This window comes from Canis aureus, chromosome 12 (genome assembly GCF_053574225.1).
Source record: "Canis aureus isolate CA01 chromosome 12, VMU_Caureus_v.1.0, whole genome shotgun sequence".
Lineage (NCBI taxonomy): Eukaryota > Metazoa > Chordata > Mammalia > Carnivora > Canidae > Canis > Canis aureus.
In genome coordinates, this window is record NC_135622.1 from 2,876,782 (window position 1) to 2,948,870 (window position 72,089).

At 43.3% G+C, this 72,089-nt stretch overlaps 1 protein-coding gene and 2 long non-coding RNA genes across 5 annotated transcripts; 1 reads left to right on the plus strand and 2 right to left on the minus strand.

Moving 5' to 3' along the window:
- Positions 1-7,794: 7,794 nt before the first annotated feature.
- On the minus strand, positions 7,795-36,629 carry LOC144324801 (cornifin-A). Of its 2 annotated transcripts, none has more exons than XM_077916195.1 (2): positions 36,386-36,629; positions 7,795-8,366 (listed from the first exon to the last, which is right to left on the minus strand). In XM_077916195.1, the coding sequence occupies exon 2, from the start codon at positions 8,345-8,347 to the stop codon at positions 8,081-8,083; it is 267 nt and encodes an 88-aa protein (XP_077772321.1). In that variant the 5' UTR covers positions 8,348-8,366; positions 36,386-36,629; the 3' UTR covers positions 7,795-8,080. The 2 variants fall into 2 exon arrangements, with proteins under 2 accessions (XP_077772321.1, XP_077772320.1); XM_077916194.1 differs by lacking the exon at positions 36,386-36,629 and adding an exon at positions 9,425-9,561.
- LOC144324802 (uncharacterized) lies at positions 36,471-45,206 on the plus strand. 2 transcript variants are annotated; one of them, XR_013390227.1, is made up of 4 exons: positions 36,471-36,563; positions 37,841-38,024; positions 43,247-43,412; positions 44,966-45,206. It is a non-coding gene; the product is annotated as an uncharacterized LOC144324802 (long non-coding RNA). The 2 variants fall into 2 exon arrangements; XR_013390226.1 differs by having other exon boundaries at positions 37,841-37,966.
- A 5,281-nt stretch (positions 45,207-50,487) lies between these two features.
- On the minus strand, positions 50,488-52,714 carry LOC144324803 (uncharacterized). Its single transcript, XR_013390228.1, has 2 exons — positions 52,344-52,714; positions 50,488-51,055 (listed from the first exon to the last, which is right to left on the minus strand). It is a non-coding gene; the product is annotated as an uncharacterized LOC144324803 (long non-coding RNA).
- Positions 52,715-72,089: the final 19,375 nt, after the last annotated feature.

Genomic DNA, 72,089 nt, shown 5'->3' on the forward strand with positions numbered 1-72,089 from the left:
ATGTGAATGGTGTCTCCCTTCCCACTGTCCTACCTCTGTGTTACCTCCCATGAACCTGAGCCCTGAGGCACAGCCACCACCATGAGTGCCTTTCATCAGTTCCCCCAAAGCCTTACTTGTGCTTTATCCTCATATGCTGTTTGGTAGGTGGAGCAAATACTAAGAAAATCCAGGTAATGGGGAGCTACTATTTTCCTTGACCAACGTGCAGATTAATAGGAGGGTAGAAGGGAGGAAGAGAGGGAATAAAAGGAAAGAGAAAGAAAATTGGATTACTTTAGAGAGATGTCTGTATATTGCTTTGACAACCATAAAGTGATTTCTTGAAAATGATTCATCTTATGATGCCTGATGGCATAGGCTAAGAAGGGGTGAGGGCTCATCATCTTTGCTGCCTGCTTCCTTCTCCACCCATGTTCTTCCCTCTCTCCTAGTATTTAACCAGTCAGCTCCCTCTGGGTTGGTGCCAGTGCCACTGTCACACCTAAGCTCTAGTCTCAGTATCACATTAGCCATCCTCTGGGGTGAGTCTCAGTACCTCTCCTCAACCAAAATCAATATGTTAAATCCTTATCCTTTCCTCTCTTGATCCGGGGTTCCTGGATGCCACAGCATGAAACGTTTGTGGGAATTTTCAGTGCATTTGAGGAAGTGCAGGCTTGGATAGTTAATGCCTGATGGCCACATTTCCCCGTAACTGATAGATAATGTTTCTCTTTTACAAACCCAGGGAAACCCCTGGGTTTGAAAGACTATTTTTTCATATTTAATAAGTACAATGGAATGAATTTGTACATTACAAACACCTGTGATATTATCACCATAATCAAGAACACAGATATATCCAATACCTCCCATTATTTCCTTCTCTTTCTCTCTCTTTTTCTCTGTCTCTGTCTCTCATTTTGGTGTGTGTGGTGAGAACATTTGACATGAGACCTACTCTTTTAAGTTTTAGATACACTCTACCTTAGTCTTAACTATTGGCATTACATTGTAGAGCAGATCTCTAGAATTTTTTGATCCAGTATAACTGAAACTTTCATCCACTGAGTAACAATTCCCTGTTTCCCACACTCTCTCATCCAGAAAAAAACACTATTGTATTCTCTGCTTCTAAGAATTTGATTATTTCAGGTGCCCCATACAAATGGAATCATACAGTATTTGTCCTTTGTGACTGGCTTATTTTGCTTAGCTTACTGTTCTTTAGGTTCATTCATGTTGTCACAAATGACAGGATTTCCTTCTTTGAAACCCAAGTTGTGTTCCATTTTGTGTCTATATCACATTTTCTTTATCCATTCATTTGTCAGGGGGCACTTGTGGTATTTCCACATTTTGGCTGTTATGAATAGTGCTACAAGGTCATGAGAGTACAGATATCTCCTAGAGTTTCCTGCCTTGTTAATTGTCCCCATTCTCACTGGTGTGAGGTGGTATCTCATTGTGGTTTTGATTTGTATTTCCCTGATGGCAAGTGATGCAGAGCATTTTCTCATGTGCATGTTGGCCATGTCTATGTCTTCCTCTGTGAGATTTCTCTTCATGTCTTTCGCCCATTTCATGATTGGATTGTTTGCTTCTTTGCTGTTGGGTTGAACAAGTTCTTTATAGATCTTGGAAACTAGACCTTTATCTGATACGTCATTTGCAAATATCTTCTCCCATTCTGTAGGTTGTCTTTTAGTTTTGTTGACTGTACACCAGTGAGAATGGGGAAAATTAACAAGGCAGGAAACATCAAATGTTGGAGAGGATACGGAGAAAAGGGAACCCTCTTGCACTGTTGGTGGGAATGTGAACTGGTGCAGCCACTCTGGAAAACTGTGTGGAGGGTCCTCAAAGAGTTAAAAATAGACCCGCCCTAAGACCCAGCAATTGCACTGCTGGGGATTTACCCCAAAGATACAGATGCAATGAAACGCCGGGACACCTGCACCCCGATGTCTATAGCAGCAATGTCCACAATAGCCAAACTGTGGAAGGAGCCTCGGTGTCCATCGAAAGATGAATGGATAAAGAAGATGTGGTTTATGTATCCAATGGAATATTCCTCAGCCATTAGAAACGACAAATACCCACCATTTGCTTCAACGTGGATGGAACTGGAGGGTATTATGCTGAGCGAAGTAAGTCAATCGGAGAAGGACAAACATTGTATGTTCTCATTCATTTGGGGAATATAAATAATAGTGAAAGGGAATAGAAGGGAAGGGAGAAGAAATGGGTAGGAAATATCAGAAAGGGAGACAGAACATAAAGACTCCTAACTCTGGGAAACGAACTAGGGGTGGTGGAAGGGGAAGAGGGCAGGGGGTGGGGGTGAATGGGTGATGGGCACTGAGGGGGCACTTGATGGGATGAACACTGGGTGTTATTCTGTATGTTGGCAAATTGAACACCAATAAAAAATAAATTTATTATTTTTTAAAAAAAGAATTTAGTTCCTCAGTCATGACAGACACATTTCATGATCTCAATAATGATATGTGGCTGGTGGTTACTGTACTGGACTGCATAGATAGAGAATGTTTCCATCTCCACAGAAACGTGTATAGGATGGCATTGGAACCTGCAAGTGTGGCATGGCTAAGAATGATTCTTTCTCGTTGATTCCTAGAATATTTCACAATAACAAATTCAAGAAAGAAGTCTATTCCTTGATCTCACTTCATGGAAACTATGAATGAAACCTATTGAAAATGCCACCTCCCATTAGAAGAAGAAGCTTTGAAGGAAATGTGAGGGAAATCCTCTAAAAGGAAGAATCCTTTATGTTTGTTGTGTTTTAGTCCTGCAAGCTTTTGAGACTTTTCTTGCTTTTGGGGAGTGCACTGCAACTAGCTGGATAGAAGCAGCATCACAGGACAACACATCAGCTGTCACTGTGGACATGACTAAGGTGCGCACTGTGTGGGCGGACACTGGGGAGGTGTTGACCTAGATAAGTAGACACTGAAAAGTTAAATACTGACAATCGCAAGATGACTTCTGTGGATTTGTGTAAGGTACAGGATATTTTGGGGTCCGTGTTTCTAAGCACTGGAGGGCACATGGTCAAGACATGCGGGTGGGATTCCAGGTGGTAGCAATAAAAGCTGCACTGCATCTGCTTTTATTTGAACTCTGGGAAGTTCAAAGGAAGCAAGTGAAGGTGTTAGTGGAGGTGAAAGAAACCAGTATTATTGGTTATCATATTATGAGCTGGGAAAGTCTCTAATCTGTGAGGATATTTTTTGATCACCTAAATCTATGATTACAATGAGTGTCTGCCTTCTTACTTGGCTTTTATTTTTCTTCTCAGCAATTTGTTCTATATCTATAAAGAGCCTCCATTCTTATGTCATCATTCAAAGAAAATTCTTTTGTGAAACAGGAAATATTGGTCAAATTCAACAAAAACTCCAGGATTCAAATTCTTTTTATTTTATTTTATTTTTTTAATTTATGATAGTCACAGAGAGAGAGAGAGAGAGAGGCAGAGACACAGGCAGAGGGAGAAGCAGGCTCCATGCACCAGGAGCCCGACGTGGGATTCGATCCCCGGTCTCCAGGATCACGCCCTGGGCCAAAGGCAGGCGCTAAACTGCTGCGCCACCCAGGGATCCCCAGGATTCAAATTCTAAATTGTGTTCAGAAGAAATCATCATCATTATGTACCATGAAACTAAAGGTTTTTAGGAAATGATGCAGATGTTGTTCCAAGAGATCACACCCTGGTATTTGTCATGTGTTTTCTTGAAAAAAAAAAAAAAAAAAGACATGAATATCAAGAATTCCAACTCATCTAATTCTCTAATACAGATTGAGAATCAAATTTTAAAAGAATGACAATTATGAAGAATAGCCATTTGTAGGGTCAGGAGGCCCCTGTCATAGAGAAGTGGAACAGCCCTGTGAAAATCCTAACAGGATTGGGCAGCCTTGCTGCTGTGCCAGGCAAAGGCTCAGGACTGGAGGCCCTGCTTCACTTGGCAGTTTGAATGACACAGGCACTGAGTGTTCACAGAGCAAGTTTCAGAATTCCCCTCAAATCCACAGCATCTTCTGGTGAAGGTACAGACTATTCAACATTCTACAAGACATCAAATAAAGTCCTATCATTTGGCAGATGCCTGCTTCTGGAGAGTTGTGGGGTGGCTGGAGTGGGGCTGTTGAACATACAGCAGAAAAGAGACAGGAAGAGAAAGAGAACACAAGGAACAACGTGGTGGAGAGTCAAGGACATCATGTAAGCAGACGCAGGGAGACAACTGGAAGAGAGGTTAGCATAGACACGTGGAAAAGAGTCAGACACAGCAGAAAACAGCCCCCAGTCCAGTTGAACTCCCTTAGTGAACAATCCTCATCTAAAGGAGGTTCTATTGTTTTACCTTCAGCACAAGTGGAGACTAAAGTGCTCCCAGGACAGAGGAACATGAGGGTGAGGAAACCCAGATCTATCCATGAAGGGAATCAAATGTGCATCCCTTGATCTGCACAGGTGAGATTGCGACCACACCATGCATCTACAGTCTACCAACCTGTGTGCAGTTTGTCCCTCAAATTCCTCACCTGAAAGCAGTATCCTGCCCTCTACTGTTGGTTGGGAGAATGACATTCTATTAATGAAGAGGGAAGGAGCAGAGGGAAGAGGAACTTACACCTCATTTAACCCTTGGTGGTGGCAGGTGCAAAGTCAGTGAGCAAGACTGGAGCCCTTGGCTCTGAGTGGGGAGGAGGGAGTGGTGTTCTGGGCGTTTCCCACAAAAATGATTTAGAATTGCATTGGGGTCTGTATAGAATATCATTTTTAAAAGGCTGGACTGGTACCCCCCTCTTTTCCTAGGATGTAGGATGTTGAATAGTCTGTACTTACTTTTCCTTACAGGTAGCTGGCCTAAAAACTGCTGCAAGGTTTCAAGAAGATTCTGGAAAAAATTTCCTCTAGCTCATCAACACCTTGGACTGCTTTGTTTTTTTTAAAACACATGAAAACAATTATGTTGTAGAATGTGTTTATTATTTATTTATTTATGTATATTTTTTTATTGGAGTTTGATTTGCCAACATATAGTATAACACCCAGTGCTCATCCCATCAAGTGCCCCCCTCAGTGCCCGTCACCCAGTCACCCCCACCCCCTGCCCACCTCCCTTTCTACCACCCCTAGTTCGTTTCCCGGAGTTAGGAGTCTCTCATGTTCTGTCTCCCTTTCTGATATTTCCCACTCATTTTCTCTCCTTTCCCCTTTAATCTCTTTCACTATTTTTTATATTTCCCGAATGAATGAAACCATGTAATGTTTGTCCTTCTCCGATTGACTTACTTCATTCAGCATAATACCCTCCAGTTCCATCCATGTTAAAGCAGATGGTGGGTATTCATCCTTTCTAATGGCTGAGTAATATTTGTAATCACATCTTCTTTATCCATAGAATGTGTTTAAAATAGAGACATATTCAGGGATGCCTGAGTGACTCCTTTGGTTGAGCATCCAACTCTTGATCTCAGCTCAGGTCATGATCTCAGGGTCATGGGATCGAGCCCTGTGTAGGGCTCTGCAGTGTGGACCCTCCTTCTATTTCCCAGGGCATCTGGGTGGCCTACTTGGTTAAGTTGCTGCCTCTGGATCAGGTCATGATCCTGGGGTCCTGGGATCAAGCTCTGTGTTAGGCTCCCTGTTCAACTGGGAGTCTGCTTCTTCCTCTCCCTCTGCTCCTATCCTTGCTTATGCTCTCTCACTCACTCTCTGTCTCTCTCAAGTAAATAAATAAAATCTCTAAAAAAAGATTCTTTATCTCACTCTGTCCCTCCCACTCCTGCATGCCTGCTCTAAATAAATAAATAAATAAATAAATAAATAAATAAATTTTAGAGACATTCAAAGAATAAAATAACTGATACCTTTTATTCTTCATTCCAACATAATCACTGATTAAGTTTTGCTGTATTTTATGCCAGATTTTTAAAAATGTATACATATCTCCATACATTTTTAAACAATCATGTTATGTGTTACATGCCATAATATTTTACATGATCTTGAAATTGCCTGAACATTATTCCATTTGACTATTATTTTATAATTGTAGTATATTTCATGACAGATATAGAATAATTTGTTCAATCAATTTTCTCTTTTGGAGAATTTATGTTGTTTCCCTGCCAAATTCTTTTGCTATTATATATAATATTGGAGTGATGATACTTATAAATAAATCATTGTGTGCCTGAATGCATATTTCCCAGGGGAATGCAGAAGGCATGCAAATGTGTAAGGATTTTTATTAAGATCATTCCTTGACTTTATGCCCTTAAGAGCTGTATGTCACCAACCAGTGCCCCCAGTCATGGCCTGCCCTTGTAATGGTGACTGCCCTTAGAGTTATTGCTGACATAACCCTCCATGCCAACAAGTAGCAATGTGAAATCCCCTGGACATGCACAAAACTTGCAGACCCAGGAGACATCATTCTCTCTCCCCAGTCTGATGATTACTTATCAACTTGCAAAGCTTTGCTGGATAATTTTTGTCTTATAGTCTCCAAATTTCTCTTGAGGTATTTCCAGATCTATCTGGAGTGCTTATGAATCATACAGGTATAAGGCAGGTGATGGGCAACACACCTGTCACCTGACATTTTTTGCTTGCCTCACATCTACTTGATGTTATTTTATAAGTAGGCTTCATTCCCCAGTGACCACTGCAGCCCCTCTGGGAATTCTGTTGGTCTGTCAGCCTGTAGGCTTTTTGCTGGTCATCAGCAAAGTCAAGAAGACATGGTTATAGGGAGAGAGCAGAAGGTGGGAATCTGAAAAGCTGAGCCCTGAATGTGACTTCTGGGGGTCTTGATGAATTATCTTCCCCTTTTTGGAGAAGGATATGAGTTTGTTTATCTGGAAGTTGAATGGGCTTGCTAGGTACTTTCAAGTGCCCTTTCACCTAACATTTTACTCGATGATGACCTGCTCTCCCTCAATTTCAGGCTATCTTATCTTCATTAAACAGTCTTCCTTCTGAAACTTGCCTAAACTTTCCTTTTTCTTCTTTGATGCATTTACTTTTATGTTCTCTTTGGAGAGGTACCCTGTATACGTGTGGGGAGAGGGGAGAGAGATTGGGCACAAACGAGCACAGAAAGGTGTGTGTATGCTTTGGTGTCAGTGCACATTTGCATGAGTGTCTATTTACATGGAAAGTGGTGAAGATCACACCCTTAGGCTTCTCCTGGGCAGGCATTGTGGATTCTACTCTCCTTTGTCCTGCTATAGCGTAGGGGTCTCAGTGAAAGATAAAAACTAGGGTGATCAAATCAGCATATGTGTGTGTGTGTGTGTGTGTGTGTGTGTGTATGGGTGTCATGTGATTTGTGGGGGTGTGAAGTCTGTGTGTGTGTCTATGAGTGTTTTAACACTTGGTTTCATGTGTTAGGGCATCAGCAAGAGAGGATGCATGAATTTTTATAAGCACTATTTCTTTGGAATAACAATAATGAAGGAATAAACCAAACAGAAAAAGGGTGAATTGGGAGCCAGGACTGAGTCAGAGATGGCTTGAAACAGGTACCATCTACACTCAGATAGGACTCACTCAGGCATAAAAGAAGCCCTGCTCTAGCTAGGGCTGCCCAAAGTAAGGCTCTGGGTAGCCTTGACCCATTGCCAGTCCATGAACGTGTACATACACACACACATGCACACACACACACACACACACATGCTCTCACTGCCTGTTCCAGGCCCTTTGCTGCTTCATATTGAGAGAACAATGAAAAAGTTGATTCAGCCAATGACAAGAACAGCCAGCTATGGAGTTAAAAGTGGTTTAATAGGGATAGGGAAGGAAAGATCCACTTGATCCCCAGGCCCCTCTTTAGACAAGAGTAGCTCAACCAGTGAGACTGTCTACATCTTTCAGAAGCTCAGAGACCTCCAGAGGAGTGTGAGGGAAATCTCTGTAGAGGGTGCAAAGAGGGAGGGTTATGACTCAGAGTGACAACATGCTAATTGTAAGTAAGAGACAGAAGGACAATGGGAGAGGGGATTCAGCATCCGGTGGTTGGCTCCCCCGGGGCTTGTTTGGCTGTGGACCTCATTACTTCTGCTTGGTCTTCTGCTGAGCTGGTACTGGAGTCACTGTTGAGGGACATGGCTCTGGAACCTTGGGCTGGCAGGGCTCTGGAACCTTGGTGTGGCAGGGCTCTGGAATCTTGGTGTGGCAAGGCTCTGGAACCTTGGGGTGGCATGGCTCCTTGGTTTTGGGGGCACATGGCTCCTGGGGTGGAGGCTGGCATGGCTGTTTCACCTGCTGCTGAGGCTGGGGGGGAGGGATGCAGGGTTGCTTCTGCTGATGAGAACTCATGCTTCACAGGAGACTGGACCTACAAACAGAACAGATGACTTAAACAGATTATCTAGGATAGAAGACACATTCAATGACAAATATGTTTCTTTTCAGGCCTTCTTGGAAGAAACAGCCCCTCAGTTCCCCTGGCCAACCACCCAAACACACTTGAAAGTAAAATATGCTTTGATAATTTCTGGGTCCTTTCAAGAGGAGGAGTTAAAGTCAATTTGTTCTGCTCCATTTCAGTGGGGTTCATTACCCAGCAAACTTTCTTCCCCAGACATGTAATATTTCTCATTGACAAGTACCCAGCACCACACTGAGATCTTTTGGACAGTGACATTATAGAAACAATTGCAGTCTACCCTTCCCTAGGACCATGTGGCATACCTGTGACTTAAATATGCCTCTGTGAGTCTCAGCTCCTGTGACCTCATTCTGCCTTTGCTTATGCAATCTGCTCTGAAATGCTCTCCTTCCCATTTTGCTTGTCCAGATATGCCTCCATTATAGCTCATATCTTGTACCAGGAGATCCTGAGCATAGCTCCCCCAAACTGCCATGGCCCTTCTCTGTCCCTCTGTTCCCATACCAGTCAGTATCTGCTTTGTATTTCACCTATGTATAAGCATGCATTATCTTCCCTGCTAGGCTGTGAGCTTGCTGAGTAAGTTCCATAATGGTCTGATCTACCCAAAGTGACTAGCATGGTGCCTGAGATATAACAAATGCACAACAGAGGTCCATCTCATGAATCAACATTTTTATAGGTGTCATACACAGAGAAAAGAGTGGTGTTGCTGAAAGGGCCTGGGCCTCAGTCCTAGTCATAATCTTGCTACTAACTTACTGTGGGTCCTTGCACAGGCTTGTCCCCTCTCTAGCCCCCAGTCCCATAGCTGTTTACCAAAGTGGCAGACTTACCTGACCCTAAACTCCCTTCACACTCAAACTGTGCTGTAATCTAAAACGCCCAGGATTCTGTAATTAATATCCTCACCAGCCCTCTTACACAGGTTTGCCTTTGTCCAGTTTCCAATAATAAAAAAAAAATAAACATGAATTTCAAATTGATTCCAATCAGAGACTTACCTGGTACACAGAGAAAGGGGTGCCTGGTTGCTCTGATCTGATGTAAAGTCAGTGGCCAGCTAGCTTTTTATAGGATGCATGAGCCCTGCCTCAAGGAAACAGAATCACCCCAGGCCCCCTCTGTTTTCATTCCTTACTTGTCAAACATGATTCACCCTATTCCCCTCAATTACCAGTTGGATCAGCTTTTGTGATGAAAACCACCCACTTGATATTTTTTGGCACTGGCTGTGTGACAAATGATGTCACTGATGCCTAATCCCCAGTGCCACCCTCTGCCTTAGACCCAGGCTTTGGGCTTGTGTTGGGGGAGAAGTGAGCCACAGGCTTCCTGGATAGTTTAATGAGTTAACCCTGGAAGAAGACATGAGTCTTTTTTGTGGCCTTGCTACCTTCTTGCTCTCTCTTTTCTTGAGGAGATTGTTCCTCCTGTTTTGTGGGATAGAATATACTGGGCACAGGAACAAGTGGGAGAGGTGTGCAGAGGATCTGAGGTGGGTACCAGTCGTCTGCCTTAGAAAGGTAAATGCCAGAGGTCATCAATTTACTGATTACAGACTCCTTGTCTAGGGGTCCAACCCATTTCCTCCATCTTTCTCCTAACTTCACTGAACTATACACATTCAGATTACTTAATTATCCCCCCAACCCCACCCCTCCCTGACTGGTTGCTAATCTGGGTAAACCTGCTTTGCCTTCACCAACCACACCTTCACCCCTCTCCTACTTCAGAGATTTTTTAAGCACTAATTCCTCTTCTGGGATAACCTTCTCCCTCCACTCCACCCAGCCTTCTGGCCCTGGCCCTTCCTTCCTAACCCATCTGTATATTACTCACACACTGCCAAAACCTGAAAGTTTTTTCTAACTACCTTTGCCCCTTGCCCAAGCCCATCCATTGAGCCCCAGGATGAGACCACCCTCAACTCTCCCTTGCACACTTCCAGTCCAAGCCCTGACACCTGGAGGTCTTGTTGGCTCCTCTCTTGGCTCTGTATCTCCTGGGGGGGGGGGGGTATCTCAGCATCAGGGCTGTGCCTGCTCAAAACAACAGCACTCCCATGGTGATATTTGTTTCCACATTCACTCAACAAATACGAATGGAAATCCTAGTATATGCCGGGCATGTCCCATTCTGGGAGCTATCCAAGTGTGAAGCCACTTCCCTCAACAGACTGGAAGATACCAAGTATCAGAGACACATTCTACTTTAGAGCCACTAGTTTAATGGCTCTAGAGAGGCTCAGTCCATACTCTTCAAGTGATGGCTAAGGGATTTGAGGTTACAAGAAGTGAAATAACTCCCTCAAGGTCAAATAACAATCCCCATGAAGAAATGAATTCTACACCAAAAGACTGTTCTTCTTAAAATTTTTGTGTTTAAATTCAATTAGCCAACATATAGTGGTACATCATTGACTTTAGATGGGGTGTTCAATAATTCATCAGTTGTGTATATAGTATGTTCTTTTTGTTTTAACCCCCACCTCCTCCTAATGCCTGTAGAGGAAATTAAGCCCAGGCAGGAAAATAATTACAGGTAGAAAAGGGAACTCAGACTCCCAGCTTTCAGCTGAGTCCACTTGGTCCTGGAGGGCTTTGTATGATGGGCAAAGTGAGAAGGAAAAAAGAGTCTTCCCTTTTGGGTAAATCCTTAATCTTTGTAAGATGAATCCTCTTAGGCAGGAATAAAGCTGCTTAATGTTTGAAGTGGCCCTGGAATTAACAGTAGGTATTTCTAGCTCCGCTGAAAATAGGAAGGGCATGAATTAGCATAGGTGGAAATAAGGGACTCATTGAGCATATCATCACTCAGTGGACCAGGGTCTGAGAGAAGAAGGGAACAGCTAAGATGTCTGTCTGGAACCAGAGTTCCCTTCACTTTGGCTTAGTGACAGAGCCTGGGTACCCTGACCATTAATGACACTGAAGCTGGCAGGAGGTGAGCAGCCTCTGAGCTCCTGCCCAGCTATGCCTTCCTTCCATGATGTTCAGATCTTCAAGATTATCCTTGCCACATGGAATTTCTTTCCTGGAAACATAAGAACAGGGATCCCCTGAGTCTTTACACCAGTAACTTCCTGTGATTAACATAACATGAAACTGAAGTCACTGGTTAAACGCTGTTCTCAAAACACATCTGTTACTAGGTGTGGCCTTTGGAAAAATCCAAATCACATTTAGAACCCAGGTGCATGGATAGCTCCTCCTCTTCATTCCCCTTCCCTGCCCCCAAACATACATCTAGCAAGCCAGCACCTGCTGCCTCCAGCTAGGTCACCTTTTGTGAACTTGAGTCCTGAATCAGCCTCTCCCTGTGTCCTTATGGCCATTGGTATATCTCCATCCTCACCCAGTGCTGGTGGGTAGTACCTGCTTAGCAAGCTGGTGATTATAGAATAATTGACTGCCTGCCTGAATGAATGAATGGCATTCTTTGTAAAGAGAGGCCCAGAGACTGCTGGGAAGTTCCTTGTCTTTGGGAGTGAGCTGGGAAGAAGAGGAAAGTCTCAGCAAAGGACAGATGGCGCAGCCTTCCTCATGCATCTGCTCATTGTCAGTCAGTTAAGTGACCATCTGTCTCTGGGCTGGTGCTAGTGCTGTGACCACAGGTGAGCTCCCAGCGTCTCATCTCACTTTTGTTGTCTTCCAGGCTTGGGCTAGGTCCCTCTTGTCACCTAAACCTGCTCTCAGGACCCTTGAACAGAAGGAGCACCAGGGAGAACCTGCTACTCTACCTAGGAGGATTCTTAGCTGGAGGATCTTGCTTCCTGTTCTTCTGTCCTGTAGGGTCACCCAGCATGTCTCAGGCTCTGGAGGATCTGAACCCAGCTCTGCAGTTGGGGTGCCCTGTGCTCTCTCTAGGCCTTGGCACCGAATGCAAAGAAATTTCCCTGTCACTTGATAACCTACTTTGGCTGGAATCTCCTGTCTTCCTTGACTTGTGCTCCCTTGGCCCCACCCAATGCTGCTCTGGCTCTAGCCTCTGGAACTTTCCATGACTCCCAACATTATTCTCCCTGTTTGTTCATCTAAGGCACACTCAGTGGTTGGTAGTAAGTCTGTTCCCCCTTTAAGAGAAGCTCCGTTCGGGGAGCCAGGGTGGCTCAGCAGTTTAGCGCTGCCTTCAGCCCAGGGCGTGATCCTGGAGACCTGGGATTGGGTCCCACATTAGGCTCCCTGCATGGAGCCTGCTTCTCCCTCTGCCTGTGTCCCTGCCTCTCTCTCTCTCTCTCTCTCTCTCCCTCTCTCTCTCATGAATTAAAAAAAAAAAAAGAGAGAGAGAGAAGCTCTTTTTCACTATCAGTATGAGTTTAACAGGTGAATCTGGCCCCACAAATGTCCCACATAAAGAAAGGGGGAAACAGGGTGGATTACAATGGGAAGTACACCTCTCATGATTTCATAGGACCTCCTTCTCAGAACACAGGGGCTGCTGCTGTTCACATGGCAAAATCTGGCTCCCCTCTGGACCAGCTGCAAGAACATCCTTTAGCTCAGCATGTGCCTCTGACTCAGCACACATTTGCAGAATGGGGAAATTTGTAGCCCTCAGTTCTTCAGTGATTGGGCCCTTCCCTGCTTACATCACTCCCTCCTGTGATTCCCCAAGACTCAGAGTATACCAAGAATGTCATGCAGAATTTAAAAGCTAGTCGTTTTATCATGGGGGCCATGTTTAAAACACACAAACACCTTGAAGCAACCAGTAGTAGAGACCCTTCCCCAGTCACCTTAAGGAGTTAGGGGCATCAGAATGATGGCTCATTTTAGGCCATGATGATTTTAAAGAAGTCTTCACAGCACATGGGGTCCTCCACATGAAAAAAGAGGAGGAAATGGAAAAAGAGACACCAGATACCTGGTATGTAGAAGCCTGTGGAACTCTTGGGCTCAGCAGGCAGGAGACGTAATGTTTGCAGAGATCGATGCCAAGGTGGAGAGGGACCAGAGTCCTAGCACTGCACAGCCTCTATGCTGGTGCTGGTCCCAGAGAAGGGAAAGGACAACTGGGGAGGGAGGGCACTCATTCCAGGCCTCAAAGCTGCTTTGGCAGCAGAATCAGACTGCAGCTTGGGATGCCCAATTTCCTCTCTACCCCCACTGTCTCTCTAAGAACAGGGCATGACCCCCTCAGATTTCCTCTTTTCCCCTCTCAGTCCCTCAAGGGAAGGAAAAAAAGTTAAATCTGTTTTTCTTGCTTGAAGCAAGTAGAAAAGAAAGGACCCAGGCTTAGTGTCTGGCCCAGCTACTCCAAAGCCTGTTATCCTCTTCATATCAGGATGATTTTGAGCTCATAATCTAACCTTTTTGTCCCTTGATGTTCCTATCTTTGAAATGGGAACATTAATGAGTACTTCACAAGACTGTTGTAAAGACACAATAGCCAAACTGTGGAAGGAGCCTTGGTGTCCTTTGACAGATGAATGGATAAAGAAGCTGTGGTCTATGTATACAATGGAATATTATTCAGCCATCAGAAAGGACAAATACCCACCATTTGCTTCAATGTGGATGGAACTGGAGGGTATTATGCTGAGTGAAGTAAGTCAATTGGAGAAGGACAATCATCATATGGTTTCACTCATATGGGGAATATAAAAAATAGTGAAAGGGATTAAAGGGGAAAGGGGAAAAAATGCGTGGGAAATATCAGAGAGGGTGACAAAACGTGAGAGACTCCTAACTCTGGGAAATGAAAAAGGGGTAGTGGAAGGGGAGGTGGGCAGGGGGACGGGGTGACTGAGTGATGGGCACTGAGGGGGGGCACTTGACGGGTTGAGCACTAGGTGTTATACTATATGTTGGCAAATCAAACTCCAATAAAAAATATACTAAAAAATGATGAAATGGAATGGTGCTTCAAACACTCTTAGAAAGAATGGACTAAAAATGTGCATACTAATTCCTGCTAATTAGTCTCATTCTTTCTTTTCTGTCCAATACAAATGAAATGAAACTTCTTTCTATTGTCTAAGTGTTTCCCTTTTTCTGCCTTATGTCCATGTGTGAGTGTTATGTGTGTGCTCACATGTGTATGTGTTTGTGTATGAGTGAGGACTCCAATGCTGAGTGCCCCTTGCCAGTGGAGCACCATGCTAGGGCTTTCCAATTGCTTTTTCTCCTCTCATTTTTTCCACTAAACTTTGAAGTGTGATTGTGTCAGATTACACAGTTCATGCATTATATGAGCTGGGGTGAGGAGGTGGCTAAAGGTGTTGGAGATCATGTAATGACCTAGGCATGCCTTAGATAAGGAAACTGAGGTAGAAAGGCATTAAGAAACTCTCCCAGAGGTCAAAAGGTAGGAGATGCCAGGATATAGTCCCTTAACAACTCTGCCATATTGCTTCTCAACATTAGTTGGTTATTCTATAAGCTACTCTCAGGACAAACACCGACTGGGTCCTGATGTTCTTGCATAGCTGAATGATCAATTGCCCATCTATTAACAAGTCATTGAACCCATTCTACAGATTTGGAAGCTCAAGCACAAAGAATAAATCACCTGCAATGGCAAATAGGTGGCAGGGACAATATATAAATCCAGCACTGATGCCTTTATGCATTTCAGTTGATCTTACCTATAAGTTAGGAATGATAATATTTTCTTCCAGAGCTGTTATTAAATGAGATTACATATGCAAAGCAACTCCTATTGTGACTACAGCATAGTAGATGGATACCAGCTGTCATGTGAATTTCTTCCCCCTAGGGTCTGCAGTACATTGATTATTGGAAACTCATCTCCAGTGACTAAGAACATACTATAATTTTCTTGGTTTGTGAAGTAGTCAGTTCGTCATTTATTTATCACGTGTTTTCTGAATCACAATCAAATGTCAAGCATGAAGTCCCATCCTTTATGAAGTCCGGTGGAGGAATAGGCAGGCTTATGTAAGTTTCTGGGACCCAATACCCATTGGTGAAGGGTGTTTCCCCAACTGACCTAAGCATAAGAATCACTTGGGATGCTTGTTAAAAGTACAGTTATTACTTCTTTATCCTAATGACATAGAAATAACTAAGGGAGGCTCTAGGATCTGTATTTCTAAAGTGTTCATTGGGTGGTTTTTATGATCAAATAACTGGGGGAACACTAGGTTCTCAATCCAATGGCTGTTCTCCCTTGATTGCAATGGGCATCATATGGTATCTTTTAAAAATTTTGTCTTAGTTTCACTTTAGTTCTAACCATTGGATTTTTAAAATAATAATAAATTTATTTTTTATCGGTGTTCAATTTGCCAACATACAGAATAACACCCAGTGCTCATCCCATCAAGTGCCCCCCTCAGTGCCCGTCACCCATTCACCCCCACCCCCCGCCCTCTTCCCCTTCCACCACCCCCAGTTGGCTTCCCAGAGTTAGGAGTCTTCATGTTCTGCCTCCCTTTCTGACATTTCCCACACATTTCTTCTCCCTTCCCTTCTATTCCCTTTCACTATTATTTAAACTCCCCAAATGAATGAGACCATATAATGTTCGTCCTTCTCCGATTGACTTATTTCACTCAGCATAATACCCTCCAGTTCCATCCACGTTGAAGCAAATGGTGGGTATTTGTCATTTCTAATGGCTGAGTAACCATTGGAATTTTAACAAGTCCTTGAACGCTATCAGGATTGAAAATCACTGTTCTAACAGAATGGCTGAATTCCTATTCCCTGAACCCAGACCGCCCCAGTGCCCTGAACTCCTCTCTGTGGAAAGGAGGTGAGATGAGTGTTGGACACATATTGATGTTGATGCAACTAGATGCTGATGGATATGAGTGTTTAGCCTGAGGACATTGGGAGCCTTGGGAAGCAATTAAGTCCCATCCAAGAAAGGCTAAGTACTTCCACACACCCTTGAACCCAACCCTCTCTACAAAGAATCATCAAAGAATAATCTCTGGCTGGCTTGGCCAGGCAGGTTCTGGAGCCAGTGGCTTGGAGTTAGTAGACTGTCCCATGTCACGTCCCTGGACACCATCATGTACACAGTACACAGACGTTTTTGCTGGTGTTGGGGGAGGCAAAACTACAGGTATCCCTCACTTTTTGAAAGTTTGCATTATACCACTTTTTAAAAACCAAAGACCTACATTAGTCTCCATTTTTGCTAATCAAAAGAAATCTAAAGAATATTGCCATGTTTATGAAAAAAAAAGGGCAAAAACGCTTTTGTTTTGCATCATGCCCTCTTATAGAGGCAGTATGCACTCTGAGCAGCAAGAGCACACCTGCCAACCTCATTGCCCAGGGACTGTACTCAGCATCTCATCATCCAGCAACCAGGATCTGAAGTACATTGACTATTGGCAACTCATCTGCAGTGACTCAAAACATTCTATAATTTTCTTGTGGAAAATTCTTGTGGGAAATTAAAGTTCTTTCATAACTGTCCATGAACACCTGTGCTTTATCTTCATTTAGTTTATTCACCCTTTAGCAAGATGTGTCCTAAGGTTATCAGAAAAGGCTAGGAGAGGTTATTTTTTGGGTCTGGGAATGCTAAAATGTCCCATATTAAATTAATGGTCATTGCTTCTTTGCTTCATGCTATTTCAGTTCACTGAAGTTTCCACAGGAATGCTCTACTTTTGGATAGTGGGGAAACCTGTACCTCTAGCCATCTTAGGTTTTTAGCTCAGACCCTTTAAAAAATAAAAAGAAAGATTAACAAGAGTAAAAAAACAAACAGTATATTAATATGTACAGTGCACATCTCCAGAGAGAAACCTAAGACAAAGAGTAAGTTGCACAAACCCAGGACGGTGACTTGAATAGCATTTTCAACAAAGAAAATGACAGAACAGACTTGCCAGGGCACCAAATCGTGAGAAGGTAAACATGGGTGGGAATTAAAGAGGAAAGTTTGTTTGCAGATTCCTCTGATGCCATCTCTGGTCTGGTTTGGAGTCTGTTTCCAGTAAAAGGAGAATTTATAGCCCACCTTTAGTAGAAAATGGAGGATTTTTTCTGTGTTTTGCTATTTTTTAATTGCCTTCAGCTCAAAATAATTATTTTTTAAAAGATTTTATTTATTTATTTGAGAGAGAGAGAGAAAACATGACCAGGGGAGAGGGACAGAGGGAGAAGAAGCAGATTCCCTGCTGAGCAGGGGGCCCAATGGGGGACTTGATTCCAGAACCCTCGGATCATGACCTGAGCCAAAGGCAGACACTTAACTGACTGAGCCACCTAGATGCCCAGCTCAAAATAATTTTGTCAAAGAGACATATTTAGGGGGTCAGGTGGGGCATTGTTCTATCTCTTGGGGTGGAGAGAATTTTCTGGGCAAGTGGAATGATGAAAAGTTGGAACAGGGTAGTGAGCTTCCTCCTCCAATGCCGCATTTAGAAGTTTTCTAGGTATACTTTCCTTTCCTCAGAAGAACAGAAATGTTATTTCAAATCTCATTGATTTGTTGTGGATGGGGTTTGAAGACAGAATGGGGTGAGAAAACAGTGAAGTATGTACAGAATAGTGAGAAAAGTCATTATTTGTCAAATCAGTCAGGATAGGATACATTGCCTGAGTATTTTTTAAATTAACTTTAAAATTTTTTGGAAGTACAATATTATATAGGAAAATACACACAGCTCAATGAATTTTCACAAAGTAAATGCACCCATCTATCTAGCACTCATCGAGAAATGCAGAACATGAACATGTCCCGGGAGCTTCACATCTCACCTGCCAGTGGCCTGGCCATACTTCAGTGGGGTCATTCTGTATGTTCTCTTACTGTCTGCTTTCTTTCCCACAGGGATGTTTGTAAGACTCATCTCTATTATGTAGTGTATTGTGTACACTGTCATTGCTATGTAGTGTCTTATTGTATGAATATACCACAATTTACTCATCCATACTTCTGTAATAAATATTTAATATATTTTCACCTTGAGGTTATCATGAGTCCTGCTACTATGAACATCTTCATCTATATGTTTTACAATCAAATGTATGCATTTCTTTTGTATATACGTTAAAGAGTGAACTTGCTAGGATAAAGATGCATTTATTCAACTTCAGAAAATAGTCAAAAGTTTTTAAAAGTGGCTGTCCAATTTACACCTCCATCAGCAGTCAAGAGAGCTGCTATCTACACATACCCTCTCCTACACATGGCATTTTCTATATTTTTAATTTTTCCCAAGATGTTGGACTGTGTAGCAGTATCTAATTTGAATATCTCAGCAACTTTTTATATCTATTGGTCATTTGGACATTTTCTTTCATGAATCATCTGTTTAAATCTTTGCTCATTTTCCCAGTAGGTTGTTTGTTGTTTTTATTGATTTTAGGAGTTCTTTATGTATTGTGTGTCTGTATCATGTACATATTGTAGTATGTATTTATATACATACACATACACACATATATACATATATATATACACATATGTGTGTGTGTGTGTGTGTAAAATTCTCCCAGTCTGTGTCTTTTAATAGTATCTTTCGTTGAATAGGTTTCTTACTTTTGATGTAGTCAAATTTACTAATTTTTTTCTACATAGAACTTTTTTGCTATTTAAGAAATGTTTGCCTACTCTAAGGTCACTAAAACTTACTTCTGTGTTTTCTTCTAAAATCTTGTGTTGCTTTACTTTTTAAAATCTGGATCTTTAATTTATCAGGAATTATTTTGAGGGGGAAGCTGAGAAGATGGTGGAGGAGTAGGGGTCCTCATTTCACCCGGCCCCACCAACTTACGTAGATTACTTTTAAACCATCCTGAAAACCTATGAATTTGACCTGAGATTTAAGGAGAGAACTGGGATCCCTGGGTGGCTCAGCCGTTTCGCACCTGCCTTTGGCCCAGGGTGCGATCCTGGAGTCCCAGGATCGAGTCCCGCGTCGGGCTCCCTGCATGGAGCCTGCTTCTCCCTCTGCCTGTCTCTCTCTCTCTCTCTCTATCATAAATAAAAATAAATCTTTAAAAAAAATAAAGAGAGAACAGCCACAGTGCTACAGAGAGAAGGGTTTTCACCTCTAACAAAGCAGAAAGGTTGGGGGGGGGGTATCAAGTGGGGGAGGGGCCCTGCGAGGAGCCAGGCTAAGGCCACAGCTAGAGCCTCCGGGACTGGAAGGCCCAGTCTGGGAGAAGTAGGAACTTTAAAAAATCCGCACCGGATTCTTTCCGAATGGAAAAGGGCTCAGCAAGGAACCCGCGCAGCACCGCAGGAGGGGCAGGGACTCTCCCAGGCTCCCGGAGTCACTAACAGAGGAGGTGCGCCCGGGGAGAGCCCCCGCACGCGGCGGGCTGGTCTCGGTCAGGGGCTGGAGCGTGCCCGGCGGGGCCTCGGGGGGAAGCCGGTGGGTCAGGCGGCGGCTCTGGACGCAGGGGCTAAGCCCTGCTGCCTGCGGGAGCTGCGCCCCGGGAATGGGAATGGGAACGGGAACGGGAACGGGAACGGGAACGGGAACGGGAACGCGAGGCCAGCAGCACAGGCCTCGGATCCCAGGCCCCGAGCGGACACAGCCCAGGATCCTGCGCTCCCCCTGGGGAAAGGCGGAGGTGGGGAGGGCCCAGGACAGCGAGGACTCTCCTGCCGCTGGGTGCCCCCAAGCTGTGCAGGTCAGCGCCCCCTGCCACCTGGGGGCACCTAGGCCAGTGCGGAATGGGAGACTGCGTTCGTTACTGGGGGAGCTGACTCCAGGGCTGGAGAGCTGGCCGCCGCCACTGTTGTTCCTCCTTGGGTCACCCTGTGCCTGGGAGGGGTGGGGCCACCAGGGGACAGAGGCCTCACAGGGTAAACAGCTCCCGCTGAGCCTGGCACCCAGCAGGGGGCCGGGCAGCTCTCCCAGGTGCACACACCTGAGAATCAGCATAGCAGCCCCTCCCCCAGAAGACCAGCTGGAAGGATGGGGTAAGAGCAAGTTCTTGAGCAAGCAGCGCTGGAAAGCTCCAGGGGAAGTCGAGGGATTTACAATATATAGATCCAGAGGGTACCCCTCCTATTTTTTTTCTCTTCCTTTTTCCAGTACAGCTCATTTTTATATCAGACTGAAAATTTCCATTTTTTTTCTCTTTTCCCACCTTAACTACAATATTTTACCATCTCTTCATTTTTAAGATTCTTCCTTTTTAACTTTCATATATCTACAATTACAGGCCCTAGATGTATTTTCCACTTCTAGATTCCCTTCAACATACTCAACTTATTTTTGGGAGATATATGAGATATGTTTTTTTGTTTTCTCTGCCTCATTTTGATCTACAATGGTGGAAGTTAACGCCTTCTAAAACATGACCAGCATGCACCCAGAACCAAATGGTATACCATGCTGCTTCATTCTGTGAGACTCCTCATTCCCATTCTGCTCCGTTCTTTTATCTCATTTATGTTTTGGTGGTCAGTGGTGGGGCTCTCTACAAGTATTTCCGGTTTATATAAACTTGGGGCTAAGCATCTTCTAACATAAAGAACTTGACATACTCAGAACCAAGAGGATCACCCTCTAGAATCCCTCAGGTAGACTATATTCTCCTCCACTACAACTTGTCACTACCACCATCTCCCAGTACCCCCCTTTTTTCTCTTCTCCCTTTTTTTTCTTGTCTCTTCTTCCTTGGGATTCTTGGCCTTTTATTTTTTACTACTTTGTTTTAAAATTTGTTTTTCACTTTAGTAGTCCTTTTTCTTTATATCGTTCTGATCTTTGTTTTCAATTTCTGGTCTCTGACCTCAGGAGAATCATCTGGGGTGAAATTTACTTAGGTTTTGGTTGGGGTGAAATTTACTTAGGTCATGATTGATATTCTTGACTCAGCCCGCTTATACAGCCACTCTGCACTGAGCAAAATGACTAGAAAGAAAAACTCACCACAAAAGAAAGAATCAGAAACAGTACTCTCTGCCACAGAGTTACAGAATTTGGATTACACTTTGATGTCAGAAAGTCAATCAGAAGCACAATTATAAAGCTACTGGTAGCTCCGGAAAAAAGCATAAAGGAATCAAGAGACTTCATGACTGCAGAATTTAGATCTAATCAGGCCAAAATTAAAATTCAATTAAACGAGATGCAATCCAAACTGGAGGTCCTAACAATGAGGGTTAATGAGGTAGAAGAAAGAGTGAGTGACATAGAAGACAAGGAAGATGCCATAGATGGCAAGGAAGGAAGCTTGCCAAAAAGAGAAGAAGAATTAAAAGAACATGAAGAAAGGTTAAGGGAAATACAAGATAGCCTCAGAAGGAAAAATCTACATATAATTAGGGTTCCAGAGAGTGCCAAGAGGGCCAGAGGGCCAGAAAGTGTATTTGATGTATTTGAACAAATCATAGCTCAGAACTTCCCTAATTTGGGGAGGGAAACAGACATTCAGATCCGGGAGATAGAGAGGATCCCCCCAAAATCAATAAAAACGATTCAACACCTTGACTTTTAATAGTGAAACTTGCAAATTCCAAATATAAAGAGAAGATCCTTAAAGCAGCAAGAGACAAGAGATCTGTAACTTATATGGGGAGAAGTATTAGATTAACAGCAGACCTCTCCACAGAAACCTGTCAGCCCAGAAAGGGCTGGCAGGGTATATTCAGGGTCCTAAATGAGAAGAACATGCAGCCAAGAATACTTTATCCAGCAAGGCTCTCATTCGGAATAGAAGGAGAGATAAAGAGCTTCTAAGATAGGCAGAAACTGAAAGAATATGTGACCACCAAACCAGCTCTGCAAGAAATATGAAGGGGGACTCGGTAAAAAAAAGAGGAAGTCCAAGGAAACAATCCACAAAACAGGGACTGAATAGGTATTATGATGACACTAAGTTCATATCTTTCAATAGTAACTCTGAAAGTGAATGGGCTAAATGATCCCATCAAAAGATGCAAGGTTTCAGACTGGATAAAAAAGCAAGACTCATATATTTGCTGTCTACAAGAGACTCATTTGATACCTAAGGACACCTACAGCCTGAAACTGAAAGGTTGGAGAACCATTTAGCATTCAAATGGTGTTCAAAACAAAGCAGGGGTAGCCATCCTCATATCAGATAAATTAAAGTTTATCTCAAAGACTATAATAAGAGATGAAGAGGGACACTATATCATACTTAAAGGGTTTATCCAACAAGAGGACCTAACAATCATGAATATTTATGCCCCTAATGTGGGAGCTACCAAGTATATCAATCAATTAGTAATCAAAGTAGAGGCATACTTTGATAATAATGTACTAATACTGGGAGACTTGAACACGGCACTTTCTGCAAATGACAGATATCCTAAGCACAATATCTCCAAAGAAACAAGAGCTTTATTTTTTTTTCTTTTTCTTTTCTTTTTTTCCTTTCCTTTTCTTTTCTTTTTTTTTTAATTGGAGTTCAATTTGCCAGCATATAGCATAACACCCAGTGCTCATCCCATCAAGTGCCCCCCTCAGTGCCCATCACCCAGTCACCCCTACCTACCCCTACCCTCCCACCTCCCTTTCCACCACCCCTTGTTTATTTCCCAGAGTTAGGAGTCTCTCATGTTCTGTCTCCCTTTCCGATATTTCCCATTCATTTTCTCTCCCTTCCCCTTTATTCCCTTTCACTATTTTTTATATTCCCCAAATGAATGAGAACATATAATGTTTGTCCTTCTCCAATTGACTTATTTCACTCAGCATAATAATCTCCAGTTCCATCCATGTCGAAGCAAATGGTAGGTATTTGTCGTTTCTAATGGCTGAGTAATATTCCATTGTATACGTATACCACATCTTCTTTATCCATTCATCTTTTGGTGGACACCGAGACTCCCTCCACAGTTTGGCCATTGTGGACATTGCTGCTATAAACATTGGGGTGCAGGTGTCCCAGTGTTCACTGCATCTGTATCTTTGGGGAACAAGAGCTTTAAATGATACACTGGACCAGATGGATTTCACAGATATACACAGAACTTTACATCCAAATGCAACTGAATATACATTCTTCTCAAGTGCACATGGAACTTTCTCCAGAATAGACCACATACTGGGTCACAAATCAGGTCTCAACTGATACCAAAATATTGGGATTGTGCCCTGCATATTTTCAGACCATAATGCTTAGAAACTAGAACTAAAGCACAGGAAGAAATTCAAACACTTTGGAGGTTAAAGAGCATCCCACTAAAAGATCTTTGGGGCAACCAGGAAATTAGAGAAGAATTAAAAAGATTCATAGAAACTAATGAAAATGAAGATACAACCATTCAAAATCTTCAGGATACAGCAAAAGCAGTCCTAAGAGGGAAATACATCACAATACAAGCATCCCTCAAAAAAATTGGAAAAAACTCAAATACATAAGCTATCTTCACACCTAAAGGAACTGGGGAAAACAGCAAATAAAAACTACACTAAGCAGAAGAGAGTGAATAAAGTTCGAACAGAACTCAATGAAAGAACTGTAGAACAGATCAACAAAACCAAGAGTTGGTTCTTTGAAAGAATTAATAAGCTAGATAAACCATTAGCCAGCCTTATTAAAAAGAAATAAGACTCAAATTAGTAAAATCATGAATGAAAAAAGAAAGATCACAACCAATACCAAGGAAATACAAACGATTTTAAACACTTATTATGAGCAGCTAAATGCCAACAAATTAGGCAATCTAGAAGAAATGGATGCATTTCTGGAAAACCACACACTACCAAAACTGGAACCGAAACAAAACCTGAACATGCCAAGGAGGAAATTTAAGGAGGAAAGGAGGAAATTTAAGCAGTCATCAAAAATTTCCCAAGACACAAAAGTCGAGGGCCAAGGAGGAAATTTAAGCAGTCATCAAAAATTTCCCAAGACACAAAAGTTGAGGGCCAGATGGCTTCCCAGGGGAATTCTATCAAACGTTTAAAGAAGAATCAATACCTATTCTACTAAAGCTGTTCAGCAAGATAGAAAGGGATGGAATATTTCCAAACTTGTTCTATGAGGCCAGGATCACCTTAATTCCAAAACGAGACAAAGACCCCACCAAAAAGGAGAATTATAGACCAATATCCCTGATGAACACAGATGCAAAAATTCTCAACAAGATACTAGCCAATAGGATTCAACAGTACATCAAGAAGATTATTCACCATGATCAAGTGGGATTTATCCCTGAGATGCAAGGCTGGTACAACGCTCATAAAACAACCAATGTGATAGATCATGTCAAGAAGAGAAAAAAGAAGAACCATAGGATCCTCTCAAGAGATGCAGAGAAAGCATTTGACAAAATAACAGCATCCATTCCTGATCAAAGCTCTTCAGAATGTAGCGATAGAGGGAACATTCCTCAGCATCTTATAAGCCATCTATGAAAATCCCACAGCAAGTATCATTCTCAATGGGGAAACACAGGGAGCCTTTCCCCTAAGATCAGGAACATGACAGGGACGTCCTCTCTCACCACTGCTATTCAACATAGTATTAGAAGTCGTAGCCTCACCAATCAGGTAACAAAAAGAAATAAAAGGCATTCAAATTGGCAAAGAAGAAGTCAAACTCTCCCTCTTCGCAGATGACATGATACTGTACATAGAAAACCCAAAAGATTCCACCCCAAGATCACTAGAACTCCTACAACAATTCTGCAGTGTGGCAGGATACATAATCAATGCCCAGAAATCAGTGGCATTTTTATACACTAACAATGAGACTGAAGAAAGGGAAATTAAGGAATCATCATCAAGACACACTGATCAATGGAACACAATAAAGAATCCCAAAATGGGCCCTCAACTCTATGGGCAACTAATATTCAACAAAGCAAGAAAGACTACCCACTGGAAAAAGGAAAGTCTCTTCAATAAATGGTTCTGGGAAAATTGGACAGCCACATGCAGAAGAATGAAACTAGACCATTCTCTTACACCAGACACAAAGATAAACTCAAAATGGATGAAAGATTTGGGCAACCACGGACTAGCTGGAGTAACTGAACCAAACCAAGCCCAGACTTGCATCCCTCATTCACTCAAAAGGCTCAGGAGCCTAAAGGGTGAATAGTTAGTTGACGCTTGAGAAAGGGCTTGAGCAATGGTTTTCAGAGCTCGCTTGTACGTGATGGTCCACATAACACATTAGATACAATGTATTTTGGCCTGGCCATAAAGTTCAATAGGGGTCTGTGCTGTTCTTGCTGGTCTGTTAACCATATCTAATATTCCTTTGAGGTATGTACATCTGGAGCAACAAGCTTATCTATTTACCAAGGTCTTCTGGCGCCAGTGGGTCTGTCTTGCATGCTGAGAAAGGGGAACCTTGGAGGGTTTCACAAACATGCTAAGAACAGATACTTCTTTGTCTTCATTTTGCTTATGCTATATAATGTTGTAGAACCTTGAATAAAGCTGGCACTGCTTGGACATCATCCACTGTGTCCCTCTTGTCCCCATCTCTTTACTTTTCTTTTATTTTTTTTATCCCCTTACCCTTGGGACCCTGATCGTGTTGCCACAGAGCGTGCAACAGAAAGATCTATGTGAGTCAAGACTCCATCAAAATCCTGGAGGAGAACACAGGCAACAACCTTTTTGAACTTGGCCACAGCAACTTCTTGCAAGATACATCTATGAAGGCAAGAGAAACAAAAGCAAAAATGAATATTGGGACTTCATCAAGATAAAAAGCTTCTGCACAGCAAAAGAAACAGTCAACAAAACTCAAAGACAACCTACAGAATGGGAGAAGATATTTGCAAATGATCTATCAGATAAAGGGTTAGTCTCCAAGATCTATAAAGAACTTATTAAACTCAACACTGAAGAAACAAAGAATCCAGTCATGAAATGGGTAAAAGACATGATGAACAGAAATTTCACAGAGGAAAACATAGACATGGCCAACAAGCACATGAGAAAATGCTCTGCATCACTTGCCATCAGGGAAATACAAATCAAAACCACAATGAGATACCACCTCACACCAGTGAGAATGGGGACAATTAACAAGACCGGAAACAACAAATGTTGGAGAGGATGTGGAGAAAGGGGAACCGTCTTGCACTGTTGGTGGGAATGTGAACTGGTGCAGCTACTTTGGAAAACTGTGTGGAGGTTCCTCAAGGAGTTAAAAATAGATCTGCCCTATGACCCAGCAATTGCACTGCTGGAGATTTACCCCAAAGATACAGATGTAGTGAAAGACCGAGACACCTGCACCTCAATGTTTATAGCAGCAATGTCCGCAATAGCCAAACTGTAGGAGGAGCTTTGGTGTTTATTGAAAGATGAATAGATAACTCAGCCATTAGAAATGACAAATACCCACCATTTGCTTCAACGTGGATGGAACTGGAGGGTATTATGCTGAGTGAAGTAAGTCAATCAGAGAAGGACAAACATTATATGGTCTCATTTATTTGGGGAATATAAAAAATAGTGTAAGGGAATAAAGTGGAAAGGAGAGAAAATGAGTGGGAAATCTTAGAGAGTGTGACAGAACATGAGAGCTTCCTAAATCTTGGAAATGAACAAGGGCAGTGGAGGGGGAAGTGGGTGGGGGATGGGGTGACTGGGTGACAGGCACTGAGCGGGGCACTAGACGGGATGAGCACTGGGTGTTATACTATAAGTTGGCAAATTGAACTCCAATGAAAAATAAACACACACACATACACACACACACACACACACACAATTATTTTTTTGGATACCCAAGGTGAGAGTTAAGATGTATCATATAAAGGCCCATTTGACTCATCACCATTTATTGAAAAAACATTCTTTTCTCATTTGTTTGTAATGCCATTTTTTTGTTTTGGTTTTGTTTGGTTTCTTTTCTACCTCTTCTTCTTCTTTTTTTTTTTTTTTTTGTAATGAGTCAGGTGATTGTGTCTGTGTGATTATATTAGACCCCAAAGAGTCTTTCAGTGCATGAATGTGACACATGTCTGCATTTGTTAGTTCTTTAGTTTCTCTCTCTTTTTTTTTAAAGATTTTATTTATTTATTCATGATAGTTACACAGAGAGAGACAGAGAGGCAGAGACACAGGCAGAGGGAGAAGCAGGCTCCATGCAGGGAGCCCGACGTGGGATTCGATCCCGGGTCTCCAGGATCGCGCCCCAGGCCAAAGGCAGGCGCCAAACCGCTGTGCCACCCAGGGATCCCTAGTTTCTCTTGATAATGTTTTATACTTTCAGTATAAAAGTCTCATATATCATTTAGGAAATTTAGGTAAGGTAATTGAATGCCCTTGTTTTGGTTTCTTTGCTCCACCTAGCTTTATTGAGATACAATTGTCATATAATATTGTGTAAATTTAAGATGCACAATGTGGTGTTTTAGTAGATACCTATACTGTAACATGTTTGTCTCTATTTTTATTGAGGATAAGGAAAAGCAAAAATCATAAGTACAGCTCAGTGAATTTTTTATATAGCTATACACCCTTGTCATCACTACCCATGAGAGAACATTTCCAGAAACCCAGAGAACTCCATCATTCCCACCTCTGTCAGAGCTCTCACCAGGGATAACCACTCTTCTAACTTCTATCATAACAGATTAGAGTTCTTAATAGTTCTGTCAATCTGGCACATTCTTCCCTAAGGCTTCCCCCCTCTCTCACAAAGGCCAATCGTTGTCTGATAAACATACTAAAAATCCCACTGTGCTTTTCACAGACTTCCTACTTAGGATTTTAATGTCCTGACCTGAACATTCCAAGAATTCACTAAATTTTAAGAATGGAAAAATCAGTCATTTGCTTGAAGTCCCAGAAAGCATCCACCGACTCGGGTTTCTCTGTCCCCCAACAAGAATCTGCCACAGTGGAAAACCCAAGTTTTCATTATTTTCCTCATGCCCAGAATCCACAAGTGATGCCAGGTAAACTTTTTTCAGCTCACTTCTGAGGTTCTCCTTCCTCTGAAGTCTTAAGATCTTCATCTGAGTTCAGATAATTTATGAATTTATTCTAGATTTGCACTAGATTACCGGTTTGCTACAAGGCATACCATTCCGTTCTAAAGCAGAAGTTCATTATGTATTTGGGGAAGTGATATCAGTAATACCCATAGGCTTCAAAGGCTCTTAATTTAATGGGGAAATAAGCACATAAAAGTGAATTATAATGCAGAAATAATTATATGCATAATTCATAAAATAATTATATTACTAATAGAAATTATTTTCTATGTACAAAGTTATCATGAGAGTTTATAGAATGTATCCATTCTTTCTAAAATGTTAAGTGAGGTTCCATAGAGATGTTTGGACTAGACTTTTAAAACAAAGAGGGTCTCCTAGATAGCAGAGTGGAGAATGGAAAAATTCCTCCTAGGCAGAAGGAATAGCATGAACCAGAAAACATAGATGTTAAAATTAAATGTTACTTTTGGGGAGAGTGAATTCTTTGGTGCTGCAGAATTGTGTTATGTTTTGGGTCTTGTAGGGGAATTTTGGAGTAATCTAGTAGTTTTTATACTTTATATAGGAATTATGGAGCACTCTTAAATTTTCCTTCTGGTCAATGAATAAGTTAAACCCAGTAATGCCTAATGTCCCCTTTTGTTCTGACATTATATTACCTTAAATGAAGAGGAGTCAGAAATAAACAAATCAACCTTCTTTCACTACATGTATTTTTTTCTTTCTTAAAAAGTTTTCATTTTAATTCCAGTTAGATAACATGTAGTGTTATATTATCTTTAGGTGTACAATACAGTGATTCAACACTTCCATAGAACACCTAGTGCTCATAGCAAGACCTCTCCTTAATCCCTATCATCTATTTCACCCATTCTCCTACTCACCTCCCTCTGGTAACCATCAGTTTATTCTTTATAGTTAAGAGTCTGTTTCTTGGTTTGCCTCTCTCTCTGTCTCTCTCTGTTTTTGTCCTTTGCCCATTTGGTTTGTTTCTTAAATTCCACATATAAGTTAAATCACATTCATCACATATATTAATGAGATTTTGATATAAGACATTGTTACTTTGTGAGCCTCTGATGGATGGAATTACATCAAAAAATCTTAAAATTTATGAAATCACAAAGATCCCTGGTAGCCAAAACAATCTTGAAAAACCAAGCTAGAAGCATCATACTTTCTGATTGGAAGTTATATAATAATCAAACAGTATTGCTGGCCAAATAAATAAGACAAAACAAAACAAAAAACCTCCCCACAAAACAAAACACATAAATCAGTGGAAAAGAATAGGGAGCACAGAAACAAATCCATGCATCTAAGGTCAATTACTTTACAACAAGAAGGCAAGAATATATAATGGAGAAAGGACAATCTCTTCAATAGATAGTGCTGGAAAAACTGGATAGCCATATGCAAAAAGAATAAAACTTGACCAACTGTCTTACACCATATACAAAATTAACTCAAAATGAATTAAAGACTTGAATGTAAGACCTGAAACCATAAAACTTCCAGAACAAAACATAGGCAGTAATTTCCTTGACATCATTGTTGACAATGACTTTTTAAATCTGACACCAAAAACAAAGGCAACAGAGGCAAAAATAAATGAGTGAGGCTAGATCAAACTAATAAAAAGCATCTGCACAACAATGGAAGCCATCAACAAAATAAAAAGGCAAACTACTGAATGGGAGAGAATATTATTAATCATATATCTGATCGGGGGTAATATCCAAAATATATAAAGAAGTCATACAAATCAATAGCAAAAACAATTTGATTATAAAATGGGAAGATCAGAATAGACATTTTTCCAAAGAAGATGTCCAGATAGCCAACAGGCACATGAAAAGTTACTCAACATTATAAATCACCAGGAGATACAAGTCAAATGACAATGAGATGTCACCTCACACCTGTTAGAAGAGCTATTATCGAAAAGACATGAAATAGTGTTGAGAAAAGGGAACATTTGTGCCCTGTTGATGGGAATGTAAATTGTTGCAGCTAGTATGGAAAATAGTATGGGGTTTCCTCAAAAAGTTAAAAATAGAACTACCATATTATCCAGAAATTCCACTTCTAGGTATTTATTAAAAGAAAATGAAAACACTAACTTGGAAAGATATATGTACCTCCATATTCCTTGCAGTATTATTTACAATTAATTTACATTATTTATAATTTATAAAGTATGGAAATGACCTAAGTGTCCATTAATAGATGAATGGATGAAAAAATTATGGTGTATATACACACACACAATAAAATATTATTCTGCCATGAAAAAGAATGAAATTCTGCTGTTTACAACAACACGGATGGATCTTAAGGGTGTTATGCTAAGTGAATTAAGTCAGAGAGAGGAAAACAATCATATGATCTTTTATCTATGAATGATAAATATATATGTGTATATATATTATTGTCTCTTTAAGATGTATAATCTAAATAAACAAAGACTAACCAAACTCATAGACACAGAGTAAAGATTGGTGGTTGCTAGAGATGGGAGAAAGGTGGAGTGGGGGGAGATGAGTGAAGGGAGTAAAGAAGCGAGTGAGTGAAGGTAAAAGGAAGAGAGGGAAATTTCCTTATGAAGGAAATGGGTTCTCACATATTCACAGAGAAATAGGACCTTGTCCTTGGTCATTGGTGTGGAAGGCATGTTTCCTTCCCCATTGAACTGATAACCTGAGACTCAGACTGCAGCAGAGGAACTCCTTGTTTCAGTTGTTTCTGTCTTGCCAATTAGCTGCTTTATGCACATCTGATAGCCCTGGACCCTAAGTGTCTGTGGGAGGACTCACCAGAGCTGTTCCCATGTCTTCCTGACATTCAAAACCCACATGACCAAGAATCTAGCTGGAGCTTAGAAGGGAGGAGCCAGGCAAGGGGTCTGCTAAGATGCACCAGCCTTCTTACCTGACAGAGGAGTTCATTCAGGATTTAAAGACTGGGGCCAGAGGGCTGTCAGAAAATTCTTTTGGGTTAGAAATATTCACTTCTGAATTTTAACTCTTTTTACTATGTTTTGACTTTCCTGGTTAATGCCTTCACCCACTAAGTGTTAAGTAATTACTACTTGGAAATATCAGCCATGGATGGCAACTTTAACAGGAATTGGAGAAGGTGGTTATTTTTATTTATTTATTTATTTATTTATTTATTTATTTATTTATTTATTTGAGACAGAGAGAAAGAGAGAGAAAGAGAGAGAGGCAGAGACACAGGCAGAGGGAGAAGGAGGCTCCATGCAGGAAGCCCAACGTGGGACTCGACTCCGGGTCTCCAGAATCAGGCCCTGGGCTGAAGGTGGCACTAAACTGCTGAGCCACCCGGGCTGTCTTGAAGGTGGTTATTAATTCCTTTTTAGTGCAGTATGTTAAATGGAAAAACAATTTATTATTGCTGTTGCCTATGATGGCACCTAGAATTCAGTGAGCAAATCCCAAGGGAAGAATAAAGCCCAAGTGAGAAATTCTGGCTGTGTGTGTGGCTGCTCCTGCCTATCCAGGGCCTTGCCATAACCACTCATCTCTTTATATATGGAGAAAACTGCTTCTTTCTAATACAAAAAGCCGTCTTGCAACAGAGTGAAGAAGCCATCTGTAAAAATAGGATTTCTTTTATAAGCCACATAAAGTTAGACTGATAAGGCCAATTGTAAAATTGTACATACTCTGTACTTGACTATCCTTGGAACAACTTTCCCATAGTAAAACACATCCCTGGAACATACCTTTCCCTGTGTAAGAAAATGACCATGACATCCAGAGTAGATTGAGACTCAGGGTCGACTGTCTTGGTAAAGTTCTGGAAAACCAGGATGGCATAGTGGAAAACCAAACTCATAGTAGAACTTGCTAAATATTAGATGGCTGGGTGATTGAGTGTGAATTAATGAATAAATGAATGGAAAACACATAAACAAAAACATGAAAAGTTCATTTGCACTTGTTCGTAGATGTGCTTTAAGGTGCTCTTACATCATACATGTTTTTCCTGCTTTTTCAGAATCACAACTTCCAAGAGACCAAAACCACATTTGTCAGGTAGGCTAGGAGCCTCTAATGGTAGGGGCTAAATTGTTCCTCCCTTTGTCCTTCTGTAGATAAGATTTCTTAGCAAGGGTCTCCCAGACTCTTGTCAAATAGCCCCGGGGCTTTCTCTCCCCTCCTTTAAGTGAGATGCATCAGGATCTGACCTTCCCTATCATTAGTTACCAGATCCACAATGCCCATGAGGGTGCATTCCTGGCACAAGTGTTTGCACACTCACTTCCCCAAAATGCCCCCTCGGAACCAATGAGTGGGTCGTGGACTAGGGTAGGACACAATGACACAAAGCGCAGATTTATTAGGGGAGGAAAAAAGGTGAGAAGCTCATGGAGGGGGAGTTAGAGGAAGGGATAAGGCAGAAGCTGTTACCTCAGCCTCCGGTGTCCCCACCAGTCATGGTGGAACCTTAGAAGAAGCCCAGATGCATCTCTTGCTTTGGGGCACGGATGAGGCCCTAGTCGTAGCCAAGCTAGAAGCTGGAAGAAATGAGGCTTTCTTGTATCTACCTAGAAAAGCATCAGGGTGGGATGAAGACTTGAACAAAGCTCAATGGGAAGAAATCCTGACAATGTTTCACTGGACGCTGGGCAGGAGAGAGTGAGAGAGAAGGGCAGCTCTTGGGGCTAAAGGGAAGAGGAGCATGAGAAAGAGAAGGCTCTGTTAGCCTGGATGTACCCCGGCAGCACCCCAGTCTAGCCTTGCTTCTGTTTACTCTTGGGGGTTTGCTGGGCCAATGGGCACTTGTGCTGGGTGGGGATCGCTGTGAACTTGTGGGGAGCATTGTTTCTTGGACTATGGAGCACATGGATCCTTAGTTTGGGGTATAAATGACAGGGGGTTGCTGACAGGTTTGCTTCACTTGAGGCTGCTGGGCTTTCTGGGGCAGGTGCTCTCTCCACTGCTGCTGCAGGAACAGGGGAGCCTAAAAGAAACCTAGGCAGTGGACACCATGAGAAGTGTTCCCTCCACCATCCCTCCCTTCTGACTCCTAAAGCAATGTTTCCTTACAATGGCCAAGGACATGATAAGTGATTAATTGCCTCAAATTGGTCAGTGAATTGACTCACATGCACCCATTGTGATCCTCTCCCTTTCATTCTTCTATGCTATTCTGATTTCATTTCCTATCTTCCTTCATCCTCCCATAGACTCCTGATTTAACTGAATATATAATTGATTTCTCAGTCTGCCCAGGAAACAAGATGAAATGCTGAGTTGAGGATAAAAAGATAGCACAAACATTTTATAAGATTGAGGCATGAAGTCTTGGTTGATGGGTGTGCAATGTCAACTGGCTGCCTTGAGTAGTGCAGTGAGTGCTGGCAAGGATAGAAGGGCATGGGGCAGGGGGCAGAAGCAGTCCTTGTTTTAGAGGGAAGTGTTGTGGTGTGTAAGTGATGGGGAAAAGCCTGTTCCAGGTACTCACAGGCCAAAGTTGTAGACTTGGCTCCACACCGGACTCACCTTGGGTTATTAGGCTAGTCATTTAGTATAGCCACACGATAGAGGTTCTGGCCCTTCTATCCTTGCCAGAACTCACTGTGAAGTGAGAAGAACTGGGGAGCTGAAGGTCATGTAGATCACTGGAGGTCAAGGACAAGAGAAGGTTGTTTCACCAAGAGGCGACCTGGTTCAGAGCAGGAGCATTGGCCAAGAAAGTGCAGACCATGGGCTCTAGATCCAAATCTGCCACCCCCTGGCCAGGCACACCTGTGGGCAATTTGCCTTCCCTGGATCTCCAAACCCTTATTTGAAAGATGCTGATCTGGAAATGCCTTCCCAGCTCCAGCATGTGTCCCTGGTTTTGTTTGTAGACATCCTTCCTTTCTTCTTATTTTGTGATTATAAAGGGAAGCATAGGTTCTGGGTGGCAATCATGATAATAAGGCATGGGAGCTTCACAGTGTAAAATGCAATATATAACATACCTGTTTCTGTAAACCTAAAAGCAACATTTGAAAAGGCTTGGTCATAGGGCCGAAAAGGCAGCTTTGCAAGAATGACAATGTTTGGAGGAAGCTCGAAATTCCTACAAAATGCTACAACTCTAAATATCTCCCCTCTATGAGAAAAATCCTTTTGCCAGGGAGTGAGGCCTAGAATCAGATAATTAGTCATACTCAGTTAGGGTGACGGATGGAGATTGAATTTCCTGAGTAACAGCATGACATTTCTTTAATGTCACAAGGCTTAAGTCACTTCTCTGATTACCCAAGAATAGGACAGGAGCTTGCCTAGTGGCTGGAGACAGTTTGAGAAGGAGGAAGTGCCCAGCAGGTCCGAGTAGGAAGAATCCAATCCCACTTACCAGAAGTGCAAGCAGGACCTCAGGAGAGGAGGCTGAGCACAGGTGCAAGGACAGCCTCTCCTAGAAACCTTCTAAGGCCCCCAGCCTGCCATAGACACTTGGTCTGGCCCTGATTACCTCCTCCCAGGGAATTCCTTACCCACTTCTCCCACCTGCACTTCCTCCAGGGATTTGCCTTACTGATCTGTTTTGATGGAAAATACCACCAGATAATACAGCATTCTGGGTCCCTGTCTCACTAAGTGGACTCCATCTATTTAAGGTGTTGGCTCAAACTCAAGGACTCAAAATCTCTAAAAAATAGAATAAATCTGAGGTGCTTTTTGCTGACTGAGAGTTGTAAGAAACATTGAGGAAAGAGGAGGAGGAGAGGAAATATGAGTTTGGGCCATGCCTGGAAAAATATGAGCATCACCTTTGCTGCTTTACTGTTACTGGTTGAGCACTAAGATCTGACACTGCTATGGGCACTCCCTAGTGCTGAGGTCACTCTTTATGCCCCCTATTTCATTGTAAATTTATTTATTTATTTATTTATTTATTTATTTATTTATTTATTTATGAGAGACATAGAGAGAGAGAGAGAGGCAGAGACGCAGGCAGAGGGAGAAGCAGGCTCCATGCAAGGAGCCCGACATGGGACTTGATCCCGGGTCTCCTGGGCCAAAGGCAGGTGCTAAACCGCTGAGCCACCCAGGCTGTCCCTCATTGTAAATTTATAGCCCCCAGAAGGCAAATGTCATTATTACTGTTTTGTGGATAAAAAAGTGAGGCTGGGAAAGATCATGTAGCTAGTAGACAGCAGAGACGGGACTGGAACTCAGTTCTGGATGGTTCAGAGAACCCAAACATCTGAGAGAGAAGTCAAAAGTCTCCGCACAGAAGTCCCCAACCCCATGCCCCACTAGGTAATGCCTGTGATTTTCCCAACCCAGCTGGGACTGTTTGCAATGTATTGTGAGGCTTTCCCTTGAGCACGAAGGACAAGAATGCAAATGGTCACCCACAGACTCACTGCCCCTGAACTGCCCCCCCTCCCAGGAATCGGCTGCTGGTGAGTATTAGTGGTGGGCAAGAGAGGATGGGGTAGCATTAGCTTCTGGGGTACAGTTGCCAGGTAAAATACAGGACACCCAGTTCAATTTGAATTTCAGGTAAACATAATTTTCTAGAATTCTATTTAAAATCAATTAGCAGTGTATTATTAGTGCCAGAGGTAGAGTTTAGTGATTCATCAGTTGCGTGTAACATCCAGTGCTCATCACATCACGTGATCCCCTTAATCAGAAGTTTTTTAGTAAGAGTACATCTCAAGTGTTGCACAAGACTTGTCTATAGTACTGAATTACTTGCTAATATCCTATTTGAATTAAACTGAGCAGGCTGTATTTTTATTTGCTAAAGCTAGCAATTTACTCATGGAGCCATTTAGATGGCAGGAAGGAGCCCTGATCCTCCACTTGGCCTCATAATTCCTACCATGGAGAAGGCAGGACTGCTCTGGGAAGCTGGTCTACCTTTGTACCAATGTCTCAAACCTCAGGGTATAGTCCCACTAAAGGCATTGATGTACTCATTTTTGTCATTACCACAGCAAGAGTGTAAGGCTGCCTCAGAAACAATAGAAACATCTAGAAGTACTTTCCAAAACATTTTCAAACCCCTTGCCTTATTTAATTATCATGGCAATCCTGTCAGGTAGTATAAATAAGATTTTACAGTTTGAAAAAGTAGCTCCAAAGAAGTTAACTGACTTGTTCAACAACATGCAGCAAGCAGGGGTGGAGCTGGGGCAGGGGCCCTGGTCCAGGGGTCCTCTCCACTGCATCACAGTGGCCAGATTCTCTGTGGCAGACAAGCAACTGTTGCTAAGTGGGACCATGATTCAAGATCTTTCCTGAACTTTCTGTCATATGTGGCTCAGTTTTTAGGGTAAGCCTCACTTAAAGGTTAGCCCGTCCCTTAATTTCCTGTCCTGGCCGGGCCTCAGCCCCCTCTCCCTATAAGCCTATCAACTTAAAAAATATAACATTCTTTAAAAAAAAGTAACAATCTGGGCTCTAGATTCCATGTTCTGCATTCCACCTTTGCCTCACTTCTGGGCTCCCACTACCACTATGCTCACCTAGACGCAAGCTCTCCAGAGGGGAAAGAAGCAGCAAAGACAGATTTGGCATGGACACAAGGAAGGCATTCTCATATCCCTGGCATTTAGAAGACATCAGTATATGTGTGCTCCCTACGAATGGAGTGATAACACTCTTCCTTCATACCTCAGGCACCCACATGACTTTTCTAGAATGAACTTTACTCCTCATTTTCCCAGTCTGCTCATTGGCCTCCTGCTTGGTCAATAAACAACTCCTGCTTAGTTTTGGGAACTCTCTCTAGTGATACAACTCTTAGAGGATGCTCTAGGGGTAGCTGGGATAGATAGCCAAACACAGCTAGCCTTGAAGAGGTGGTGACCTCTAAGTCATGAATCCAGCTCATATGCATCCAACACAAACTTTCCAAAATCCTGGCACTCAACATTCTCTTTAGCCACATTATCTCCGTTTTATAGAGGGGGAAACGGACTCAGCCCAAGGTCATACAGGGGCTAATGTCAAATGCAGGGCTAGATAAAAAAATCAGGGCCCCTGACTTCACAGCTTTTTTCAGCCAACTGAAGTGCCTGAGCAACTAGGCTTCTTCCAGCAGAGGCTCTGTTAATGACAGAAGTAGGAAGCTGGCAGTCTGCCTCCTCCTGTCCTACCTACCTATTCTCTTTCCTCCTTGGCACTCAGTGTCATCCTTCCCACGGAGCCTGTCTCCCTCCTTCCTCTAAGGAAACCTAACCAGTCCCTTGCCACCACGCTGCTAGGCATGGGTGCAGTTGTATTAGTCACTCAACTTATAAAAACCTCTGAATACAAGTTTTCACAATACTCTTTGAAGAAAACTAATTGTATGATAAATTTTATAAATGACAAAGTTAGTTGTAATGGTGGATGAATCTGGAATCCAGAAAATGGGGCTGACCCAAATCTCTTACATCTGTAATGGCTGATTTCTAGACACCTCAGCTGGCTGGGGAGTGGATCATTCTTTCAAAGGAAGAGGGGAGGCTTGTTGGCACCCCTCAAACCAGTCTATAAAAACAACCATCTAAGGGAAGGTGGGCGCTGAGAAACTAAGCAGACCACTGACTTCTCCCCACCATTCAGCCTTAGGTCCTGGCACTGTTGCCTGGCAAGTTCTGAGTCCTGCATCCTATCTTTCATCCTCAAAGGGCCAACCAGGAAACCAGGCTCTGCATCTTGCCTCCCTAGGGAACAGACACCTGAGAGCAGGTACATGCCGTGAATATACATCAGGGAGGGGAGGGCACAGGCAGACTCATTTCTGAAGGTGAGTCAAAGCTTGAGAAACCCCAACCCCACCCTTCAGACAAATAGTGGGGTGACAGATAACAGAGATCTGACCCTGGGAGGGGACTCTGGCAGAGACGATGCTAATCACTTAGCTATCAATCTAGACACATCTCCTCCAGGGCACTTTTGGGGAAAAGAAGGGTTGTTGATGGCTCCATCTGGACACAAATGGAACGCATTTATTATGCTATCTCTAAGGATGAAACAAGGAAAGGAAAAAAAAGGAGATCTCTGATTTACCCATGAGAGGCTTTTAGGATGTGCTTGACAGAGAGGACAGTGGAGTTTGGGGCTGCCAATACTCCTGTATTTCAGCTGCCTATTTAGTAAAATGGACATTGAAAACTGAGCAAATCACCTTTCATTTGAAAAATCATAATCATGTCATATTTGCTTCATCTTGAGTTCTGGTACATACTTAACCAGCAGTCACAGTTTAGGATATTTCTGTTTCGAGTTCATTTCTCCATGAATTACTTGACGATCTGTCAACAAAAACTTTAGAAGATGCTACTTAAAGAGACTTTGTGACCTTTTTAAATGTGAGAAATTCATTTGATGCATGAATCATTTCAGCCTCTAATTTTTATGCTGGCAAATAAGATGCTCAGTTACTGATGATCAGTGTTCTGTGAAGTAGTATTGAAAGCAGTCCAAAAGGCAGAGAAAGAAAGGATAAGGTTCCAGAAATATGTGAGCAATAAATCTCCCCCTTCCACCCCTCCATGACACTTTCCTGTAAGACCCCTGACATAATTCTATAAGACATATTTCTGTAAGTCCTAGGAGCTTGATAAACGGGGAAATGAAGTCCTGGATGGTGAAAGGCTAGTTCTGACAGGACACCCACAGACTGTCACCTGTGGAAACTGAAGACTGGCTGTGGAAGGGGAGGGGTGTGTGAGCAAAGTGCCTGCCTCTGGAAAGATGGCCAAGGTTGTCTTGGAAGTCAAGTGGAGTGGAAGCACTCGTCGTCCTCTCCTCTGACATGACATAGTGTGGTTAGAGGCAAGGGAGGGAGCCTAAGGAGTTAAGACACTGCTCTACTAATACCCCTCACTAGCTGTGAGGCCTTAGACATGCCCCTTAACTTTTCTCAGCCTCAGTTTTCTTGTTTTCCAATATGTGGAGACTGACTACAATTTCCTCAAAGATTCCATTGAGCCTTCATTCTGTAAATACATGATTTGGGTCTGGGAAGCAGCTGAGTTCATCCTTGGAGGATTAATTGTGAGTAGAGGACAAGGATGCTGCATATGGGCTTAGCTGAAGAGTGCCATGTTGGTCAGAGGCATCTGCTGTGAGAGAGATAAGTGGCCATGAGGATATAGTCAGTTAACCTTGGTTAGCCTGAAGCAGGGAGAGAGATGCTAGCACCTATGAGTGAGAACGACTAACATACTTGAAGAAGGAGAGAGGGTATGAACTCTTTGAAAATCCTGCACAAGCTGACACCACCTATGATTCCTACCTTGGCTCCCACCTTCTCTTAACTCAATCCCAGACAAGAGCATTGCTATTCCCAAAACTCACCTCATGCTTTCTTGCCTCAAATCATTCGATCTGCAATGGTGCACCAGTGAAATTCAAGGTAATCTTTAGGAAGCATTACTTTCTCTGTGACCTCTTTCCTAATTCTTTCCCAAAAGGTGTGTTTTCCTCTTCTGCTCACACCTACAGCTTTTTATTTGTATGTACTATGAACACTTTTTATGTAATGCTTTGACTTGAAAACATATAAATTATATACTAATCTTAGCATCACATGTACATTCCCTGATGGAAGGAGCTGTTTCAATCTCATCATATATGCATGTGTTTTACTATCTACTCCCCCCATACTAGCCAAACAAATATTATATCCACTCTATGAATATGGAAAGATAAATGAATGCCTAAATGAATGAGTGAATGATTTAGCAATGAATGAGTTGAACTGAATGACAAACCCACAGTTAGACATTGTGACTTTAGAGTCAGAATTGATGAAGTCTCAAGATGCTTTGTGAACTAGTACATCTTTTCAAGTTCAGGATGGTGCTTGTCTAAGTCGCTCTTTTTGTTTATCTGACCACATGCATTATCTTTGAAGACCTAAGCTGACATCATCCACACCTGCAAGAGGCCCAGATACCTGTGTGTGTGTGTGTGTGTGTGTGTGTGTGTGTGTTCATGGAGGACTTCTTTATAGCCAGCCAAATTGCAAGCTTCCCAGGGGCAGGAAGGATATTGAGGACAGAAGTTCTACCCTGGTAAGATCTGATACACTAGCTAGTTGGTGAGTGGGTGGTCCAATTACTAAAGGATGCTGTTGAGTAAGTGAGCCAGAAAGTGAGTGAAAGAGAAGGGTGAGTAAGTAAGCTAACAAACTAGCTTACTGCCTAGGTAGTACAACTGACTAGGGGTATGGTTGAGTAGTTGACCAGTTGATTTCTTGATCATTTGGCTGACTGTCTGATGATGGCTAATTTGAAAGGCAAATCCTGGTACAGTATAGCAAAGAAAGTCCCCTTGGGGACATGAGGCTAATGGTATAGAACAACAAAAAAAAAATGCTCTGGATAGGAGTCCCTAAGAAATGTATCCTATAAATTGAACAAGTATCTCTTAATTTGCTTTCTTTCACTTAGGAGTTCATTATGATTTCCATCTCTAGTCAATTGAACTTACTGGACATCACCTCAAGTGAAGACCAGACAGAGGCAATCAAAGTGGAACAGTAGCTCTCTTCCCAGGCAGAATGCAGTTGGGGCAAAAGGACATTTCCATTTATGGCACTGCTCACTGAGGAACCTGATTATTCCTTCAGCCTTGGGTCCTGGGGTTGGGAAGTTGGGACTCAGATCATCCTCTGGCCAGAGAAAGGGGCCTCTCTGATGGTGGCTGAGATAGGGAACCAAACCAAACAGACAAATTAGCAGCTACCACAAGTTGGGGCAGTTTGTCTGGTTGGTACCCTGCTCTCTGACCAGAGAGAACTTCCTTGAGGAAGTGGTTGCAGAAGGCAGCAAACAAGGGTTAGCAGCCTCAGCTCAGACAGTGCCTGGCAATGACTGACACCCCCAGGTAGGTCCAGGGCTCACAGAGCTCTGAGCTATGATTGGCCTTGCACACACTCAGTAGACTGAAATACAAGTATATCACTCCATCATAGCCATCCCTCTAGAGTGGGATGGAGGGGAAGGGATGGGACAGTACCTGATATTCATAGTATCTAAGCCACTCCATGCCCACACTCTTCAGTGATTTCTCACAGGCATCAGGATTAAGTCCATAGTGGTTGATATGATTTCAAAAGGCCTTCATGCTCTGAACCCCTGGCAAGGCTTCCAGTCTCATCTCTCCCATTACCTCATCTCCCCTTCTCTCTGTACAAGTGCTCTACTGTTCCAGCCATAAGACTTGATGAACTATTTACAGGTTGTTTTCTTAATAATGTGCTGTTTTCTCATTCTCCTACTGCCAATAAGCCACTCCTTCTACTTGGAATGCCTATCCCTAATTTGTGCCTGACTAATCTTAAAATCTCAGACACTAGTTTGTTCTTCCCTGAGTATCCCTTATTCTGTCACCTTGGCCACCTTTGGTGTCAGTCCTGTCCTAACATCTACTCTGCAGTGTGGGGATATAATATCCCTTAGTCTGTCCTGTATTAGTTACGAGCCCTTTGAGGGCAGGAACATTCCCTACTTTCCTTCAACTCCCATTTGTAGTAGTATGGTACCTCATTCATAATGGATACCTGATGACTGTGTGTTCAGGCAAACAGTATGTGGTCAATCCAGGGTGTACAGAGATGTAGGCTCTTCCACTGTGTGCCTGGGAAGGGCACCAACAAGCTCAGACTGATGCGGCAGAGCCCAGTCCTTCCACATCATCAGGGCTGACCCTCCCTGGTGCCTTTCACAGCTTTGCTGAGGCATGTCAAGCATGCCTTCCATGTGCTTTGTTTACAGCCACACTTTCTTCCTCTCTGGCTCATGAGCCTGTGAAGAGCAAGAATCTATTTTTCTCCATCTTGGTTTCTTCCTCTGATGCAGGGCCTTAGTCATCCTTTGCATATAGGAGAACTTGATAAAGGTTGGTTAGCTTTTCTAGGATGATCTTCACAAATCAGAAGAAAACACTGGCATCAGTAATTCCAAAGGGTAGATATCCAAGAATCACTTTATGTGGGTGAAGCAGATTGTACTGTGTTCATAAAGATTTTGCTGCCTCTGCTCATTTCCCCCAGGGAGAATACTACCTTGCCTGTTGGTGATGGAAGCTGTGGCCATGGGACTTGCTTTTCTCATACAGTGTAAATTTTAGGAGCTGTAGTTCAGTACACTACCTTGCCCCTCTGCCATAAGGATTGACCATGTTCCAGAACAAGGCTGCATCCCAAAGTCAAATTAATGTGCAGCAGGGCTATGGCTGACCCTTAGTAGACACTGAAGGTGAGGGAGATGTAAAATTTTGTTGTTTTGAGCCCATGAGATTGAGGGCTCATTGGTTATTGAAGTATGACTTAGCCTATCCTGACCCATACACTTGGATGTGCAGGAGATGACTTCTTCCTCTTAAGGAGATTCTTCTGCTTGACTCTGTCCAAAGGGAAAGTAAATACTGAAGTTCAGTGTATACTAACTGGTAGCTAACACCATGACTCAGATGTGTGTGTATGTGTATGTGTGTGTGGTGTGTAGTGTGTGTCCCCACATGTGCATGTCCAAATGTGACTGCAGAGATACAATGGAAAAGAAGGGAAAGAGGGGCATCTGGGTGGCTCACTTGGTTAAGTGTCTACCTTCAGCTTAAGTCATGATCCCAGAGTCCTGGGATCCAGCCCCACATCAGGCTCTCTGTTCAGCAGCGAGTCTCCTTCTCCCTCTCCCTCTGCCCCTCCTCCCTGCTTGTGCTTTCTCTGTCAAATAGTCTGCTTATGGGCAACTGATATTTTCCCACAAATGACTTACAATCTACAGTTGGGAAACAAAATAAACCATCTCTTCTCTCACTCTAGCCACAGAACATTGTGCCAAATCACATCACAAATCAGCCCCTAAGTAGTTGGGGCAGAGTGCCACCTGCTGGGCATGCCCAGGCAGTGCAATTGTTTTCAATTTCAAAGGATTATCTCCCAAACTGGTTACAGACCCAGAGGCAGGGAGGCCTCAGATGCAGAGGCCCTAGTGATTCCTCCTCCTCACTTTACAGGCAAAAATCTAAGGACCTCAGAAGGGACTCTTCTCACCCCAACAGCCTCCTAAGCTGGATCATGTTATCCTCAGAAGAAGGGATCATCTACTTCTGGAGTCAGTGCCTTTCCAAGTTTCCCTTGCTGGCTCAAGATGGTGGTGTGGTTTGACAACGACAAAACGATGTGAGTCAATGCATAGGAAATGAGAAAGGATTCAGTGGGGTTCAGAAAAGCCAACCTGAATGGAAAGCAATAGACGCTCTCCTTGCAAAGGCTTCTATTTACTGAACAGCAACTACATAAAATGCAAGGGTCTCTACACTGTTGTCCCCAATCCCTTCAGGAGGAGAAGCACCACTGGTATTTGGCCATTGAGGAGACTGAAACCTAGAGAGGTTAAGTAATTTGTCCCAAGTCATGTAGCTGATTAATGGTTGGACCAGAATCCAAGCCTACACATCAGTCTGGTTCTAAAAGTCAACTCTACATGGCATCACATTGCCTCTTCTCAAACCATATGTCCCCCATGCTTTCTCAACCCTCTAGGACAGACCACGTGAACAGGCATGGCACAGACCACACAGGCCACACTCTGCAGTTCTTCTAAGGAGTCAGTTGATTGCAGCATGAGGAGTTGCTGAGCAGACACAGACACAATATTTCGAAGAGTACAGCATAGTTTGTGGGGGACCTAGCAACCTAGCAAAGCCAAACCCTGTGTTTGGTGAACGAACAATGTGGGGCAAGAAGACAATTGACCAGATGTGACACAATGGAGTGTGACAATCCCTAGGCCCCCAAATGCAGCACACTAGGGAAGCTATAGGATATTTTAGTCTTTCCTGGGGATTCACCAAAAGCATTTGGGCAAGGTGATATCTGAGTATAGACCCCTGCCATCATTTCCCTACTCTAACAAATCACTGTAACTGAATGAGGAGGGAAGACGTTGTGAAGCACAGGCTTCACTTGTGGAAAGCTTTCATATGCTGGTGGCTGGTGAGGCTGTGGGGGCCTCTGCCACATGGAAACAGGGCAGAGGTAGCCAGGGAGGCACCCTGGTACCTGGAACAAGGAGCTGAGAACACAAGCTGAGAATGAGTGAACCAACCTTATTGACTATATAATCTGGTGGCATACCATCCTGGTGTCTGTTCACCTTTGGTTGTAATCAAGCTATTAGCACAGTCCTGCCAAAAGGCTGCTCTGGCTTCATTTTAGTAAGGAGGAGGCCACAATTAGCAAGGGTTCTCCAAATTGGTGGTGAATCTTGAGATGCAAGAATTTGGCTGAAGGTCCATATGTTCTGTCTCAGGCATTATTCCCATTGGTGACCCTACAGAACTGTCTCTGTTACCACTCAGCTCCTACTCTTCTTCCTGCAAAAAACTTCTTCTGGCCCCTAGACCTAGGGCAGAGCCCCCCCCCCGCCCCCCCGGCCCATTTTCCAAGTAGGAGAAGCCTGAGTTTGGACAGCATATGCTTATTTGTTGGCACTTGCAAGTGTCCTGAGTGCATGCCTGGCCTTGCTCACCTCCTTACAAGGTTACCATTCTTGCTGTTGGACTCTCTCCTATTACTTTCCCTTTTCATGCTACCTGCCCCACAACCACAGGTTACCAGCCCCTGGGGATAGCAAAGCCATCACTGTTCTGTTAACTATCCCCAGTCTGTCCTAAGGAGTATTAAAATCATTGTCTTTAGAATCAAGATTCTACTTTTAAAACTTCCCACAGGGGGCCATCACAATATAAGACATGAAGGGAGACCCGCAGGAAACTTTTGTAAGATGATGGTGACTGATGACACTCTCCTGTCTGTCCATGAAGAGAATAGCGTGTGTGTGCGTGTATGTGTGTGTGCAGACATGTACATGCTCAAGTGCACATACACACAGTTTGTCTGCAGGGAGCCAAGACACAAGCCACCATCCTGACCCAATCTCATGTAACGAATAAAATAAAAATATTCAGTGAAGGCTTGAACTTGTGGCTGTCAGTGGTTAATTGGTTTTAACATGACAACTCCATCTCTTGCCCTGCTCCCAACACAGAACTCTAGCTCCATGCACACTTACCTTGCTATTTACTTTTTGCTTCCTCCAGGCCATTATAAGCAAGAAAAGGGGCTCCTGGCCAGTTCTGTAGAGGCCAGAAGTAGTAGCTTAGCACCCCATGAGATGTCACCCATCTTCTCTTCCACAACATACCATACCATGTGAAATGCAAATGAGAACAGCTCAGCCCTTGTTTACCCTGGAGTAGTTTTTAGCCCAACCATCAAGGGAAAGTGGAATGAGTAAAAAAGATGGGCTTACATGAAAGATAGATGTATATTTGAATCTCAGCTCTACAGGTACTAGCTGTGTAGTCTTGGGCCAAGTTTGTTACCTCCTTGGGTCTCATTTTCCTCTTTAGCAAAATAAGAATTGTTATTTTTTATGGTAGTAATGAATATTAGTAGGATAAGGGTTAAAATTCTAGTATAGTGACTTGCTTGTAGAAGTAACTCCTTTTAAATATATATATGTGTATATATATGTAAATGTGTATATAGATATATAAATCTAAAACTGGCAGTAGATTGTGTGTGCTATTGATTCCCTGAAGGGAGGCAGGTTGGTCCTAAGGCTGAGAGATCTTAAAATATAGATGTGGATTTTAGCTAAGCTTGCTCTGAGCCTCTACGACAAAGCCATACAAAATGTTGTGGTACCTAGGTGGCCCCACCCCGTCCCTACCTCTAAGAGCTTTCCGTGACTGCGATTACTTAGGGAATGAGGAGATTAAATAAGGATTGGAGTGGCCGAGTCATATTCTGGTGAGTCAGGATGGGAAGAGAAAGAATCTAGCAAGCCCAAGGTGGCCTTGTGCAGGTTAGGAAATTGAGACTAGGGAAAGGAAATAACTTGCCCAGGATCACACAGGCAGAACTCAGGTCTCATGAAGCTGTAGTGCCATCTAAAACCTATTGATGGTGAACCTCATGGTCCCATCAGCCCTTGGGGAGAGAGGACGCTCAAGCCAAAGGGCTGCCTGGAGGGCTGAGAACAGGAAGAATGGTTGCCTTTTTAGTTTCATCAAAGAGCAGGATGGGATCAGTCAGTCTGATAGCTGGCATAAATATTCCAGAAGAGGGGACTAAGTGCCAGGAATCAGGAGTCGGGTGTCAACAATGACTGTTCTCTGACCCCGGGCAGGACCTCCAGGTGACAGTAGTCCTTCACACACATACAGACACACACAAACACACACATACAGGCCCAGATGGCACCACAGTGACCCAGGAGGAGATTCAGCAGATTCAGATACAGGCCAGTGCCAGGAGTCCGTGATTCCCCCTCAGGAATGCCAGACAGCAAGCACACATGTACAAACATGCAGGAGAAGGGAGGGCAGGCCACACTGGACCCACCCACGGGCAGGGTTCCCACTAAAGGATCCTTGGTGGCTTGAGCTGGAGCCTCACTGCTGAAATCCATCACCAGCCTGGAAACCCCTGGGCCAGAAATCCCCTGGAACCGAGGCCAGGAACTGGCAGCTGAGAGATGTCTTCATCTTCCCAGAAAGCCTGTGGAGGAGGGGAAGGGCAGACCACTGTTGACTGTCTGCTTGAATTTCTAATTTGGGCCTGGAAGTTTGAGCAGCCCTCATTTTACAGTTTAGAAAAGTTAAGTTGTCCAAAGTTACTCAGTGACAAACAGAAGAAGGAATTTGAACCCAGGTCTCTCAGGCTTCGAGGTGGGTGGGTGTTCTTTTTCTTGTGCCACATCACCTTTCAGGGGATTTCTTTATTTGAAATATATAGCTCTATTCTTCTCTGAGGAAGACACACCTCTGTTCAAGCCCCAGCATCAGCCCCCCTGTCCCGAGGGTCAGATATCCCAGCTGGAATGTGGCAGAGGCCTGGAGAAAGCTAAGAGGATAAGCTGCAGGGACATGAGAACAAAGGCTGGACTCCATGCTCTGGTGCCATCACATGAGTGAGAGTGACACCATGAGTGTGTGTGTCTGTGCATTTGGGTGCCTGTGAGTGTGTGTCAGTGTGTGGCCACCTCTGTGTGATTGATAACATGTGATTAAGTGTTAGTATGTGATGATTTGTGACCTCATGTGTGGCTCATGAATATATGTGTGTGGGAATATGTGCATGGGTGTGCAAGCATGAGTGAGTGTGCAACAGTAAGTATGTACAGGGTTGATATTCAGCAGATATACTCCAGCATACACAGGTGCTGCTGACTCCATGGTTGAAGTATTTTCTTTAATTTTTTAAAAGATTTTATTTATTTATTCATGAGAGATACAGAGAGAGGCCAAGACACAGGCAGAGGGAGAAGCAGGTTCCATGCAGGGAGCCTGATGTGGGACTGGATCCCGGGAATCCAGGATCACACCCTGACCCAAAGGCAGATGCTCAACTGCTGACCCACCCAGGCATCCCATGAAGTATTAAAACCACTTCTGTAGCAGGTAACAAACAGCCACCATACCAACTCCTCTGCCCACCAGAGCTCCTGCCACCATCTGAGTGACCCACAGAGTCCTCTGCACCATTGCGAAACTAGGCAGCCCATAACCTGTCACATCAGGCCTTCCAGAATGCTGCTCCAACTTCTGCTTTCAATGCTCAACGTCAGGCTACAAAGTTGTAGAATGTACTTTGAATAAGAATTCACTGTATGTAATTTATGTTAGTGTGTGAACATACATGAGGCAAACAAGTGTGACTGTGAGGAGGTTTGTAAACATGCTGACTTCCCCTCCCTGATGGTTTGATGGGTTTAAGTTTTGGAAAGACAGGATCCAGTCTTTACGCTTCTTCTAGCTACAGGCACGGTCAGAGCACTTGCTGTGTCACAAAGTAGACAGAGTCCTGAGTTTCATCTCAGGTCCATCGTCTACAAGGTGTTTTTACTGCACGCATGGAGGGAGCTCCTCTGAACCTCAGTCCTCTATCCCTGATAGGAATAGCCATATCTACTTCAGTACGGTGGTATCGACATGTGTGAGGTTGGCAGACGTGTGTCAGTCAAGACTTTACCCCTGCACATGCTTCCTCAGCTTCTCAGCCTCCCTTCCTGCTTCCAGAGAGCCTGACCTGCTCACAGAGACAGGGCTGACTGTCTAAATGATAGCTGAGAATCACTGTGAGCTAGAGCTGCCAGGATTACCTCAAGGGCAGGATCCACTGTGGGCAGGTGTTAAAACAGGGAAGATTCTGGAAGTAAAGGGCAACCACCAAATGGGATACTTATGCCCTAAACTAAATCTTGTTTCCCCCTGTGAATACCCACTCATCCTTTGCTCTACTTTATTGGTCCTTGATCCTGAAATTCACCCTTCCCCTTTACACCTAAAGGTCTGGAGCTCACATCCTTCACTGTGTGGGAATAAGCAAAAAGTGCTTCCTGTAGGTTTGCTGAGCAGTCAGAACTGGAGAATAATAAATATTAGCAACAGCTAATATTTATTTAGCAAATACTTGCTCACTGTTTGTTTACATTCTCAACGAACACCTCCCCCTTCCACCCCACCCCAAAAAGCAGTTAATCTTCACCCCCACCACAGAGATAAGAAAAGTGGGCCTAGGAAAGTTCTGTAACTCACTGCAAATCACACAGTGGAAATGGAGTGGTTCTGGGATCCAGACCCAGTATGACGGGAACAACAACAACAAAAAAATCGCCAAGATGGTCCACACACAAGCACATGTACATTTGTGCTAATTATGGTAATTAGTAAAGAGAAAATTAAATGAAGCCCAGAGAGGCAAAATTCAATCCCATGTTACACTGGGGAGTGAGGGAGGGTAAGGAAAGAGGGGTAAAAGCCCAAATGAGAGAGCTGTAGGGGAAGGTGATGTATGGGGGTGAGGACACGTCTGTGGACTGTGCTGAATGGCAGCTCCAAATGTGGGGCTGTAACAAGTTTTCATTTTCAAAGTATTCTCATTCTCTGTCTCTGAATCTCAAGGTGTGAGGCGTCTGCCGAATGTATCGCCCAAGTCATCCTTTATTTGGATATCACCCTATCTAAATGTTTTTTGTTTCATGGGGGTCTTCTTCCAGGGATTGTTGGACCCAGACACCCTGAGCTGGTTCCTCTGTTTTTATAGCATCCCTCACCTTCTGCACAAACAAGAAGGAAGGTGCTTTCTGAGGCTGCACAGATGGATTGACAGGGTGGTAGGGGATTAGATGGATGAGGACTAGAACAAAGGAGTAGAGACAGCTGAAAGACACAGGAGGCGTCTGATGGAGAAAGAGGAGCCCAGCCATGCAGGGAAGCGATGCTCAAAGCTCTGGTCTTTAGTTAGCTCTGTGTTCTCCAGGATTTGAAATATGTGTTGGGGATAATCCAGACATTTAACTCATAATATTTTCCTCTCTGCCTCCTTTTGGATACTTCTGCTGACTCTCAGTGACTTCCCTAGAGCCTGGAGGCATGAAAGGGTGGCAGGTTGTAGGAAAGGAGATTCCAACACCCCAATTTGTGGACTATTTTTTAGGAGAGGGGTTTGGTGGAGAGGAATGGAGTGGGTAATGGAAGCATTAGGAATCAGCAGTTTGGAATATCTGTGAGTCTGAATTATCTGATTATTGCAATTCTCCAGAAACTCAAAGAATTGAAAGTAAGGGGGCAATAGGGGAAAATAGTTCAGGGAAATCTCCAACTGAGAAATAATGGGGGCTGTGATTTGATCACATATTGATGGTGGATATTGTGTGTTGAGTATTCAGTTTGTGTAGATTGTCTCCTAATGACATTTGATTAGCTTGAAGAAACTTTGGTCTTCTCTTTTACTTATGGGAGATGTTTTAAGGCCCTATTTTCAATTCCTTTGGACCCAGAAACCCTTGGAGTCTGTTCTCTGAAATATAATTTATTTGCCTCAATCCTTCTCCTCTGCTATGTAGCTCTTGACTGGGGAGTTCCCTTGCTCTTTCTCAGCCTGCAAGGATGCTTTTTCTCCCAATGGTTCTCCAAATGGGCATCATCTTCCCCTGGTTCCAGTGGTACTTTCATTTTCTGTGAATATGGGATGTGTGTCCATGCTTCGAAGCGCCCTCCTCTCCTCCTTACCCCAGCAGGAGCACTGGGAATGCCCCACAGCTCACAAATGCATGTGTATCATGCTTGCTCCTTTGCCTGCACCCACATGCCCAGCTCCCCTAGGGCTCTCGGGTGGGGGCGGGACACAAAATCTGCAGGAATGTAACATTGTCCAACAACAGAAGAATCAGACTGACACGTGATTGCCAGAGGAACTACATTTAATTGTTTGGAAAACAGGAGCAGAAATGGAGGGTGCTAAGAAAGGTGTCCAGCATGCTGCTCAAGCTTCCAGAAAGCAGGCATAGCAATGTAGATACATGTCAGTGAAGATGATTAGACAGTTCAGCATCAGATCATTGTCTGAGGTGGAAATTGCAGTTGCTAATTAATAAGAGATAGAGATCGAGGAAGCTGCCATCCTGGTGCTGCCTTTTCCTAAGTGTGGCTGCAGTCAGGAGCTGGGGGTGAGTGGGGCTGACAGATGGCTGTTTGAGAGAGGGGCAGTGAACTTCATGCTCTCTGTTTTCCGAGGAGGCTCGGCCTCTGGTCACATGCTGGGATCTTATTTCTGCTTGGACTTTTGGCACTGTTGAGGGGGTGGACATTTCTGTTGGCACTTGGGGGCACAGGGTTCCTTGCACTTGGGTGGAGGCTGACAAGCCTGTTTAGTTTGCTGAGGTGGGGGGCAGCATTGCTGGGGTGGAACACACTGCTGCGGGGGAGCACACTGCTTCTGCTTCTGCTGAGACATTCTGAGTTGACACACAACTGGAAAAAGAAAGACAAAGAAGTAAGGAACACCTTCACCGTAAAGCACTCCCAGCCGGGGAATGGGGCCTGCTACATTCACATCCTGCTCTGCTTCTGCTTTGCCCTGATGGCTTCATAACTTAAGGTGTGTATATCTGTGTATACTTATGCATGCATGTAATGTGGGTGTGAGTATGTGTGTAAATGTGGGTGTGAGTATGAGTTGTGGCTAAAAGTTTGTAAGTTGTTTCAATTCTTTTCGTGACAGAGAAACATGAAAGGAAAGAGGTAAGGAGGGAAGAGGAGAAGAAGGGAGAAAGGGAGAGAGGAAGAAGGAAGGACAAGGAGAGCAAGAACAAAAAGTAATATACTTTTATGGGAAAACTATGGAATCTGGAAGAGAACTGCCTAGGATCTGAGTCCTGGCTAAACCATTAATGTGCTGTGTAACTTTGAGCAAGTTACTTAGCCCCCTGTGCACACCTCTTTTAGGGTCGTTGTAAGGATCAAATGAGTATATAAAATACATACACATAAAGATGCATACATACATACAAGTGTGTATATGTGTGTACATGCACACACACAACCACACAGAGTAGCTGTCACATGATGAGCACAGTGCAAGAGTTTAGATTTATTAAATAAATTTCTAAAAATTTAAGAGGATGGGAAGGAGCATCTCTTTTCTCTAAGAGAGTTACAGAAAAAAGGAATCTACAGATAAAATGGATCTTTTAGCTTGATTCTTAATTACAGTTGAGAAAAACCAAACCCAGAGAGGGAAGTAATTAATCCCTAGCCCCTCAGCACAAGTAGGTAGAAACGATGGTCCCCAGCAGTGGAGCAGAGCCTTGCTCCTGTACCACATCATCTTGTCCCTGCAGCTCTGTGCTCCTTGGGGCCTCTGCTCCCCTATTCACCGGCACAGTCTTCTTTCTCCCTATATTTGCCTTTTCCTTAAAATGCAACTCTTCTGGGTGCTCTGCCCCATGGCTGGTGTGGCCTTTCCTTCTACTGACTCCCTCTCAGCATCTGGCAAGATACAACACCCATAACACACCAGCAAGATCCTCAAGACACTAGCCTCTCGGCAGACTTTCCTTTCCCATTTTAGCCCAAGTCCCCACCCCCTCAGCTAGATGACTTATAGACCACTATTTGTTGGTGCCCAATAACATGGAAAAGAGAAATGCCCAAACTAGGTCTTTCTGACCAGCCACCCAGAGCTCTATCCCCACTCCTAGCCACTTTGGGACCATGTGAAGCAAGGCTGCAAGGAGAGGCACCACTTTGCCAGACTTACCCAAGTTTGCCAGTGGCTGGAGCGTGGAGATGCCCAGGGGTTTGGGATGCTCAGAGCCTGCCCACCTTTTATACATCTCACATCCCTGCCTAGGGCCATGAGGTGGCCTAGGGTGGGAGTGCTGTAATTAGTCCCCAGTCACAATAGGACCCACCTGCCCTTCCTCAAATTTCAGGTTTTACTCACTCCTTAGGACTGGCAGCCTCCCTCATGGCATGGCAAGACTTGCAGGCGGTGGTGCCTTCACACTGGCCTTGGCTCCACCTCCCCATCACTATACGAAGCTGGCTGCCTTTGATTTCCAAATCCACTCATGACTTTTGACTTAGAACCTTGGCATCTGGGATGGTCCCGAGCAGCCATTCAGGACACTGCCGGCTGTGGGAGTGTGAGGGCAGGGTTCCGGGAAGTTCTGGTTGACAGAGGGGAGGGGGTGGCCTGGGTGGTGTACACAGACAGTATTGTTTTAGGGGAAACCTAACAACTGAGGAGGTGAATGGTTTTCTGGGGGGCCCATTAAACATGCATGACTTTGACTTAACCTAGGCTCGGATTCACAATCACCCTGAACTAGTAGAAATACAGGGCAAATGGCTTTGGGTTTTGTGCCTATTATTATGTAGGCAATAAATGGAGGCTGTAGTCCCTGTCCTGCCTTCTATTGAGAAAACCATTAGGTTCCATTAAGTGGAACTGGGTGGTTATAGTAGACAGTACTTATCTCTCATCTCTCTACATATGTATAAGTCACCCAGACTCTGGGGTTCCCAGGGAAGTGGTTATCATAAGATGGAACGGGTTGGGGAACCAAGCATTGAATTAGAATGAGCTTCTGGAGGAGTCACCCAGGGCCCATCCCAATTCTTCCTCCCTACTCCTGTTAGAGATTCCAGGACAGAGGGATGGCACAGGGCACAAACCTGGATGCCCTCCACATTTGACCAAGGATGGAATATATGTTCATAACATCCCCAAGAAGTACTGAGAGTGGGGCTCTGACCTTTACCAGTGGGTGACCTTGGGCACTTAAAGTCCTTGGGACTCAATTTCCTCATCTACTAAGGAGAATAACAACACCACAGTGTATGTTAAAAAGGGCAACATAGGTAAAGTATGAGTGTGGTATTTGGCATAGAATGAGTGTTCTACAATTGTTGGGTACTCCATGGAGTTGTTGCTGAAAATTAGGGCAAAATACACTCTTGGAAGTATGAAATAGCTGCAAAATTTGAAGGTAAGCAGTGGCATTTACCACCTAGTATCCTAAGATCTTGGCTGAAAGAAATGGATATCAGCAAACTAGTGTTGAGGGTGCTGTGTCTTAAGTCTCAAACTGAAATTTAGCTGTAGTTCTACTGAAGCCTTAGAATATCCCATGATCTTGGGAGGTCAGGCCATGACACTGAAGACATGGGCTTGGAATCAATGGTCTCTCTCCTCAACCACAGTCCTGGCAGGCTGGGTATGGGACAAGTAAGTGAGAGAAACTGGGAAGAATCCAGGGGCAAGACCCCTTGGCCTGCTGTCACTCTGACAGAAGCAATCCCAGATAGTCTTAGAAAAGGATTTCAGCTCAGGTCCCTAAGAGCAGAGAAGAAAGGCTGTGCGGGGGGCAGTTATCACGGGATGACCACCATTTATTCATAAAGATGGAGTGTAGTCCCACCATTCACAGGGGACTGTGCCTGTGCTGGACCAGTGGTGAACAAGAAGGGGCTGGGTCCTCAGTATTCCCTAAGGCAACAGGGCATGGGAGGCCTGTGTGGCAAGTGTACCTTTGTGTAATGGGCCTGTGTACATGGGAAGGGGAGATAAAGCTGCTTCATGTCTTCTTCTTCCCCTCCTCCCAATGTTTATAAATTTTAAAAATTGAATTATAGCTGACATAACATACAATGTTACATTAGTTTCAGGTGTACAACATTCAACAACTCTATACGTTATGCTATGCTAGCTGTAAGAGTAGCTACCATTTGTCACCACACAGTGCTATTACAGTGCTATTGACTATATTCCTTATGCTGTACTTTTCATCCTTGTGATTTACTCATTTTGTAACTAGAAGCCTATATATCTCACCTCCCTTCACTCATTATACGCATCTCTCATCTGCCTGCCTTCAGGTAACCATTGATTTGTTCTCTGTATTTATGGACATATTTCTACCTTTTTTGCTTATTTGTTTGCTTTTGTTTGTTTTGTTTCTTAAATTCCACATGAGTGAAATCACATGGTATTTGTCTTTTTTCTATCTTATTTCACTTAGCCTCATATCCTCTAAGTCCATCCATGTTGTCACAAATGTGACAAAAGATTTCATTCTTTTTAATGGCTGAGTAATGTTCCATTGTATATAAATACCACGTCTTTTTTTTTTTTTTAATCTATTCATCAGTTGGTGGACACTTGATTTGCTTCCATATCTTGGCTATTGTCAATAATGCTTCAATAAACATAGGGATGCATATGTTTTTTCAAAAAATAGTGCTTTTGTTTTCTTTGAGTAAATAGCCAGTAGTGGAATTGCTAAATCATATGATATTTTTTATTTTTACTTTTTAAAGGAATCTTTATACTATTTTCCACAGTGGCTGCAATATTTTTTGATTGCTTGACTTGGATTAGCTGAAGACTCAAATCCAAATGTCATTGGAGTGATTCCTGCATAGCTGGGGAAAGTATGAACATCAGCTAATTCACAAGTTTTGGATATTAAATTCTGTTAACCTTTTTTTTTGTGCAGGCCCTGATCATACAGAACAGACTTTTTGTGGTGGATTCAGCTACCTCAAGAGTGTATATACAGGAACAACTGGGTGGCTCAGTTGGCTAAATGTCTGACTCTTGATCTCAAGGTTGTGAGTTTAAGCCCCCCCCCCCCCATGTTGGGCACCACAAAGTATTACGCAGTACTGCTTCTACCACCAGGGGACAGGAAAAGGAATGGGTAATCTAGAAGCCACTAATAAAACTAAACGCTTATCTGAGCATTTGGAGCACCATTATTCTCTGGCTTTCATAAACATTGTTCTCTGTCTTTCTGTCTCTACAATCCTCTCTCTCTCTTTCTTTCTCCCTCTCCCCTTTTCTCTCTCTCTCTTACACACACAGACACACATACACACACATTGATCTCTCCCACACTGTAGCCCTAAGTGCTTATGGGCCTGTAAGTCCAGTTCTCAGTAAAGTTGATGAGAGAGATGGTGTTTTCCTACCAATTTCCAAAGCATATGCACATATTCACTACTTACCATTGGTCTGTACCTAGTTTAGGCCCATAACCCCTGTTTCTTTGCATGACTCCCATCCTCTAAGAGTCCATATGTCTCTGGAAAACATTTCTCCCCCTTTAGGATTTCCCTGGTGTTCATCTCACTCTCATTTCAATTGTGTGAAAGCTGCTGAGGGAGTGCAGATGAGAGGTGTATAGGAAGGATGGATGTGGGGGGGAACCTTCCTTCCATAATGTGTCTGGCTTGAAAAAGGACACCCATTTGCTCAATTTCTAGTGCTGGGCATCCATTAGCACATTCACCCTGAGAAGAGCCAGGATCTGGCTAGGTCGAAGGGCAAAGGCTTGGGCTTTGCTGGGACCTAGTCAGTCATCAAGTATATAGGAAGCAGACACTATGTCCAGCACACTGGGGGATGGAGGACTGTGAGACCATGGGCTTTTGGGGAGATAAGGCCAGATCACTGTGACAGAGGACCTGGAGTTGGAAGGCAGATGAGCATGAGTCAGGACCTGAAGGAAGATATGAAACAAGGGTGGCACAGGATATTGAAGGAGCCATCAACCCTATGGGCTGGGCCACTATTAACAGCAAAACATCAGAGAAGATGGGAGAAGCTCCAAGATGATGGGCTCCTTCAGGGCATAAACACTGACTTCATCTTTGCAACCTGGTACCCTAGCAAAGATTCTGGCTCAGATTTGGAGCTATATAAATTTCTGTAAAATGAACGAGGACATTCCCGGTGAGGGACTATGAACTGACTAACCATTTGAAGGTGGGTAGATACTATGTATTTTTTGAGGGAAAGAGATTGGCTTGCCTTTAGTGGGTGATTGATGCTGATGAGCAGCAGGCAGTAATGATGGGATCAGGCACATAGAAGACAGACTTACCAGGATAGCTGAGATTACAGGGTGGAAAGTGCAATAAGACCTAGGATTTGGCTCTATCTAAACAGTCAAATGTGACACTTTATAGTATACTGTATATAAAAAAAATTCTATTAAGTAACATAGGGAGGTAGAAAGGCATTGACTTATGTTTAGAAAGTCTGGGTATGCTTCCGGTTCTGACAGAAATAAGCTATGTGTTTTGGGACAATTGGCCTCCCTTCTCTGAGGCTCAGATTGCCTATTTTGTGAAACATGATAATTCCAAAAGCCTTTTCTAAACATAAACATGGTATGACTTTCCCATAGGGAATGGGGAGCCAAAGGACAAACACGTCTGAAAGACTAAGTTGGCAGGAAGTGGGAGCAGGGGTGAGGGTAGGGATAATGGAGCCAGGGGCATCAGTTGGGAGAGAAGCAAGGATAAGGACCTGGCTTAGATGACAGCAGTAGAAGAGGAAAGAGAGGGACACATTTAAGAATGATCTTTAGCTGAGAATACACAGGACTAGAGGCTGAGAAAATGGAAGGGGACAGTGGAGGAGTCAAATAAAACACTATGACCCTAAGGGATAAAAACGAAGCATACAGAGGGTAGGGCTGGGAGCAAGGCAGAGAAGACCAGAGTCCTGTTCAAACATGTTATGTCTGTGCCTGCAGGATACCAGAGAGCTATCTGACTGTGCACTGTGCATAAACTGTGTGTACACACTGCTGGGCAGCAGTGGAGGGGCATGCTGAGGGACAGGAAGGAAGGAGATTTCACCTGCTGAGCAGAGTTTGTGCTGAGCACTGTAGAGAAACATGAGAAGTGCAGTCAAGGACACCTAGGTCCCAGAGGTGCAGTCCTCCTTCCTAGTAGCAGGGCTTGGTAAGGGAATAGAAAGCATTCCTGACTGAGAAGTGTCAGAGCTGAAAGGAGCCCAGTAGTCAGACAAAACATTCCCAATTCTTGGTCCAAGGACTGTGTCAGTACTTGGTGATATTCTTAACAGGCCACAGAAGAATGAGGAAATGTCACCATACTTTGTGGTGTAGGGTATAAGATTGTGAAGCTGTTTCTTTGGAAGTTCTTTCTTTCTGTTTTCTCTTTTGAGACTATACAGTTTCCAGGGTCATTAATTCTAAAATTAGCTTTATTTATTCAAGTGATAGTAGTTATAAAGGGACTTTGCCCTTACTTGGAAAAATTAAAAGTTGGCCCTCTTTTACCTCTTTTACCTGTTTGTTTTTTAAAAATAATTTTAGTTTTAGTGAACTCCAAAAGCCTGGGTACCTTGAATGTGATCCATCCAGTTTATCACTAACAAATATGGAAAAGGAAGGTAAACAAAGGAAGTAGTTACTTGAGGTCACATTTTATCAAATGCCCGAGAGAGGACTTGAACACTGGAAATGTGCCCCAAATCCAAACCAAATCAAACCAAACCAAACAAAATAAAACAAAAACCAACTAAATAAAGCAGTACTTTAGCCAAAGTCAAAATCTCAGCAGGAAATTCTCCTTCCCTCTTGTCTGCTCTTCACCACCATCCCCCTAAAGCCAGGCCTTTGCAATGATGGCAGGACCAGGCCTGTGTGGCTCCCACACATGTCTTTTCCCAGACTCTTCAGGACACAGTGCAAGGCTCTGGCCTGCCCCTGTTCTCAGGAGACATGCTGTGGCCTGCACTGTAACCTCACTGAGATGGAACCCATTCTTCCTTGCTTTCATCCAGCCTCTGATATCAGAGAGGATTAACCCCTTCAAACCACCTCTTCTTTTCCTGGCTCTGAGGAAATCCCTAGTTGTGAGAAGTAGTTCACTTCCAAAGTCCCCATGCTGGCTTTTACCCACCGGACCTTTCCATGCTCAGAACCAATGATTTCATCATGACAGGGATCTCCTGGGATGCTTTACTGCCCCCAGGGGATATATTGCTCTGTGTGGCCCCAAGATGTAGAAAGAAGTCCTCAAAAGGTTGAGGATCTACAGGGATCTGCCTCCAGGCTCCTGGTCTCACTTGGTGGTATTACTCACTCCTGTGCTTGTAATTACTACCTTTATGCTAATTACTTGCAAATCTGTATTTCCAGACCAGGCCTGCTACCTGGTGCTTCAGAGCCACGGGACATCCAGTCTCTGCCTTAGTATCTTCATCTGGTTGTCTCAAGCACATGTTGGTCTCAACACTGCCTCTAGAACCTTACTTGTTATCACTCCTCCTGCTCACTCTTTGTTTTGGTGAATAGCACCACCATGCACTCTTATCAACCACTCAGAAGACCAGACCAGAAACCTGGCACCACCTCTAACCACCTGCCACCACTCACCAAGTCTTGCTGATCTACCATCTAGATATGTAGCATATGCCACACACAGCGTATGTGATTTTAAGAAGCTCCTCCTTTAGCCTTTATCAGATCTTGCCTGGTTGTCAAAGAGTTCCCTTAACCCACTTCCCTGTCTGCAGTCTCTCTAGTGCAAACCATCTAATACACAGAAGCCAAAATGATCATTCTAAAAGGCAAATGTAAAAGAATTTCTTGTCTTTAAGAAATGCACACTGAAGTAGTTAGGACCAAAGATGTTTCATATCCACAATTTACTCACAAAATGTTCAGGAAAAAGAAAACAAAACATAGATGATAGAAAGATAGACAGATTCAGATACACAGCTATATACATCTATGTATCTATATACATATACCATACACGTGTGTATCTATATGTATGTGTACCTGCTGCATGTACATGTAACTATACATACATAGGGATATACATCTCTCTCCATATATATATGTATATACACAGGTATTTTCTTCCTAAACATGCATGCATATTTATGTATCTCTATGTAAAAATACATACACACACATACACAAAGGGGAGCGGAAAAGATATCGACATTTGGGTATCTCAGTGAATCTTCATGGAGGGTATCCAGAAATTATTTGTACTGTTTTTGACACTTTTCTGTAAGTCTGAAATTGTGTCAAAATACATAATTTTCAAGTAAACACATTTTAAATGTAAAGAGTCTGTGTCATTATCCTACATAGGATCCCTCACTGTTTCCTCATAGCCTCTACCTACAGGACCAAATCTAAATTCTGACACAACACAGCCTGCCCACCTCTCCAGCTTTATCTCACTATTCCCTGTGTCATACTTCTCCGCCATAAATAAGGGCCATCTGGTAGTTCCTGGTAGACAACTAGCCATTTCTCGTTGTAAAGCTTTGGCTCATGTGATCTTTCTGACCAAATCCCCAACACTCACCCAACCTTTTCTGGCTACTGGATAAGTAAGAGAAATGATTCAAACACTTAAAATGGTGAATGGAGCTGTGTGGACTTTCTATTTATCCACATCTTCTTTCCTTCTAGATGGCAATGGTTTGTTCCATTTTTGCTATGGGTGGTTCCCCTCACCCTGAATATAGGCACAAAGGATTCTGAGGTATAGCCTATGCTTTTAAGTGTGTTAGAGGCAGGTGCGGAAAACTTGAGTAGTGCCTCTGAGGAGACCAAAGTCTTCTGATGGGACCCTTGAATCTGTGTTTTTTATCTCTTGTCACTCAAGGGAGAGGACAGTTGTCATGAAGTCTGGTCCTGCTCCACTCCTGATTCTTTTTACAGAGACAAATAAATCTCTAGCCAATTCCCTGTGAAGTGCATAACGCAAATTTAAGCTGGAGCCAGAGGCATTTATGTGCTCAAACCTGTGTGTTTGCTGTGGTAGGGGCAGGGATAAGAGGCAGACAAGGTACAGCTTCCCTCTGACAAGATGTATCCAACCCTTCACCCCATCTTTAGGGATACCAACCAGTTATCACAACTAATTTTAAAAAGTAATTGTGAGATACCCCCTTCCCCAAGCAAGAAGGCATTCTATAAGGTCTCATGGATGGAGAGGAAGGACAGCCACTGGCCTGGAACACCCAGGTCCATAGGATGCAACAGCTGCTTATATATTCTCTGACCTGGTGGGGACCCCTGGAACTGGAGATGGCTGTTCCTTCAGGAGCATTCAAGAGGGCATGGTCCTCTCACCAGCTTTAGTTTTGATGAAGATAAAGGAGAATCAGGATTACAAACCATCTTGCTCCTCCAAATTTCTGCATTTTTCAGAATTAGGGAAAAAGGCAAGTGAGAGAAACTAAAACTTAACTAAAGAAAACAGAAGTTAAGTTGATCTCTACATTAAGGAACTAAGCATAGAAGAGAGGGGAAAAGAAATGAGTGTGTACACACACTGAGCATCTGAGTGGTGGTAGAGATTCATTGCAATTTTAGAAAGGAAGAAGAGATCTTTTTCAAGGGTGATCATTTCTATCTGTGTGATATCTATATCCATATCTATATCTCTCTATCATCTATCTATTTTACTATATCTAGATAAGTGGTGAGAAATGTGATTTAAAGTTTTGCTCTGAGTATTAATGGAAAATTCTGTTGGTATTTTTCTAATGATCTGAAGTATTTAATTGTTTTCTGAGGTACCTTTTTGGTGTGACACGCTTCTTAAATCAGCCACAAATCTGTCCGATTATATGTAAATTTCAAAAAAATACGTAGCCAAAATACATTTTTATCTACCGATATATAGAAATCTATAAATATATGACTGTTTATCTTTGTAAAATATAGGCTCACCCCCCTGATTCTTAAGATTCAAGAGAAATGCATTAAATAAGCAATTTGAAATATAGTTCATTTTAGGTAACAAAGAATCAGGTGAAAGGGCTGGGGCATGGTCTCCCACCATTTATAGGCATGAGACATGTCAATGCTGCAAAGCATGAAAATGCAGAGCCCAAGTGTGAGTCCCAGGAGCTTCAGGTCCCACTGAGGGATGGGACCCACGCTACTCCTGGCTCCCCCTGGGTGATGTCATTCTGCTTTCAGCAGTAAGGCAGAGGTAGGGTAGACAGAGGCAGTGGAGGACTCTCTTTTCTTCCTCCTCCTTTTCTATGCACACCCTTCAGCTGGGATAGTGCTGTCAAGTGGATGTGTAGAACCCAGATAACCTGGTATCCTTCCCAGTAGAGAGATCAAACACTGTGTCTGGAATTCTGAGTCATACCAAAGGTTCTGTAAGGATGGGTTTCTATTTCCTATACTACACACACACAGGCACCCTCAGTTGGTCTCAACTACTCTGGAGACTGGGTGCCTTCTTTTTGCCAGTTGCTAGACCCTAAGTAACTTGAAGACAGGATATTTTTATACTGCTTCCATTTCTGATGTACTCACCTCTTTCTTAACTACATGGTAGGTCCTCAGCAAACACCTAGGGATGCATTTTATTTATATGTATTTCCCTCAGTGCCCAGCAAAGGACACTGCACAGGTACCCAGGTACCATGAAAAATGGAAGCAGTATAAAAAGATCCTGTCTTCAAGTTACTTAGAGTCTAGCAATTGCAAAAATGAAAATGGACAAAAGGGGAGTTCAATTTTTATGTAAATTTGGAATCTTAGGGTTTCCATTGAGAATCAGATAGTGGACAGAGAGATAAGACTCTCTGGGGGAAGACAGCCCTGAAAATTCTGCTCAAGAGAGAAGAGAATTGTGGCCAGTTATGATGAATGGGCTGGGATAGCCAATGATGTACCTATACACTTTCCCATCACCATGCGGGTCCAAAATGAGCAGTAGCAGGGCTAGACAGTAGGGCTGACCCTGGCTGAGGACCTCACTGGGGGCTAATAAGAAGGCTTTTCCAGCAATAGAAGATTGGTCCAGGCTGAGGAAGGCGGCAGATGGTAGAAACCCTACAAGCTACAGCAGGGATGTGATGGGAGACTCCTCAGAGACAGTGAGCCTAGAGCTGTAATGACAAAAAGGGATAAGAAGTGGGATGCCTCAGTGGCTCAGTGCTTGAGCATCTGCCTTTGGCTCAGGACATGATCCCGGGGTCCCGGGCTTGAGTCCCACATTCAGCTCCTGGCAGGGAGCCTGCTTCTCCCTCTGCCTGTGTCTCAGCCTCTCTCTGTGTGTCTCTCATAAATAAATAAATAAAATCTTTTAACAATTTTTAAAAAAGAGAAGTACCTTCCAGCATGGAGGCCAAAGCTGAGAAGCAAATTAGTGCTCTTTGGAACAAAAAAATATCTTGAGAGGGAAAAGATGAAGATGTAATGAGGAGTTAGCTATTTCCATTTTAAGTGAGTAGTGTCTCATATTTTGAGATTCCAATAGAGAGAAAAGAAAAAAATTACCCTTACTATATAAAATTCAAATGGTATTTTTTCATGGAGCCTTTCTCAACCCCAGGAAATATGTCCTGTCTAAAGACAGACACTCTTTCTCACATCCACAGCCTTTCCTACATCTGCTAGGATATGTAGAATGTTCCTCTTGGTTCTCAAGACATTTGGGCATCTCATTTGTTAACCTCAATAGTGTTAAATGCTTGAGGACAGAGTCACAAATGTCTTCCCCAAAACTGGCACAGAGCCCGGCTCTTAACAAGATCCCTGTAAATGTTCCAGGGAATGAAGTCATGCTGTTTCATGTATGAGACCAGGGGCTGAGGGAGGTGCTTTGGGGGAGAGTAAATAGCAGTCTGAAGGGATAAAGCAACCAGATATCAATTTTCCAAGGTTGCCTACTAGCAAGCTTAAATGAATGTGGGGCTAAACACAATGAATATTTGTTGAATGAATGGTCTGAACAGAAGGTTATAGGAGGTTGAGATGAGATAGACAGTCATATAGGTAACAGCTTCGTCAACCTCTATCTCAAAAGGGATGTGTGCAGACACACATACACACCCTCAACCCCCGTATGCATACTTGCAGACTTAGGTGTGTAAAGAATTTTTGTGTTTACAGATATGTCTGTTTCTCTTCAAGGAAGGGTATAAATAGAAAGGTATCTTCATGATGCAAGCTCCAGATTTGCCTCTCTGGGCTCCTCCTTTTGTTGTGAAGCTGCTCAGGAACATGGATCTATGCAGGGGTGTGGTCTCATATGCCAATGACGTTGGGTGGCTCTTTGCGTGGAAAGACCACCTCAGGAACACCTCAGGTGTGGTGGAGAAACAGAGAACTCATTCAGGCACACCTAAAAAAAATATAGGGACTAAACACTTAGTGAGCATCTACTATTTTCTAGGCACTGAAGTAGTACTCAGAGATAAATAAGGCATAGTGTCTGCCCCACAAGTCATGAGAATTGGAGCAAGAAACAAGTCTGTATAAATTATTTCAACAGATATACTAAGTACTTTGGTGGAGTTATTTGGAAGCTGTTGTAGAGGTAGGGAAGGACATGAACTAGCCAGGAGGCATTGCCAAAGGCCTCCTAGAGGAGGGAGACACTGATCAGTATTGTCTTCTCTCTCTCTCTCTCTCTCTTTATTGGAGTTCAATTTGCCAACATATAGCATAACACCCAGTGCTCTCACATCAAGTGCTCTCCTCAGTGCCCATCACCCAGTCACCGCAACCCCCCACCTACCTCCCTTTCCACCACCCCTTGTTTATTTCCCAGACTTAGGTGTCTCTCATGTTCTGTCACCCTCACTGATATTTTCCACTCATTTTCTCTCATTTCCCCTTTATTCCCTTTCTCTATTTTTTATATTCCCCAAATGAATGAGACCATATAATGTTTGTCCTTCTCCGATTGACTTACTTCACTCAGCATAATACCCTCCAGTTCCATCCACATCGAAGCAAATGGTGGGTATTTGCCATTTCTAAAGGCTGAGTAATATTCCATTGGATACATAAACCACATCTTCTTTATCCATTCATCTTTTGATGGGCACCGAGGCTCCTTCCTCAGTTTGGCTATTGTGGACATTGCTGCTAGAAACATCGGGGTGCAGGTGTCCCGGCGTTTCATTGCATCTGTATCTTTGGGGTAAATCCCCAGCAGTGCAATTGCTGGGTTGTAGGGCAGGTCTATTTTTAACTCTTTGAGGAACCTCCACACAGTTTTCCAGAGTGGCTGCACCAGTTCACATTCCCACCAACAGTGCAAGAGGGTTCCCCTTTCTCCACATCCTCTCCAACATTTGTTGTTTCCTGTCTTGTTAATTTTCCCCATTCTCACTGGTGTCAGGTGGTATCTCATTGTGATTTTGATTTGTATTTCCATGATGGCCAGTGATGTGGAGCATTTGCTCAATTGTTTGTTGGCCATGTGTATGTCTTCCTCTGTGATATTTCTGTTCATGTCTTCTGCCCAATTCATGATTGGATTGTTTGTGTCTTTGCTGTTGAGTTTAATAAGTTCTTTATAGATCGTGGAGACTAGCCCTTTATCTGATATGTCATTTGCAAATATCTTCTCCCATTCTGTAGGTTGTCTTCTAGTTTTGCTGACTGTATCCTTTGGCTGTGCAGAAGCATTTTATCTTGATGAAGTCCCAATAATTAATTTTTGCTTTTGTTTCCCTTGCCTTCGTAGATGTATGTTGCAAGAAGTTGGCTGTGGCCAAGTTCAAAAAAGGTGTTGCCTGTGTTCTCCTCTAGGATTTTGATGGACTCTTGTCTCACATTTAGATCTTTCATCCATTTTGAGTTTATCTTTGTATATGGTGTAAAGAATTGTCTAGTTTCATTCTTCTGCATGTGAATGTCCAGTTTTCCCAGCACCATTTATTGAAGAGATTGTCCTTTTTCCAGTAGATAGTCTTTCCTGCTTTATCAAATATTAGTTGAGTATAGAGTTGAGGGGCCATTTCTGGATTCTCTGTTCTGTTCCATTGATCTATGTGTCTGTTTTTGTGCCAGTACCACACTGTCTTCATGACCGCACTTTGTAGTACAACCTGAAATCTGGCATTGTGATGTCCCCAGTTATGGTTTTCTTCTTTAGTATTCCCCTGGCTATTTGGGGTCTTTTCTGATTGCACACAAATCTTAAGATGATTTGTTCCAACTCTCTGAAGAAAGTCCATGGTATTTTGATAGGGATTGCATTAAGTGTGTACATTGCCCTGGGTAGCATTGACATTTTCACAATATTAATTCTTCCAATCCATGAGCATGGAATATTTTTTTATGTCTTTGTGTCTTCCTCCATTTCTTTCAGAAAGTGTTCTGTAGTTTTTAGGGTATAGATCCTTTACTTCTTTGGTTAGGTTTATTCCAAGGTATCTTATGCTTTTGGGTGCAACTGTAAATGGGATTGACTCCTTAATTTCCCTTTCTTCAATCTCATTGTTAGTGTATAGCAATGCCACTGATTTCTGGGCATTGATTTTGTATCCTGCCTCACTGCTGAATTGCTGTATGAGTTCTAGCAATCTTGGGGTGGAGTCTTCTTGGTTTTCTGTGTACAGTATCATGTCATCTGTGAAGAGGGAGAGTTTGACTTCTTCTAGCCAATTGAATGCCTTTTATTTCTGTTTGCTGCCTGATTGCTGAGGCTAGGACTTCTAGCTCTATGTTGAATAGCAGTGGTGAGAGTGGACATCCCTGTCTTGTTCCTGATCTTAGGGGAAAGGCTTCCAGTGTTTCCCCATTGAGTATGATACTTGCTGTGGGCTTTTCATAGATGGCTTTTAATATGCTGGGGAATGCTCCCTCTATCCCTACACTCTGAAGAGTTTTGATCAGGAATGGATGCTGTATTTTGTCGAATGCTTTCTCTGCATCTCTTGAGAGGATCCTATGGTTCTTGTTTTTACTCTTGTTGATACGATCTATCACATGGATTGCTTTACAAGTGTTGAACCAACCTTGTATCCCGAGGATAAATCCCGCTTGGTCGTGGTGAATAATCATCTTCATGTACTGTTGGATCCTATTGGCTAGTATCTTGTTGAGAATTTTTGCATCTGTGTTCATCAGGGATATTGGTCTGTAATTCTCCTTTTTGGTGGGGTCTTTGTCTCGTTTTGGAATTAAGGTGGTTCTGGCCTCATTGAATGAGTTTGGAAGGACTCCATCTCTTTCTATCTTTCTGAACAGCTTTAGTAGAATAGGTATGGTTTCTTCTTTCAACGTTTGATAGAATTCCCCTGGGAAGCCATCTGGCCCTGGACTTTTGTGTCTTGGGAGGTTTTTGATGACTGCTTCAATTTCTCCCCTGGTTAGTGGCCTGTTCAGGTTTTCTATTTCTTCCAGTTCCAGTTTTGGTAGTTTGTGGTTTTCCAGAAATGCATCCATTTCTTCTAGATTGCCTAATTTGTTGGCATTTAGCTGCTCATAATAAGTTTTTAAAAATCGTTTGTATTTCCTTGGTATTGGTTGTGATCTCTCCTTTTTCATTCGTGATTTTACTAATTTGAGTCTTTTCTCTCTTCTTTTTAATAAGGCTGGCTAATGGTTTGTCTATCTTATTGATTCTTTCAAAGAACCAACTCCTGGTTTTGTTGATCTGTTCCACAGTACTTCTGGTCTCAATTTCATTGAGTTCTGTTTGAATCTTTATTAACTTTCTTCCTCTGCTGTGTGTCGGTTTTATTTGCTGTTTTTTCTCCAGCTTTTTTAGGTGCAAGTTTAGCTTTTGTATTTGAGTTCTTCCCAGTTTTTGGATGGATGCTTGTATTGCGATGTATTTCCCTCCTAGGACTGCTTTTGCTGTATCCCAAAGATTTTGAATGGTTGTATCTTCATTCTCATTAGTTTCCATGAATCTTTTAAATTCTTCTCTAATTTCCTGGTTGACCCTTTTTTCTTTTAGCAGGATGCTCGTTAACCTCCATGTGTTTGAATTTCTCCAAATTTCTTCCTGTGATTTAGTTCTAGTTTCTAAGCATTATGGTCTGAAAATTTTTGCAGGGGACAATCCCAATCTTTTGGTATTGGGATTGGTATTTGGCATCGGTTGAGATCTGATTTGTGACCCAGTATGTGGTCTATTCTGGAGAAAGTTCCATGTGCACTTGAGAAGAATGTATATTCAGTTGTGTTTGGATGTAAAATTCTGTATATATCTGTGAAATCCATTTGGTCCAGTGTATCATTTAAAGCTCTTGTTTCTTTGGAGATGTTGTGTTTAGAATATCTGTCAATTACAGAAAGTGCCATGTTCAAGTCTCGCAGTATAAGTGTACTATTATATAAGTATGTCTTTACTTTGGTAATTAATTGATTGATATACTTGGCAGCTCCCACATTAGGGGCATAAATATTCATGATTGTTAGGTCTTCTTGTTGGGTAGACCCTTTAAGTATGATAGTGTCCCTCTTCATCTCTTACTATTGTCTTTGGGATAAACTTTAATTTATCTGATATGATTATTATTACCCCTGCTTTCTTTTGAGGACCACTTGATAGGTAAATGGTTCTCCAACTTTTTATTTTCAGGCTGTAGGTGTCCTTAGGTCTAAATTGAGTCTCTTGTAGACAGCAAATAAGTGGATCTTGCTTTTTTATCTAGTCTGAAACCCTGTGCCTTTTGATGGGGTCATTAAGCCCATTCACATTCAGAGTTACTATCGAAAGATATGAATTTAGTGTCATCATAATACCTATTCAGTCCCTGTTTTTGTGGATTGTTTCCTTGGATTTCCTCTTTCTTTTACCGAGTCCCCCTTCATATTTCTTGCAGAGCTGGTTTGGTGATCACATATTCTTTCAGTTTCTGTCTATCTTGGAAGCTCTTTATCTCTCCTTCTATTCTTAATGAAAGCCTTGCTGGATAAAGTATTCTTGGCTGCATGTTCTTCTCATTTAGGACCCTGAATATATCCTGCCAGCCTTTTCTGGCCTGCCAGGTCTCTGTGGAGAGGTCTGCTGTTAACCTAATACTTCTCCTCATAAAGGTTAGGGACTTCTTGCCTCTTGCTGCTTTAAGAATCTTCTCTTTATCTTTGGAATTTGCAAGTTTCACTTAAGTGTTGGGGTGTTGAATGGGTTTTATTGATTTAGGGGGGATCTCTCTACCTCCTGGATCTGAATGCCTGTTTCTCTCCCCAAGTTAGGGAAGTCCTCAGCTATGATTTGTTCAAGTACACTTTCTGGTCCTCTGTCCCTTTTGGCACCCTCTGGAACCCCAATTAAATGTAGATTTTTCCTTCTGAGGTTGTCATTTATTTCCCTTAACCTTCCCTCGTGGTCTTTTAATTGTTTTTCTCTTTTTTTCTCACCTTCCTTCCTTGCATTAACTTGTCTTCTATGTCACTCACTGTTTCTTCCACCTCATTAACCCTAGTTGTTAGGCCCTCCCATTTGGATTGCATCTCATTTAATTGATTTTTAATTTTGGCCTGATTATATCTAAATTCTGCAGTCATGAAGTCTCTTGAATCCTTTATGCTTTTTTCCAGAGCCACCAGTAGCTTTATAATTGTACTTCTGAATTGACTTTCTGACATCAAATTGTAATCCAAATTCTGTAACTCTGTGGGAAAGAGTACTGTTTCTGATTCTTTTGTGGTGAGTTTTTCTTTCTAGCCATTTTGCTCAGTGCAGAGTGGCTAAAAACAAGTTGCAGTTGAAAAAGGAAGGAAAAAGAGGGAAAAGGGGGAAACAAATAAAAACTAAAAAGCAAGGAGGAGTATCCTCTGGTCTTATATACTGTAAATCCCTCGACTTCCCCTGGAGCTTTCCAGCACTGCTTGCTCAAGAACTTGCTCTTCCCCTGTCCTTCCAGCTGGTCTTCTGGGGGAGGGGCTGCTATGCTGATTCTCAGGTGTGTGCACCTGCGGGAGCTGCCCAGCCCCCTGCTAGGTGCCCGGCTCAGTGGGAGCTGTTTATCCTGTAAGGCTCCTGCTCAGTCCCAGGCACAAGGTGACACAGGGAGGACCCACAACAGCGGCGGCGGCCAGCTCCCCAGCCCTAGAGTCAACTCCTGCAGTAACTACCGCAGCTCCCAGTCCGCAGGGGCCTGGATGCTCTGGGGTCAGGGGAGGGGGGCGATCTGCACAGCTCAGGGCTGCCCTGCGGAAGGAGCGGGCTTGCTGCCCTGTGTCCTCCCAGCCTCTGCGTGGGGGCAGGCGGGGGAGCGCCGGATCCTGGGCTGTGTCCCCGGTGCCCTGGGCTCCCGGGGCTGCCGCGGCTGGAATCACGCTCCCAGGCCGCGCAGCCTCCTCCGCGCGGAGCCCCAGCCTGAGCCACCACCCCAGCTGCTCCCGGGGCTTGCAGGGCCCGCGCTGCAGCCCTTTAGGGAGCTCGGCCGCGGGGTGTGGCGTGCTATCCCCCGGGGCACACCTCCTCTGTTAGTGCCCCTAGGAGCCTGAGGGCATCCCCGCCCTCCTGGGATCCTGCCCGAACTCCCTGTGAGTGCCTTTCCCTCCGGGAAGGTTGGTAAAGCTCCTGCTTCTCCGGGCCTGGGCTTTCCTGTCCTGGGGGCTCTCGCCACCCCCCTCAGCCCGGGTCATCACGGGGGCCCCTCCCCACTGGATGCTTTTTTATTTATTTATTTTCCCCCATCTTCTTACCTTGATAGAAGCGTGAACTCTTCTCACTGTAGCATTCCAGCTGTTCTCTTTAAATCTCAGGCCGAATTCGTAGGTTTTCAGGATGATTTGAAAGTTATCTAGGTAAGTTGGTGGGGACAGGTGACTTGGGGACCCTACTCTTCCACCACTTTGCCCCGCACCCAGTATTGTCTTCTCAATGCACTCATGGTGAGTGAAGCTCACGGATGCCCTCCTTCTTCCCTCCCCCTCTCAGAAGTTTCCTGATTTGAGGGAGAACTTTACTCATCCCTCTGGCTCAGAGAAGTCTTCACCTCCCAACTCTACTCCTCCACTTCCACCTAACTCTATAGTAAACCATTCCATTGTGCTACCATCATTCTCACAAAAGCCCAAAAGAGACTAAGAATTGGGCTTCCAGAGGGAATATTCAGAAATTAGTTTGAAGCACTGACCAATTCCCAGTCTTATGAGCTGTATGATGAGGGCCTGTTCTTGCTCGCCTCAAGGATCTCTGTGAGGCCTAATTAGGTGGGAAGAGCGGGAATCATCAAGAATGCCCCATAACAAGAAAACTCTATTTACAGAGTCCCGTGTGTCTGCAGCAACAAATACTACTTTCTGAGTGCCTACCTTGCACTGGCCACTTCCTGAGCACTGAGCAAATGGCACGGCAAAGCCCACACAGGCTCTTCTTCCTCAGGGCTGAGATCTGGTGGGGGACGTAAGGGAGGAAGATAGATAATAAGCACATACACAACAAAGAAACAAATAAGTGGATAAAAGCATCTCAGAGAAGTCATGAGGGCTATGAAGAAACTACAGCCTGGTAATGCTTAGTTAGAGTGGTTAAGGAAGGCCTCTGAGAGGCAGGGACATTGGAGCTGGCTCAATGACAGCAAGTTGGTCGTACAAAAATCTGTGATTAGAGGCAGACCAAGACCAAGTGCAAAGGCCCTGAGACGGGCTGGTTTTTGATGTATTTGATGAGTATTGTAGAGCTATAGCATGTTAGATGAAGAACAGGTGGATTCAGAGTACTAGGCAACAACCCTGTTTCACAGGGTACAGGATTGTGGACGTCTGAGCTGTTAATGAATTGCTCTGAGTTTTTCTTAAGAAAGGCCACTCTGACTGCTCTTTGAAAGCAGGTTGAGCCAAAGTATGAGTCAAGGCTCCTGTCCTCATTCTTATCTTGCATCCTTCTCAGAACCCAGAGTATATCTCTATTCTAATTTTTTATTTTAAGCTTAGCTAAGAAGTAACCAAGTTCCAGTAAGGGTGTAAGTGATATACTTACTGATACTAAGTGTAGTTCTCTTTGCACTATATTGCACATGATTGCTTTTCTGGAAAAGTGTCTTGATTTTAAAAGTATATCTTGGTCCTGCTGATCACAATCAACCCTATTAGACCACTGAGTCCTATTTGGTGAGGCAGTCACTGTGACAAGTGGCCTCTTGCTGAAGGAAGAGGCCCTCCTACTGCCCTTCTCACTGCTAATCTGAGATGGGAGAACCACCATCTCAGATTAGCCCTACTGTACATGTTAACCTGGCCTTCCTCTAGGCCTCCCGCTCTCACCTCTCAGAGTTCTTGGCTGCTCTGAGGAGCCCCAGAGTTCAGTAAGGATCATATGGATTCTGTCTTTCCATGTGGTTTGGAATTCACACTTCTTATTTCATTTTCAGCCATCCCATGCCTACAGGAGAGGATTGAAGAAAGAACAGTCTCAAACCAACCAGACTTCCCATTTTATTTCTCTCTGATTCCTACACAGCAGCTAAATTGAACCACTTAATCCCTTCATACCCATAGTGTTTCTCCCCATCTCTCTTTCACTCAGGTAGTTCCCTCTGGGCCCTGCTCCATGCCATTTTGGTATCCAGCTATTGGTACCCATTCTTCAAAGCCCAGATCATACGTCATCTCCCCCAGGAAGGTGTTCTGAGAATCCACTGTGAGATTTCCTATAGCTGAGTCCCCAGAGCATTTGCATGGGCATAGACTCTGGATTCACACAAATCTGAGTTTGACTCTTAGCAACTCTCTGAATACCTGAGTGTGTGACTTGTCCTCTCCGAACCTTAGTCTCCTTGTCTCTAAGTTAAGGATAATCACACATACATTATAGTGTTTTTGTGCCAAGGAGATGCGATCCTGCACCTAAAGACACTGGGACTGACCCATGGCCCACACTCAATAAATGGTGGCAATTGTTAGTAGACTCATCTGTGCATGTCTTATACCCCTGATCATCCTGAATCCTTCAGGGCACAAACTGCCCTATTCATCACCATTTCCAT

What these genes read in the sequence shown, in the direction of transcription:
- LOC144324801 (XM_077916195.1), bottom strand. Translation starts at nt 8,347, where the DNA reads ATGAGTTCTCATCAGCAGAAGCAACCCTGCATCCCTCCCCCCCAGCCT.